The sequence below is a fragment of the Primulina huaijiensis genome, chromosome 10 (genome assembly GCF_012295235.1).
Source record: "Primulina huaijiensis isolate GDHJ02 chromosome 10, ASM1229523v2, whole genome shotgun sequence".
Classification (NCBI taxonomy): Eukaryota; Viridiplantae; Streptophyta; class Magnoliopsida; order Lamiales; family Gesneriaceae; genus Primulina; species Primulina huaijiensis.
This window is the reverse complement of record NC_133315.1, coordinates 20,871,388-20,930,302: the sequence shown is the minus strand read 5'-3', so window position 1 is coordinate 20,930,302 and position 58,915 is coordinate 20,871,388. Positions and strand designations below refer to the sequence as shown.

Genomic DNA, 58,915 nt, shown 5'->3' with positions numbered 1-58,915 from the left:
AAAAAAAAAAAAAAACCCTAAACCCTAAACCCTAAACCCTAAAACCCTAAACCCTAAACCTGAAACCCGAACCCCAAACCCCAAACCCCAAACCTAAACCCTCAACCCTCACCCCTGAACGCTGAACCCCTCAAACCCTAAACCCTAAACCCAAAACCCTAAAACCCAAAACCCTAAACCCTAAAACCCTAAAACCTAAACCCTAAACCCTAAACCAAACCAAAACCATTGCGCCCCCAAAAAATTTCTCTCCATGTGAATAGTGCCCCAAAAAACCCCCAAATCGCCCAAAAAATCGCCTCCATGTCGGCGCCGGTTTTCGGCCGGCCAAGGGTACCATCGGAAGCTCCTCGACGAGACGAGGCTACTGTCAAAATTTCAGCTCAATCGGAGCCCGTTTGCTCGGCCAATTGCACGTCTGAATGTCCGAATTGTGCGCATTTACCGGCGAATTTGATCGCGCCGGTCACCGCTCATCGTCCTGCTGCGATTTTGGTATCATTGGACTCGTCTTCTCCAGTCGCATCTTGTGTCAAAAAATCAAGTCAATTGGAGTCCGTTTGCTACCCCAAATCGGCCGGCAAAGTTGCGACTTCACTGTTCACCGACTCGCCGCCAATGGTTTTCTCGATTCCGGCCTCCTCCGATGGTATTTGTTCGATCGGAGACCCGATCTGTGATGCCCAGACAAAGATGATTCAAACCCCTCAAACCTTGCTCCAATCGGTGTCCGATTGTGGCCGGAATTTCAGATCTACGATTTTCCGCCCTATTCACTCGACTGCGTCGGATAGTATCTTCAATTCCGCCGCCGTCCCTTCTCCAAATTTCAATTCCTTTGGTAAGATGACTATTCCAGGGATGGGTAATTGTTCCATGTCGCCAATTGTGGATAACTCTTCACCGATCGGAAACGCCCAAATTGATGGTGTTCGGCCGAGTCACGCGTCCAAAATCGCCGATTTCGCTCCTAGTTTGACCGAGTCTCGGTGTTTGGACACCGGTTGTGTGGTCTCCTCCCCTTTGCCGGCCTTCGGTGTATCTCCGGTAGGTGACTCACGAGTTGACTCGGGCGAGTCACTCGGCCGAACTCGACGGGTTGACTCGGCAGTCAATCATTCATCTCCTGCGTTCAACTCGGGACAGCCCAGTGCAATTTCACCTCTCTTGTCTACTTTTCGAGATATTATTGCTCTACTACAGCCAAACAGAGCTTTGCAGAGTTTGGAGAGTTGCTGGGTGGGCCTGCTGAGCCGACTCTTGTTGATGGCATCCCGGGTCTTCTTTTCCCGGATCAGGTTATTTCCTCCCTGTCAGTGCCTTTTAAATTTATGTTGATTGGCCGTGTTACAGGGAATCGGGGTGTTACACCCAATAGTGCTATCCTGGCTGCTTTTTCTCATTATGGTTTCATGGGCTTGTTTACTGTTAAATTTCTTCCTCGGGGCTTTTTAGTTATTATTTTTTCTGTTGAGGGAGATTATCTGAAATTATGGTCTCAGAAGTTGGTTTCTATTGGGACAGTTTCGATTCGTTTTTTCAAATGGACACCGGAGTTTAAGTTTGAGTCCGAGTCTTCGATTACTCCGATTTGGGTTCGGATTCCTGATTTACCTCTTCATTTATATGACAAGCAGTGTCTTTTCCAGATCGGTAAGCTTTTAGGGAGCCCTGTTATGGTGGATGAGATTACAGCGGATGGTTCTCGTGGTTCTTTTGCTCGCATTTGCGTTGAGCTTGATGTTTTGCAACCTCGGCCGGATCAGATCTGGGTTGGGTGGGGCAGTCACAGACAGGTTTTAGGGGTAGTTTATGAAAAAGTCCCCTTCTTTAGCACTAAGTGTCAGGTGTTAGGTCATTCTGTGCAGCGCTGCTCTCGTTCCGGTTACAGTCCTTCTGGTGACCGTTCTAAGGCTCAGGGGAAGCGGCCTCAAACTTCTTCGGCTTCTGATCCAGGGTCTTCAGGTCAGCCTCAGGGTGTTCCGCATGGTTCGGTTCCTACTAGTGTTCCAGGTTCTGGGAGTGCTGAGCCAGGATGGACTCAGCCGCGACGTAGGCGTCGCCAGGTTTCTGGTCAGGTTACTCCTCAGGCTCCTCCTTTGAATGACTCTTTTGAAGTTCTACACTCTATTCCAGTAGATTCTTTTCAAGGTGGAGATTATGCTGGCTGCTCCTCGTCACGCCCTCCGTCTTCTTCTCCTGTCTTTGAGGCTATTGTAGAGGATGTCCTTTTTGAGCCCGAGGTTGTGGTGGCTAAGATGCCTACTCCTCCAGATATTTCAGTGGTTGTTACTTCCGTTATTGCAGGTGATGCTCAGGGGTCTAGTTCTGGGGCTAGCACTTCTCCGGTTGATGTTGTTCCAGTGGTGATAGACACGATGATTGTTTCCACTGCTCCGGCACATATGGTAGTTTCTAAAGCTTCTGGTCCCATTATTCCGTTACCGATTGATCTTGAGAGTGGTCCTCGAGAGGCTGATTTGGCTCTTCTTCCTACTACTGCCTGTCAGTCCTTGCCACTCCCAGGTCGCACGCGCTCACAGATGCGCAGATTTTATAGGACTTAGAAGAGTCAGGTGGGGTTACCTTATGGGCGACCGCCTGATTCAGGTTGATCTAGTTTTCTGCCTTTTTTGGGCGATCTGTGATGGGCGTTCACTGCAGAATTCTCCTTGCCCATCATTGTGTTTTATTTTGCTTGATGTATTCTGGGGCACCCGCTGTTGACTACATATCGGGTTGCTCTGTCGTAGTATGTCTTTACTTCTGTTTTGATGTTATGATTGTATAGCATTTTATGTAGAGGTCTTGGTCTAGTCCCCCTCCCATAAGGTTTTATTTGTACTGTTTTTTTGTTGTATAAAAATAAAAATTTAATTTAAAATAAAAAACCCTAAACCCTAAACCCCTAAACCCTAAAACCCTAAACCCTAAACCCCAAACCCCAAACCCTAAACGCTAAACCCTAAAAAAACCTGAACCCTGAACCCTGAACCCTAAACCCTAAACCCTGTCTACAGTGAATAGTGTCAAAAAATAAGCCAAAAATCGCCCAAAAATCGCTTCCATGTCGGCGCCGGTTTCCGGCCGGCAAATGATACCACCAGATGCGCCTCAACGAGACGAGGCTACTGTCAAAATTTCAGGTCCATCGGAGCACGTTTGCCCGGTCAATTTCACATCTGATTATCCGAAATCTGCGAAATTTCCGGCGAATGGCATCGCCCTAGTCACCGTCGATTTTCCGGCCTCAATAATGGTACCGTTGGAATCGTCTACTCCAGGCGCTTCTTGTGTAAAAATTTCTGCTTCATCGGAGTCTGGTTGCTACCCCAAATCGACCGGCGAATTCACGCAAACACTGTTCAACGTTTCGCCGTCCCTTCAATCCTCGATTCCTGCCGACTCCGGCCATATTTCTCCGATCAAAGCCCCGATCTAGAATCCCGAGGACAAGGCGCTTCTTTTGCCTCAACGCCTATTCACTGAAACCGCCGGTAGTAGCCGGAATTTTAGATCTACGAATGCGCCTCCTATTACCCTAGATGCGCCGCCTTCCGTCATCAATTCCATCGCCGGTACCGCTTCAAATTGCAATTCCTTTGGCCAGTCTACTCCTCAAGTGATGGGTAATCGTCCCATGTCTTCAATTGTTGCTAATTCGTTGCCTATAAAAAAATGCCCAAATTAGTGGGTCGAATCCGAGTTCATCGTTGATTTCCTCCATGTTTGACCCGAGTCCATCCGAGTTCAACCACTCTTTGGCCGGTTCTGGGGTCTACATGTCTTCGTCGGTCGACGATACTGCTCCGGTGCCGGCGGTCCGAGTTGACTCAGTTTAGTCTTCTTCTCAACTCGGCCGAGTCAACTCGGCATTTCCTTTTGTTTTTAAAAGTGATTCAGTTGCTCCAGTTGCTCCGGAGGTTGTTTCTGCGCGTTCTGTTCCTCCTACGGTATCTTTTCGGGATATTTTGCGTCGGTCCTATCCAACTTCACCGACTCAGAGTTTTGCTGATGTTCATGACTCGATGGATGAGGTGCCCGTTCCGACTGTTCGTGATGGGATTCCAGGTATTTTATTCTCGGAACAGGTTATTTCTTCACTGTCTGCTCCTTTTCGATTTGCTTTGATTGGGAGAGTTTCTGGGAACCGGGGTTTGACACTGAATTCGGATATTATTTCTGCTCTTTCCTGCTGTGGTTTGCTGGGATCCCACACTGTTAAATTTCTTCCTCGTGGGTATTTGGTTCTTACTCTTTCTTGTGAGGAGGATTATTTGAAGTTTTGGGAGAGACCTGAGATTTCCATTAGGACTGTGGTGGTACGATTTTCTAAATGGACCCCGGAGTTCAAATATGAGGAGGATTCTTCTATTGCTCTTGTTTGGGTTCGTTTTCCTAATTTGCCCCTGCACCTTTATGATAAAAAAAGCCTATATCCGATCGCGAAGATTTTAGGTAATCCAGTGAAGGTTGATGAGATTACAGCTGCGGGTTCCCGGGGTTCTTTTGCTCGGGTCTGTGTTGAGATTGATGTGCTTCAGCCTCGTCAAGAGAAGATTTGGGTCGGCTAGGGTGATCATAGTCAGATTGTTGATGTGATTTATGAGAAAGTTCCCCATTTTTGCTCTAACTGTAAGCTGCTGGGTCATTCGATTGATTTTTGTTCTAGGAATGTTACGCCGTTTAGGCCGAGGCGGCGTGGGCCTCAACGTCCGGCTGATCCAGCACCTCAGTCTTTTGATCAGCAGCACCAGGGTCCACGTTCTCATGGTAAGGGTGTTGTATCGGATTCCCCACTTCAGACTCCTAGTCAGCCGTCTCATGGTATTACGTCTGATCAGCAACCGTCCGGTCATACTGATTTTATAGGAAATGTTTCTAAGCGTACACGACGTCGGCCTGTTCTGAGGAAAGATCCGGCTCAGCCTATTTCTACGAAGAATTATTATGAGATACTGCAGGATATTCCGACTGAATCTGGTCCTGGTGAGTCTTCGGGCACTGTGAAACCCCGTAGCCAAAAGTTTAAGAGTCTTCTTAGTAAGCTAGCGGCGGAGTTGAGACTCTCGGCTCAGGCCAATGATATTGGTGAGGTCGTGTCGTCTTCTGCTGCAGTTGTTCCTGTTTCTACGGTTGTTCCGGTTCCGGTGGTTGAGCTTGTTCCTGTTGTTCATAATTCTCTGATTGATCTTCCTGTTCCTACTACATTGCCTTCATTTGATTTGGGTTCCGAGAGTGTGGGCGGTGCAGAGGCTATGGTGCTTTCTTCTACCACTGCATGTTTATCTTTACCCCTCCCTGGACGTACGCGCTCTCAGCAGAGAAGGTATTACCGAACTAAGGCGCTTCAGTCGAGTTTGCCCTACGGGCGTCCTCAGGACTCCAGTTGATCTTGTTTCTTCCGTCTTTCTTGGGCGTTAGGTGGTGGGCGTTCACTGCAGAGTTCTCCTTACCCACCATTTTGTCTTATTTTGTTTGATATATTCCGGGGCACCCACTGGTTTGTTGGCTGTTGTTCTTATGTTTTTCGGGTTGTCCTGTTGTAGTATGTCTTTATTTATGTTTTAATGTTGTGATTGTATAGCCTTTTGCGGAGGTCTTGGCCTAGTCCCCCTCCCATTAGGTGTTATTTGTGCTGCTCTTTGGTTGTATAAAAATAAATTTTTATTAAAAAAAAAAAACCCTAAACCCTAAACCCCAAACCCCAAACCCCAAACCCTAAACGCTAAACGCTAAACCCTAAAAAACCCTAAAAAAACCCTAAAAAACCCTGAACCCTGAACCTTCTCTACAGTGAATAGTGTCAAAAAATAAGCCAAAAATCGCCTCCATGTTGGCGCCGGTTTCCGGCCGGCCAATGATACCACCAGATGCGCCTCGACGAGACGAGGCTACTGTCAAAATTTCAGGTCCATCGGAGCACGTTTGCCCGGTCAATTTCACATCTGATTATCCGAAATCTGCGAAATTTCCGGCGAATGGCATCGCCCTGGTCACCGTCAATTTTCCGGCCTCAATAATGGTACCGTTGGAATCGTCTACTCCAGGCGCTTCTTGTGTCAAAATTTCAGCTTCATCGGAGTCTGGTTGCTACCCCAAATCGACCGGCGAATTCACGCAAACACTGTTCCACGTTTCGCCGTCCCTTCAATCCTCGATTCCGGCCGACTCCGGCCATATTTCTCCGATCAAAGCCCCGATCTGGAATCCCGAGGACAAGGCGCTTCTTTTGCCTCAACGCCTATTCACTGAAACCGCCGGTAGTAGCCGGAATTTTAGATCTACAAATGCGCCTCCTATTACCCTAGATGCGCCGCCTTCCGTCGTCAATTCCGCCGCTGGTTCCGCTTCAAATTGCAATTCCTTTGGCCAGTCTACTCCTCAAGTGATGGGTAATCGTCCCATGTCTTCAATTGTTGCTAATTCGTTGCCTATAAAAAAATGCCCAAATTAGTGGGTCGAATCCGAGTTCATCGTTGATTTCCTCCATGTTTGACCCGAGTCCATCCGAGTTCAACCACTCTTTGGCCGGTTCTGGGGTCTACATGTCTTCGCCGGTCGACGGTACTGCTCTGGTGCCGGCGGTCCGAGTTGACTCAGTTGAGTCTTCTTCTCAACTCGGCCGAGTCAACTCGGCATTTCCTTTTGTTTTTAAAAGTGATTCAGTTGCTCCAGTTGCTCCGGAGGTTGTTTCTGCGCGTTCTGTTCCTCCTACGGTATCCTTTCGGGATATTTTGCGTCGATCCTCTCCAACTTCACCGACTCAGAGTTTTGCTGATGTTCATGACTCGATGGATGAGGTGCCCGTTCCGACTGTTCGTGATGGGATTCCAGGTATTTTATTCTCGGAACAGGTTATTTCTTCACTGTCTGCTCCTTTTCGATTTGCTTTGATTGGGAGAGTTTCTGGGAACCGGGGTTTGACACTGAATTCGGATATTATTTCTGCTCTTTCCTGCTGTGGTTTGCTGGGATCCCACACTGTTAAATTTCTTCCTCGTGGGTATTTGGTTCTTACTCTCTCTTGTGAGGAGGATTAATTGAAGTTTTGGGAGAGACCTGAGATTTTCATTAGGACTGTGGTGGTACGATTTTCTAAATGGACCCCGGAGTTCAAATATGAGGAGGATTCTTCTATTGCTCTTGTTTGGGTTCGTTTTCCTAATTTGCCCCTGCACCTTTATGATAAAAAAAGCCTATATCCGATCGCGAAGATTTTAGGTAATCCGGTGAAGGTTGATGAGATTACAGCTGCGGGTTCCCGGGGTTTTTTTGCTCGGGTCTGTGTTGAGATTGATGTGCTTCAGCCTCGTCAAGAGAAGATTTGGGTCGGCTGGGGTGATCATAGTCAGATTGTTGATGTGATTTATGAGAAAGTTCCCCATTTTTGCTCTAACTGTATGCTGCTGGGTCATTCGATTGATTTTTGTTCTAGGAATGTTACGCCGTTTAGGCCGAGGCGGCGTGGGCCTCAACGTCCGGCTGATCCAGCACCTCAGTCTTTTGATCAGCAGCACCAGGGTCCACGTTCTCATGGTAAGGGTGTTGTATCGGATTCCCCACTTCAGACTCCTAGTCAGCCGTCTCATGGTGTTACGTCTGATCAGCAACCGTCCGGTCATACTGATTTTATAGGGAATGTTTCTAAGCGTACACGACGTTGGCCTGTTCTCAGGAAAGATCCGGCTCGGCCTATTTCTACGAAGAATTATTATGAGATACTGCAGGATATTCCGACTGAATCTGGTCCTGGTGAGTCTTCGGGCACTGTGAAATCCCGTAGCCAAAAGTTTAAGAGTCTTCTTAGTAAGCTAGCGGCGGAGCAGAGACTCTCGGCTCAGGCCAATGATATTGGTGAGGTCGTGTCGTCTTCTGCTGCAGTTGTTCCTGTTTCTACGGTTGTTCCAGTTCCGGTGGTTGAGCTTGTCCCTGTTGTTCATAATTCTCTGGTTGATCTTCCTGTTCCTACTACATTGCCTTCTTTTGATTTGGGTTCCGAGAGTGTGGGCGGTGCGGAGGCTATGGTGCTTTCTTCTACCACTGCATGTTTATCTTTACCTCTCCCTGGACGTACGCGCTCTCAGCAGAGAAGGTATTACCGAACTAAGGCGCTTCAGTCGAGTTTGCCCTACGGGCATCCCCCTGACTTCGGTTGATCTTGTTTCTTCCGTCTTTCTTGGGCGTTAGGTGGTGGACGTTCACTGCAGAGTTCTCCTTGCCCACCATTTTGTCTTATTTTGTTTGATATATTCCGGGGCACCCACTGGTTTGTTGGCTGTTGTTCTTATGTTTTTCGGGTTGTCCTGTTGTAGTATGTCTTTATTTATGTTTTGATGTTGTGATTGTATAGCCTTTTGCGGAGGTCTTGGCCTAGTCCCCCTCCCATTAGGTGTTATTTTTGCTGCTCTTTGGTTGTATAAAAATAAAATTTTTACTTAAAAAAAAAAAAACCCTAAACCCTAAACCCTAAACAAAAAAAAACCTAAAACCCAATAGCCCCCAAAAATTTTTCTCTACAGTGAATAGTGTCCAAAAATAAGCCAAAAATCGCCCAAAAATCGCCTCCATGTTGGAGCCGGATTCCGGCCAGCCAATGATAGCACCAGATGCGCCTCGACGAGACGAGGCTACTGTCAAAATTTCAGGTCCATTGGAGCACGTTTGCCCGGCCAATTTCACGTCAAAAGTTCCGAAAAACCCCGAAATTCCGGCGAAATCTATCGCCCCATCGTCCGTTCATCGTCCGGCCACAAGTAGTATACCGTTGGATTCGTCTCTAAAAATCGATCCTCTGGTCCAAAATTCAGACGAAACGGAGTTCATTAGCTCCCTGAAATCGACCGGCGAAGTTCCGAAACTACTGTACATCGCGACGCCAAATGTTTCAGCAACGATTCCGGCGACCTCCGACCTTCTTTCTCCGATCCAGGCCCCGATCCAGAATGCCCATGACCCGGCGCTTCCAGTGGTATCTTTGATTTCATCATCGGAGTCCGTAGACGGCGGGAATTTCAGATCTACGGTTGAAAGTACTATTCACTCGCTTGCGCCGGGGTTTTTCTTCAATTCCGGCGCCGTCCCTTGTCCGAATTTAAATTCCTTGGGCCAGGATACTCCCCAAGGGATGGGGATTTGTTCCATGTCTTCAATTTCTGGAAATCCTTCGCGGATCAAAAATGCCCAATTTGGTGGGTTTAATTCGAGTTCATCACCGAGTTCTGGGTCTTTGGGGCAGAGTTCATCCGGTTTTCCAGGGTTCACGGCCGGTTCTGAGATTCCCAGCACTTCGCCGGCCGGGGGCGGCGCTCCGGTGGGGTCGGTCCGAGTTGACTCGTCCGAGTCACCTAGTTCACTCATGCGGGTTGACTCGGCAGTCAACTCTCCATCTATGGAAGTTACATTGGATCCGCATCGTGTTGGCTCGTCTGCGCGTATAGTTCCTCCTACGGTATCTTTTCGAGATATTTTGCACCGTTCATCTCCCCCTTCACAGGATCAGAGCTTCGCTGATGTTGTTCATTCGATGGATGAGGTGCCCGCTCCAATTTATCGTGATGGGATGCCCGGTATTTTATTTCCGGATCAGGTTATTTCCTCCCTCTCTACTCCTTTTAAATTTGCATTGGTAGGGCGCATATCTGGGAACCGGGGTTTGACCCCGAATAAGGATATTTTATCTGCTCTTTCTTGCACTAGTTTGCTGGGATCCCACACTGTTAGATTTCTTCCTCGTGGGTATATGGTTCTTAATCTTTCTTGTGAGGAGGATTATTTGAAGTTTTGGGAGAGGCCTGAGATTTCCATTAGGACTTTGGTGATACAGTTTTCTAAATGGACCCCGAAGTTCAAGTATGAGGAGGATTCATCTATCGCCCCGGTTTGGGTTAGGTTTCCTGATTTACCTCTTCACCTTTATGATAAGAAAAGTTTGTATCCGATCGCCAAGATTTTAGGTAACCCCGTTAAGGTTGATGAAATTACTGCTGACGGTTCCAGAGGCTCTTTTGCTGGGGTCTGCATTGAGTTGGATGTACTTCAGCCTCATCAGGAGAAGATTTGGGTAGGCTGGGGAGATCATTGTCAGGTTGTTGAGGTCATTTATGAGAGGGTTCCTCATTTCTGCTCTAATTGTAAGCTGCTGGGTCATTCGCTTGATTTTTGTACTAGGAATGGTCAGCCTTTTCGGGCGAGACGCCGTGGGCCTCAGCGTCAGGATGCTTATGTACCTCAATCATCTGATCAGCAGCCCCAGGGTCCACGCTCTCATGGTAAGGAGGTTGTTCCTGACTCCCCACTTCAGGCTTATAACGAGCCGCATCAGGGTGTAACTTCTGATCCACCACCGTCTAGTGATACTGATTTTACTGGGCTTGTTTCTAAACGTCCCTGGCGCCGACCTGTTTTGAGGAAAGATCCGGCTCGTCCGATTTCGACGAAGAATTATTATGAGATATTGCAGGATCTTCTTTCTGAATCTAGTCTTGGTGATTCTTCGGGTGGTGCGAAACCCCGCCCTCAACGGTTTAAGACTCTTCTTGGTAAGCTTGAAGCGGAACAGAATGCTGCGGTGAGTTTTCTGTCTGACGATGATTTGGATCCGGCTATCTCGTCGCTGGCCACGGATATGGNCGACGATGATTTGGATCCGGCTATCTCGTCGCTGGCCACGGATATGGTTGATGTGGCGTCTACGTCTGTTGCAGTTGTTTCTGCACATGTGGTTGTTCCGGCTCCAGTGGTTGAGCTTGCTCCTTCTATTCAGGAATTTGTGGGTGATCCTCCCGTTTCTATTGCTTTGTCTGTGGGTACCCCTGCTTCTAAGCCATTGCCTTCATTGGCGTTTGATTTGGGTAGTGATGGCGGTGTGACCGGTGTCGTGGCTTCTTCTCCGACTGAGTGTTTATCTTTACCTCTCCCTGGACGTACGCGCTCTCAGCAGCGACGGTATTACCGTAATAAGGCGCTTCAGTCGAGTTTGCCCTACGGGCGTCCTCCTGAATCCGGTTGATATTGCTTGGCTTGAGGTGGTGGGCGTTCACTACAGAGTTCTCCTTGCCCATCCTTTTGTGGTATTGCTCTTGATGTATTCCGGGGCACCCCCTGGTTTGTTGGCTTCTCGTTATGTTGTATTTGGGTTGCCCTGTTGTAGTATGTCGTTTTTATATTTTGATGTGATGCTGGCATAGCCTTTACGGAGGTCTTGGTCTAGTCCCCCTCCGTTAGGTTTTATTTGTGATTAAATAAAATTTTATTCTGGAAAAAAAAACCCTAAACCCTAAACCCTAAACCAAAACCTAAACCATTCGCCCCCAAAAAATTTTCTCTCTCGTGAATAGTGACAAAAAAAACCCAATTTTTGCCTCAAATATCGCCGCCAGTACGGCCGGCCGATCACCGCTGGTTCCCGGCCGGTTTTCCGGTGCACCTGAAGCGCCTCTTCGAGGTGAACAACATACTAAAATTTCAGTCCATTCGGAGGTCGTTTGCCCCGTCAATTTCATGCCCGAAAATCCGCAAATTCCGGCTACAGTAACTGCTCCGGCGAGTTCAACTCCAAATTTTACAAATGACACACCGTTGGATTCGTCTCGTCAAGGCGAGGCTACTGTGAAAATTTCAAGTCATTCAGAGTTGATTTGCCCTCCCGATTTTACCATCAAAGTTCCGTCTGCACTGTTCACGCAAGACCCGTCCGCGTTTTGCTCGATTCGGCCAGCTCCGGTGTCATTCCTCCGATCCAAGCCCCGATCTGGAATGCCCATACTCTGTCGAACACTTTGGTTCATGACCCGTTGCCTGAATCGTTCACATTCACCAGTAATTTCAGATTAGATCACACGCCGCCTGAAACCCTCGCCGCGCAGCCTTCTTCGGTCAATTGCGCCGGCGTCCGGGCTCTTTTGTGCAATTCCTCTTCAGGATATATTCCTCAGGTCAAGGGTAATATTTCACCATCATCAATTGCATGTTTACGGCCGCCGGTCGGAAACGCCCAAATCGGCGAGTTGCAGCCGAGTTCGAGTGTCCTTCATGCAAAATCGGTGCACGTCCCATCCGGTTCTGTAAGTTTGGTCACCGGTTCTGAGATCCACTTACCGTCGCCGGCCCTCGGTCAGTCACCAGCCGTTGACTCGCTGGTTGACTCAATCGAGTCACCGAGTCAACTCAACCCGGTTGACTCGGCAGTACCTTCATTGTGTCCAATTCCTCCTGTTGATCCGGCGGTTTCTGCGCGTTCTACCCCTCCTACGATTTCATTTCGGGATATTTTGCGTCGTCTGTCTCCGTCTTCTCAGGCTCATAGTTTTGCTGATGTTGTTGATCAGATGGAAGAGGTACCTGCTCCGACCGTTCGTGATGGAATTACCGGTATTTTATTCCCGGACCAGGTTATTTCTTCCCTCTCTGTTCCTTTTCGTTTTTCTTTGGTCGGGAGAGTTTCTGGGAACCGGGGTTTGACACCGAATTCGGATATTATTTATGCTATTTCTTGCTGTGGTTTGCTGGGATCCCACACTGTTAAATTTCTTCCTCGTGGGAATTTGGTTCTTACTCTTTCTTGTGAGGAGGATTATTTAAAGTTTTGGGAGAGGCCTGAGATTTCCATTAGGACTGTGGTTATACGATTTTCTAAATGGACCCCAGAGTTCAAATATGAGGAGGACTCTTCTATTGCTCCTGTTTGGGTTCGTTTTCCTGATTTGCCCCTGCACCTTTATGATAAGAAAAGCCTATATCCGATCGCGAAGATTTTAGGTAATCCAGTGAAGGTTGATAAGATTACAGCTGAGGGTTCCCGGGGTTCTTTTGCTTGGGTCTGTGTTGAGATTGATGTGCTTCAGCCTCGTCAAAAGAAGATTTGGGTAGGATGGGGTGATCATAGTCAGATTGTTGATGTGATTTACGAGAAAGTTCCCCATTTTTGCTCTAACTGTAAGATGCTGGGTCATTCGATTGATTTTTGTTCTAGGAATGTTAAGCCGTTTAGGCCGAGGCGGCGCGGGCCTCAGCGTCCGGCTGATCAAGCACCTCAGTCTTTTGATCAGCAGCACCAGGGTCCACATCCTCATGGTAAGGGTGTTGTATCGGATTCCCCACTTCAGACTCCTAGTCAACCGTCTCAGGGTGTTACGTCTGATCAGCTACCGTCCGGTGATACTGATTTTATAGGACATGTTTTTAAGCATCCACAACGTCGGTCTGTTCTGAGGAAAGATCCGACTAGGCCTATTTCGACCAAGAATTATTATGAGATATTGCAGGATCTTCATTCTAAATCTGGTTTTGGTGATTCTTCGGGTGGTGCGAAACCCCGCCCTCAACGGTTTAAGACTCTTCTTGGTAAGCTTGCAGCGGAACAGAATGCTGCGGTGAGTTGTCTGTCTGACGATGATTTGTATCCGGTTATCTCGTCGCAGGCCACTGATATGGTTGATGTGGCGTCTACGTCTGTTGCAGTTGTTTCTGCGCATGTGGTTTTTCCAGTTCCAGTGGTTGAGCTTGCTCCTACTATTCAGGAACTTGTGAGTGATCCTCCAGTTTCTATTGCTTTGTCTGTGGGTACCCCTGCTTCTAAACCATTGCCTTCATTGGCGTTTGATCTGGGTAGTGATGGTGGTGTGACCGGTGTCGTGGCTTCTTCTCCGACAAAGTGTTTATCTTTACCTCTCCCTGTACGTACGCGCTCTCAGCAGCGACGGTATTACCGTAATAAGGCGCTTCAGTCGAGTTTGCCCTACGGGCGTCCTCCTGAATCTGGTTGATATATCTTTGCTTTAGGTGGTGGGCGTTCACTGCAGAGTTCTCCTTGCCCATCCTTTTGTTTTATTTTTCTTGATGTATTCCGGGGCACCCACTGGTTTGTTGGCTTCTTGTTATGTTGTATTCGGGTTGCCCTGTTGTAGTATGTCGTTTTTATGTTTTGATGTTGTGATGCTGGCATAGCCTTTACGGAGGTCTTGGTCTAGTCCCCCTCCGTTAGGTTTTATTTGTGAGTAAATAAAATTTTATTCTAAAAAAAAAAAAAAAAACCCTGAACCCTGAACCCTGAACCCAAGAAAAACCCATTTTGCCCCCAAAAAAGTTTCTCTGAAAAAACACACAGTAAAAGGTGCGAAAAAACACACTAAAATTCGACACTATTCACGCCTATCTGCCGCCATGCTTCCGCCGCCTGATCCCGGCCGGCCACCACCCACATCTGAACCGCCTTCACCTGCCGACCAACATACTCAAATATCAAAGTCATCGGAGTCCGGCAACCCCCCTAATTTCCTGAATGAATTCTCGCCATTTCCGGCCACTTTCGCTTCGCCGGCCTCCACCGGTCCGATTGCCGCCAAAAATACTTCATTAGAAGCGCCTTCTAAAGTCGAGTCATGTGTCCAAAAATCAGAAAGATCGGTGTTCATTTGCCCCGCCGATTTAACCGTCAAAGTCGCGCCGGTACTGTTCACCGCGCCTAATTCCACGTTTCTGTCCACGCCGACCGATTCAGGTCACCTCAGTTCAATCGAGACCCCGATCTGTGATGCCCACACTCAGACGACTCAGATGGCATCGGTTACACGCCCAACGCCGTTCACCGTCGACGGTAATTTCAGATCTACTCTTTCCGCCCCAGTCGCGCTTCTGCCGTCACATTCAACTCCGATTTCCGGCACCGCTCCGGCGTATTTTTTCAATTCCTCTGGCCAATCTCTTCGTCCGGTCATGGGTAGAATTTTGCCTTCTTCAATTTCAGGTTTCCGGCCACCGGTCGGAAACCCCCAATTTCTAGGGCAAAATCGATTTTTTCAATCTTCCTTGGTTAAATCGGACCCTCCATTGCCCGGTTCTAGCCCAACTGGTCCCGGTTCTGGACTCTCCTCACCGTCGCCGTCCCACGGTGGTGCTCCGGCAGGCGACTCGCGAGTCAACTCGGTGGGGTCAAACAGCCGAGTGGAGCGAGTTGACTCGGCAGTCAATACTTGTGATGCTACGGTCCAACCAGGTACGCGTGTTCCAATTCCGCTTACTGTGTCCTTTCGTGATATTCTGACTCCACCGTCGCCTCGAACGGCCAAAAAAAACTTTTTGGAGTTGAACAATTCAATGAATGACATGCCTGAGCCGACTCTTCGGAATGGAAAACCGGGTATTCTCTTCCCGGATGAGGTAATTTCTTCCTTGGCTGAACCTTTCAAATTTGCTTTGGTTGGAAAAATTTCAGGGAATCGATCTCTAGTTCCAAATTCTGGTATTTCTGCGGCCTTTGCTAAATTGGGACTAGTTAGATCTTTTGATTTAAAGTTCTTGCCTCGGGGGTTCCTTGTTCTCACACTTGCTTGTGAAGAAGACTATGCGTTCTTTTGGGCGAAGGGGTTTATGCAGGTGGGACCTCTGTCGGTCCGTTTTTCTAAGTGGACGCCAGAGTTTAATCTTCAGGAGGAATCACCCATTGCCCCTGTTTGGATTCGCTTCCCGGGTCTTCCCCTTCATTTGTTTTCTAAACAAAGTCTCTTTGCTTTGGCCAAAATTGTGGGGAAACCGGTGAAGATGGATGATCATACTGCAAACTCTTCTCGGGGTGCTTTTGCTCGAGTCTTTGTTGAAATCAATGTGTTGGAACCGCTAGTCAAAGAAATTTGGGTGGGTTGGGGTGATCATGCTCAAGAAATTGAAGTCATGTATGAGCGAATCCCCGGATACTGCATGGATTGCAAAATGCTGGGTCATTCGACCAGTGTTTGTTATTCTCATGGAAAAAATCCCAAACCCGTTCGTCCTAAGCCTGCTGATCGTGCTTCTGGTCAGTCTTCCACATCTACAGAGCCTGCCCCTCCAGGGGGTGTTAACCCTGGTTTTAATATGGGGACCCAGCCTCAGCTTCAGAAAAATGGCACGGGTCCCAGACGTAGAGGGAGAAAGAGGCCAGTTCGGAAGGTTCTTCCACGAAAGAATCCTCTTGATTCGAATCCTTTTGAGGTGCTCTCGCATGGGCAGGATGTGGAGCCTGGTTCTGTTGGATTAGATTGTGTTGATATGGATCCTCCATGTGGTACTATGGAGAATGCCGGTGTTGGGTCTTCTGGAAAGGATCAATTGGAGTGTGTTCTTGTTGAGGGTGTGAACCTCGGTGATGAGGTTACTGATGGAGGGTTACAGTTGGATGATGGTGTGGATGGTATTGGGGTCCTGTCTACTAGTGGGTTGCCTGTGTTTGGTTCTCTGGGGCCTTGCACTTTGAATCACAGTAGTCATTCCATCCCCTCTGTTCCTTTGTCTCCTGATGTTGCCTCCTCTACGGTAGAGGAATTGGTTGCTAGGCAGGGTCCTTCTGTCAGTGAGTTGGTCTTCCGACTGGAATCTGCTGGAGATACTGATAAGGAATTTGATCGACATTCTGATTCGGGTGATGGTTGTCGGTCTGAAAGTCGTATTCTGGATGATGATATGGGGGATATTAAGAAAAGGAAGGAGAATGCTTTTCATAAGTCGCGGAAAAAGCGACAGGGCGGTTCTGGTGCCCATTCTCCATGAATTTTCTCATATGGAATGTCAGGGGGCTCCGCAGCTCGGAGTCTCAACAAAGGCTACATGCCCATGTGAAAGAAAAGAGAGTCAAGATCTTGGCTATTTTGGAACCCATGATTGATCTCGATGTTCGTTTTATGACTCGTCGTTTTGGCTTTTCTCGAGTTATATCGAACTCATCGGGTCATATCTGGGTTTTCTTCTCTGAGGATGTGATGGCTGAGTGTCTCCTTGATCACACTCAATTCCTTCATTTCCGGGTTTCTGCACCTTTTTTGCCGACCACTGTCTTTTGTTCCTTTGTTTATGCTAAGTGTGACTACATTGAGCGCAGACAGCTTTGGACTTCTTTGCTTCAGGTTAAGCCTGATCAGGGTCCTTGGCTTGTTGGTGGTGTCTTTAATGTAGTTAGAAATTCGTCGGAGTGTTTGGGTTCTTCTGGTGGGCGGTTGCTTCCCATGGAAGAATTTAATCACTTCATTTTGGACTCTGGGTTAGTGAATGCTGGTTTTGAGGGGTCTTCGTTCACGTGGACGAACAAGACCATTTGGAAGCGTCTTGATCGGGTTTTTGAGTCTGTTGATTGGGGTGAACATTTTCATTCTATTCGTGTGGAGCACCTCATTCGTACTGTCTCTGATCATTGTCCTCTTTTTGTGTCAGCCCAGGTCTTTGCTAGTGGGCCGAGTTCTTTTCGCTTTCAGAGCATGTGGCTCAGGCACCATGGTTTTTTGCAGACGGTGCGGCTTAATTGGAATTTGCCGTGTCATTTGAACGGCATGCACCGTCTTTTTGTGAAATTGAAGCGCCTCAAGAGCCATCTGAAGTGGTGGAATAAGAGTGTTTTTGGTGATCTTTTTGCAAAACTTGCTGAGGCGGAGCAGGCTGTCCGGATTGCTGAGGCAGTCTGCGAGGCTGATCCTTCGGAATTGCATTGGACTAGTTTGTCCAATTGCAATGCGGATCTTGCTCGGGTTACCGCTATGGAGGTGGATTTTTGGTGGCAAAAAGCCGCTTGTAGGTGGTTAGAGGATGGTGAGAGGAACACCAAACTCTTTCACAATATGGTCAAGAAAAAAAGGGTGGCTAATAAAATTTTCCGTATTTGGGATAATGGTTCTTGCCTTACTTCCCCTGAGCTTATTCAACAGTCTGGGGCCGCCTTTTTTCAAAACCTGCTTACTGGGGACCCTTTTGTGCTTTCTTGCCCTGATTTTTCTGAATTTTCCTTGGTGATCTCGGATTTGGAGAACGCCAGTATTGCTGCACCTCCATCTTTGGAGGAGGTGCGGGCCACTGTTTTCTCCATACATCGTGATAGTGTGGCAGGGCCTGATGGTTTCTCTTCGGCCTTCTTTCAGCATTGCTGGGAGATCTCCACCAGGATGTTTTGGATGCGGTCTTGGATTTCTTTCGGGGTAGTCCCATGCCACAGGGGTTTACTGCCACCACGATCACATTGATTCCCAAAGTCCTGGGTGCTCAGGCTTGGTCAGACTTTCGTCCTATCAGCTTGTGTAATGTGACTAATAAGATCATTTCCAAACTTTTATAGTCTCGACTGAAGGAGGTGGCGGAGAGGCTTGTTTCGTGGAATCAGAGTGGCTTTGTTCCAGGGCGAGTGATTTCGGATAATATCCTCCTTGCTCAAGAGCTCACTCATAGTCTTTCTCTCCCCACCCGTGGTGGCAATGTTATTTTGAAATTGGATATGGCTAAAGCTTATGATAGGGTCCAATGGTCTTTTCTGTTGGATATTTTGAGGCATTATGGCTTTTCAGAGCAGGTAGTGTCGATGATATCTGCCTGCATTTCCCATTGCAATTTTTCAGTTAATATCAATAGTTCACTTACTGGATTCTTTGGATCCACTAGGGGTCTCCGGCAGGGCGACCCTTTGTCCCCACTTCTTTTCATTCTGGGGGCTGAGTACCTTTCGCGTGGTCTTGATCGTCTTTATCGTCAGTATCCTGCGATTAGGTACCGATCTGGTTGTGATATTCTTCTTTCCCACCTGGCCTATGCTGATGATATCATTATTTTTGTCAATGGTGGGGCTCGTGCGATGAACAGTCTCATGGATTTTTTGCATCACTATGAAAACTGCTTGGGGCAGTTGGTGAATGCAGTTAAGAGTGTCATTATTTTGCCTCCGAGGGGTTCTGGTCGTACACGTTCCCGTCTCCTTCGTATCGCTGGGTTTGGGGAGGGTTATTTTCCTCGCAAATACCTCGGAGTTCCTTTGTTTCGTGGGAATAGAGTTTGCTCTCTTTTTGATCCCCTTGTGCAGATGGTGAGTAAGAAGTTGGAGGGTTGGGAGCTTAAAACTCTTTCCCCTGGGAGCCGTATGACCCTTCTTAGGAGTGTCCTCCTTTCGGTTCCCATTTACATGTTCCAGGTAGTCCAGCCACCTCTGGCAGTTATGGAGAGGCTTGAGAATGTTTTCAATGGTTTCCTGTGGGGATCCAGATCCTTGGATAATAAATGGCATTGGGCGAGGTGGTCTCGTGCATGTCTTCCTGTCTCTGAAGGGGGTCTTGGATTTCGCAGGCTCAAAGATATTGTGGAAAGCTTCTCCATTAAATTATGATTTCGTTTTCGTCAAGGTTCCTCCCTGTGGGCCAAATTCATGAAGAGATAATACTGCCCGTTGGTGCATCCATATTATGTTTCATCTGCTGGGTTCATTTCTCCCACTTGGCGTCGTTTGCTTAAGATTAGGGCTCGTGCTGAATCTGGCATTCGATGGAGAATTGGGTTGGGAGATGTTAATTTTTGGGATGACATCTGGTGTGGGGATGTTCCCTTGTCTAGTCAGGTTCTGGTTAGGGGGGATCGACGTGTACGTGTTTCTCACTTTCTTTCAGGATGGGCTTGGGATTTTGACCTCCGCTGCTCAGTTGTTCCCCCCTCTGTTGCTGAGAATATTACTCTGATCCCTATTGCATCGAGGGAGCACGATTCGGCTATTTGGGTGCATAGTTCTGACGGTGTTTTTTCGTTGAAATCCGCCTGCGAGCTTGTCCGCTTGAGAGACCAAGTTTCTGATATTTTCACTCCTTGCTGGGGCAGTTGGCTGAGGCCTACTATGTCTTTCTTCCTCTGGAGGTTTTGGCATCAATGGCTTCCAGTTGACGATGTGCTCCACCGTCGTGGTTTCGAGCTGGCGTCTAAATGTCAGTGTTGTGATATGCCTGAGACATTCACGCACATTTTCATTGATAGCCCTCTTGCCAGGTCTGTATGGCATTACGTTGGGGCTGTTTTTCATGTCCGTATTCCCCTTACCAGTGATCTCAGACTCTTCCTCAGTGCTTGGAAGAGGCATCCGGGGTGGACTACTAGGGGCCACGTGAAGGAGTTTTTGCCTTTCATCGTGTTATGGTTTCTCTGGACAGCTAGGAATGATGCGAAACACCGTCATTTGTACATTTCTGGGGAGACTGTTAAGTCTCAAATTTTGTCTTATTTACGTATCGCTCACGCTGCATCTACTGTTAAGCCCATGCACTGGCGGGGTGTTTTGCATGCTGCGAGAACGATGGGGATTTTTGTTCAATCGCGTAAGGTTCATCGAATGGCGATTGTTCGTTGGTTGCGGCCTCCGTTCGGGTGTTTTAAATTGAACGTAGATGGGAGTTCGAGAGGTAGTCCTGGGGCCTCTACTGTTGGTGGTGTTGTGCGTGACCACTCTGGGCATGTGGTGGTTTCTTTCAGCGAGTTCATTGGAGTTGGGACCAACGTCCGGGCAGAGTTATGGGCTATTTGGAGGGGTCTTCTCATTTCTTCCGATCTTCATCTCTTCCCTCTTTGGATTGAGACTGACTCTTGGATTTCCATTCTTTTACTTCGTTCTCGTCGGTGCTGCTGGGATCTTGAACATTTTGTTACTCGGATTCTTTTGTTGATGAGGGGGCGATCTGTTCATTTATCACATATTTACCGGGAAGGGAATTCAGTGGCGGATGCCTTGGCGGCAAGGGCCCATACTTTTAGGCAGTATACCTTAGAGTTAGGTCCTTCCCTACCTCCAGACATCTCCATCCTTGCTAGATCTGATCGTTCTGGGCTTCCATACCTCAGAAACAGATCCTCTTAGCCATTTGCAGCCCCTTCTTCTTTTTTGGATCTATTTTCTTTATGTTATCTGGCTCTATATTTATTTCTATATCTATACATATATATATCTATATATTTATTGCAGGTTAGTGTACTTGGAGGTTGTTTTTCACTTCCATATGGTCTGTGCAAGTGGGTTCAGACACTTGCACCTGATGTGTTCATTTTGTTTGTTCCGGATGGGTTTCTGCACTATTTCTGTTGGTGTTTTCATTTGGCCCAGTCATGGTTCTTGGCGGGTGTTTACTACTGCTTCTCCTTGGCCGCCATATCGGACCCCTACTTCATGGGATTGATCTCTCTGCTCTTTTGATTCAGATGCTGGATATATTTTGTTCTTACGGGATTGCGATCTATATTTTGCTCGGTGATCCACATTATTGGACTCTCCANATTGTATTATATTACTGGTTATTTTGTGGCTATATACAGGTAGGGGTCTGCCTAACCCCCCCGCTTCCGACGATGTTTTTCTTAAAAAAAAAAAAACCCTAAACCCTAAAAAACCCTAAAAAACCCTGAACCCTGAACCCTGAACCCCAAACCCTAAACCTCAAACCCGAAACCCCAAACCCCAAACCCTAAACCCTAACCCCTAAACCCTAAACCCGAAACCCTAAACCCCAAACCCTTTTCTATCAAAAAAAAAACCATAAACCCTAAACCCTAAACCCTAAAAAAAACAAAAAAAACCCTAAACCCTAAACCCTAAACCCAAACCCCAAACCCCTAAACCCGAAACCCTAAACCCCAAACCCCAAACCCGAAACCCGAAACCCGAACCCTGAAACCCCGAAACCCAAACCCAAAACCCCAAACCCTAAACCCTAAACCCGAAACCCTAAATCCTAAACCCTAACCCCTAACCCCTAAACCCCAAACCCCAAACCCCAAAACCCTAAAAAACCCTAAACCCCTAAAACCCTAAACCCTAAACCCCATAAACTGTGATATTTAATTAAATATTCGATTCAAGGATCTTAGGCTAATTTTGTTATGGAGTTGAGATAAGGTTTAACTTTTAAGTATATCGCCAAGGATAGAAGTCGGTCAGTGAATTTTGGGGCTAAGATTTCTTAAGTTGAACAGCATATAGGACAATGTAATAGGTTGATGAAAAATATGGGTATTGCATAAGAAAAATGAAGCGTGATAAGTTTGGACATCAATTTCTAGTATGAGGAATCGTGAGAAAGTCAGAAATTCAAGGACATAGAAAAATAGAACTAAGTCACTATAAGTTGTTTTAAGTTGTGATCCGCAAACGAGAATTTTGATAGGCAAATTTAATTAGGATTGAAGAGATGTAATGACAGTTTAACACTTATTTTATCAGAGTAGCGCAGCGGAAGCGTAGATTATTGGGATACTAAAACTAAGAGTCTAAACTTTTTATGTATCGAGGATAAGCGAATTTCGAAGACGAAATTCAATTTAAGGGGGGTAGATTGTAACGTCACGAAAATCTGAAAGTCCACATGAATCACGTGCATGCAAATTAGCTTGAGTCAGATTAGTTTTTTTATAACCAAAACTTTATATTCAAATTTTGACTTAACAGACTAGCAAGACCGTAACATTACTATTGAATTAATATTTTTGTTATTAATGATTGTACACATTTTTGCTACTATAAGTTAAAGTGATAATGATGATATTACATTTCGTACAAAAATTTATTTTGTTATAGTTTATAGTTTTATCTATAACAAATATATATAGTAACTTTATAAATTTACATGAAGAAATAAGATTTCAAAATTCAAACTATCACAAAAAAAAAAGAGGATAACAAATACATATACCAAAAATAAATGCACATGTCATGAAATTTCACAAAGATAATAAACACAAATAATCATTTAATAGAAGATAGGGTCAAATTTGTAAAAATAGAATTCTATTTTTTTAAAAAAAATTTATTTATTACACAAATATATTAACTATAAATTTGATAAATTATATTTTGTTTGAAAATAACATCTTTATTGATAGACATGTCTCTTTTATCAGATATCGTGATTAAATTAAAATTTTGAATTTTGAAAGTTGTAATAAAAATATAAGAAAATATGTAATAAATTATGAAAATCTGAAGAACGGAATTTTATTGTTTGTTTTAAAAATTTGGAATAGACATAATTACATATAATTATCTTAAAATATTAAGTCAATTTAACATAAACTCTTATTATATCCTACTATATTATTAATAAGAATGTGATTATTATAATAATAATTTTGTAGATTTGTATGTCCACTTAGTTATAATTACAAATACAACTAAAATATTGGAAAAAACCTTATACACAATCTTGAATTAATGGACAAAATATTTTTAACTATTTAATTTATTTTTCACGCAAGCAATCTACTAGTGTCAGATAATTTCGTGGGACGGCCACACATGGCTTTGCGCCATACCAACCATTTCAATTTTCTGTTTCCCTTTCTTTCTTTCTAACTCCGAAAAAAATATCAGTCACAAAATTTTTCCAAATCCCATCCATCACCACACCTCCCGGCAAAATGGCCGCAACCCCGACCATAAACCTTCAGTGGAACAACCCCTTATTGTACCAAAACAATCTTATTCAGGGTCATATACCATTTCATCCTTTCAAGATTCGCACAAGTTTAGGCAAACTTCGCGCCAAATGCTTCTTCATCGGTAACATTCGCGGCAGCGATGCTTCCATTGCCCATCTTGCTTTCAATACTAAAGCATCAATGAATTCGAAAACTGATCAAATCCCAGTAGGATTTGTCGTTCAGACCGTAATAAAAGCCCTCAAAGCATTCCAAAAACCCGCGGCGGCTGCAGTGCTTGTGGGGTTACTGTTGATGTGTGATCCTGTTTCCGCCATGGCTGCTTCTGGTGGAAGGATGGGCGGAAGTTCGTTTTCTTCGCGGTCATCAATGTCGTCTTCGAGGAGTTATAGCACTCCGAGGATGGGGGAGGGGTCCGGTTTCTCGTATTCGGTTCCATATTATGCACCGTCTCCTTTCTCTGGCGTTTATGTTGGCCCTGCAGTGGGTTTTGGGTCCAGTTTCTTTCCTATTATGCTTGCGGTTGCTGCATTTGTTTTGGTGTCCGGATTCTTGACTGGGGATTCTGAAAGTAGTGTGCTCGCTGATACTGAAAAAACAACTGTGCTGAAGCTGCAGGTATAATTTAATATTTAGACTCGGTTTCCTTTGACAAATTCGTTGGCTTGTTTATTTCTACATGTGTTAGTCTTGGAGCTGGTTTGAATTGATGTTGAGTTTTTGTCATTAAGATTATGCATATATCAAAGTCCTTTTGTCATTAGCAGAGTTCTACCTATTAACTTTTTGGATGCTACTTGCCGACCAGCTTCAATTTTTCTTCTTTTTCTTACTTGAAAGGGTGAACATTATTCATGTGATAACAACGCAAAAACCATTTTTTAAAAAATTTATTGATTGCTTTCCTTTTGATTAGAGGTGATAGATTTCATCTAAAAAAAGTGAGAAGCTTTTATTGAGCAGATGAGTACTTGTGGAACGTCTTTTAGTTTTTGACCAGGATGAAGTTGTATTCACTGTTTGGGATTGGTCAGAATGAGGAAGGAGAAGAGAGAATCTTAGTCTGAGTCTAAACACAGCAATCTTCTTTAACAATAACAATAACTAAATCTGATGTGGGTTCCCGTAGAAAGTTAGGATATGGGTCAGGAAACATTAAGCTTTCAAGGCAGCCATCTGTATTAAGTTTGGATGCACCAAAATGTGGTTTGGTCTATTTAATCACAGTCAGCCGAGTAACTCTTTCCATGTTCTCTTTCTGCTGATGCGGGGTTGTATAAATTTGAACACCGGGGAGGATTTTCTTCTACTGCCAAAGCATGAGGGATCTTTCTTTCCATGGCAGTAGGAGATATATGAAGAGATAGCTTGAATAATTCTAGAGTTTGAACATTTGATATCCCGATGTATGGAATTATTGCGAGCGACCCAAAGGAACCAGATTATAATAAACAAAATTAGCTCCTTATTGTGCCTTTTTTCCCTCCAATCGTCACCCGGATTTTAGGTCTCCAACCTGTCAAAGTGATAAACACCAAAAAATTGAGGAAAGTATGTCCACATATGAGTGGTGATTTCACTAGAAAAGATGATATGATCCATTGTTTCCTCATTTTAACAACATTGACATTTAGAAGCTAATTGAACTCCCCGGGCTTTGAGGATATCATCAATTGGGATCCTCTTAGTTAAAAACCTCCAAGAGTTATTAACGAGCTTTCTGGACCAGATTCTTGAAATAACAAGCTTTATTTTATGGCTCACAAACATCGGAACGCCCAAGTAAGTGAAGGAGAGAGCATCCTCTGAAAAGCCAGTAGCTTCACCATATGTCCATATTGTCCTTGCCTCCTAGATGTGCATTTATTGAAGGTAAAAGACGAACTCTTGGCTTCACTTACTAGCTGCCCTGAGCAAGACTCATACTGACAAAGGAACCTAATCTTCTTGACAGCTTTATGATTTCCATTGGCGTAGGGATGCCATCAACATATGCAAGATAGGAGATGCTAAGTGCACGCCCTGAATAGCAAGCTAACTTCTTATTAACTAAGACTAAGGCATCCAAAACAATAGAAAGATACCCTGCCATGATAATGAAAAGCAGAGGTGAGAGAGGCCAGCTTGTCTCAGTCTCTGTTGGACTTAAAGATCCTGCATAGGATCCCATTGATGATGACTGTGAACTAACCGTTTGAGATACGTCTATTTATAATATCAACGAAAGCATCCGAAAAACAAAAAGCAGAAAGCATATGAAAATAGGAAGTCCTATCTGACCCCGTCATAAGGTGTAGTCATATACAGCTTCAACACCAAGTTACCACCACATACTGTATAGTTGATTTTGTGAATAAGCTCTTTGGCGAAAAGATTGTTGTCAGAGATTAATCTCCCATCAACAAAGCCACTTTGGGTAGGAGAAATGAATTTCCTTAGCAAGCGCTTGAGTCTTCTTATGAATAGCAAGTCCTTTAACTTACCTTGATGTATCATGGCTCAGTCCCTTGAAACTATGTGTACTTCGACATATAGCAGTTGAAGAATTAATGGTTTAAGAAATGTTGTCATATAGAGTAAGAATAACACCGAGGGTCGTCATGTTTTTGAGGACTCTGTTTTACCATTGGAATTCTAAGATATGAGTGGTTTCTAGCTATTGTTGCCAATAGTTTCTCTAAAATATTTCCAAAATTTTTTAACAGTTATATATGTTTTGTTGTCTCCTTTTATTTTTCATGTATCTTCTTTATGTCATCTGTCTCTTTCGTTTGGTTTAAGGTTGGGCTTTTGGGCTTGGGGAGGTCGCTCCAAAAGGATCTCAACCGGATTGCTGAACTTGCAGATACATCTAACTCAGAGGGTCTGCACTATGTGTTGACTGGTAACATGTTTAATGAAATTACTTTTGCGTCCTTAGTTCTGAACATGATATGTGTAACGTCTACTCATTTTAAAAGTTGCGGAACTCATTTTAAAAGTTGCGGAAGTATATATATATATATTATATATTTATATCTATATATATATATTATTAAAGCTCTCATTTTGAAAATAACATTTAAATAAATCGCATGCATACAGTCCTACTGAAAAACATCATTTAAAAATTTTCATAAGTCATTACCAAATAAAAATGTAAAGAAGCAAGAACGAGTAAAAATCCTAACATCGTACGGTAAAATGAAACAGCGTATAAAATGCTCAAATCGTGAAATCATAAGAGTGCGGAAAAACATATAATTCGATAGCCACAACTAATTCTCATCGGTCAAAACATCATCATTTACATCACTTACGAAAATCATGCACAAATGCAAATTTTCTTTAAATCCTAGCAGACAATGTATATTTTCATTAAATCTTAAAAAGCGTGAACATGATGCATGAACATTTAAAATATCATAAATTTGTGCTCAGGGTGCTGTCAGGACCAAAATCTCACCCCGGGTGCAAAATGACCATTTTGCCCCTAGAAACCCAAAAATTCTCGTTTTAACCCTAGACCTCTAAAATTGACTCGAAGCTTACCAAATTCCTTAAAATGTCCCAAAACATTTTAAAAGTATTCCTAGCGTAAAATCGAGCCCAATTCATAATTTAACCGATTCGTTTTAAAACTTGGACCGGGGTCCCGATTTTAAGCCGAATCGACTTGAAACTTAACCAAAACTTTCCCAACTTTTTACCACACTTTAAAAACACTTAAAAGATCCTGAAATATTAATATCGGACCTAAAATCTTAAGGCTGAAAATTCCAGAAATTACCCTAAGTTTCGGTCCTTCCTTCTCTTTGTACCCTATTATCCTTATCTTCCCAAAACTCACACCCCTAGCCTACCCGACGGCACCAGTCATGGCTCAAGTCATCTAGGACCTAGACCAGACCCTAAGGAGCCTACAAGCACAACAGACCCAGCCCCATGCAGCCTACGCACTACGCACCCTCGCTAGGACCCGAAGCACTTCACTCGCTACTCATTTGCTCTCGGTTCGTGCGTGCTGCTCAAGGGTTCAAACCAGCAGTGTTAGGGCCCTCCCAGGTCATGATTTGGGCCCTACCGAAGCAGGTCCACCGCCTGGTATTACCCTGACCCCAATGGTCCCCCCCCCCCCCCACCACACTCGTTCAACCCAAAAACCGAGCCCCACCACTATACCCCTTCGATCTTCACCCTAGTACTGCCCTCCATCAGTTTCAGCTTAGTGACAACGTCACTCACAGCCCTCACACCCTACAGCAACACCTCAGGACAGCCCCCTTGCAAATACATCAAGAAAACCGTGAGCAACAATACAAGAAAGAAAGCAATAATCTCATGCAAACCGAAAATCCTTCATGCTTGAAACTAGATCGAGAAATTCATAAAATAATTAGCACACATCAGTATGTATATGGCGTGTAGGATGCAAAACAAAAGTACGCGGCATGCCTGATGTTTTTTTTTTTGAACCAAATGATGAGATAAAACACACGGCCGAAGGGAAAGCTATTGCTTGAAGTGGAAAATGGAGTCACCGAACACTTGCAGCAGCAAATCACGAGAAAGTTTGTGAGTGGAGGGGGTGGGCGGCGGATGAAGAGTGATTAGGTTAAGTGGAGAGCTTGGGGAATAATTAGGTGCTAATTGTATAGTTTAAGATTAAACAAATGGGCTCTAATTGATATTTAAAAGTTTTAAAAAATAATTAAGCCCAATAAACTTAAACGTAGGCCCATTAAATCCAAACACACTCCTGAAAAATATTTCGTGTTGGAAAAATATTGAAAATATTAGCCGAACCCTCAAAAAGTCCCCCGATTCGATAAAATTTGCGTACCGTATAAAATTAAAATCCCATTTTTGAAAAATACTCTTAAAAACACCTTATATTAGTTAATAAAATAAGTCATGTAATTAAAATAATTTTCCTGAAAATTCTCCGGTCTTCGTTCTTCGATCGAACGTGAAATGCATCTAGAAATTCTAATGCAAGAACTTTTAAAATTTCATGAAATAATTACTACCATGCATGAATTATGCATAAAATGCATAAAAATAATTAAACACATAATTAATAAAATAAACATGCATTTAATGCTTTAAACAATTTAATAAAATACCAAAGAAATTTAATAACTTGCATGCATGTGATTCACGTGTACCTTCAAATTTTCGGGACGTTACAATATGAATGTCGTGGGAAGATAATGCTGATAGATACCGTTTCAAAGACATTTATAGAAAATAAATAATGCATGAAAAGCACATCTCTTGTGAATTTTGGGTTGTCTCTAATAGAATTTTCATTAATGGTTGTGCTTGAATTTTGTCGAGGTTGTGTGCAGTGCTGCATACATCTGATGCTTTCAAACAGATTGACTTGCAATAGAGTAATCAAGATTAAAACTATATTGTCAAAGATTTCATTTTTCATTATAACCCATGAAGGTCTTGTAAAGCATCTTATGTTCTCTCAACACTTTGAGGAGTACTCCTTAAGTGGATGTGATGTGTGACAATGATCTCTTGTTTCAGACAATGGAATGTTACGTTCCTCAACAAATGCAGCGAATTAAGAATCCCAAAACAGATTAAGAACATTTTATACTGGATTTATATGGCATATATTGAATGAAAGTAGATAATAACCCAGAGGTTTCCTTCTGTACAACCCTCCCTAGCTGAAAGCTAGTAAAACTCACAAGAAAGTTAAGAAACTGAATGACCAACTATCGTCTCACTTAATACATTTTATATATTTCCCTCGCATGAGCCTCTCCTGATTCGGTCCACTAACCTCTTAAAACCTAGGCCCATAACATGGAACCTCTGAATCATAAAGTTGGAGAGTTGTGCAGATTTATAAACATATATTTCTCTCATCCTTTAATTGGTTCTACAAATTAATTTGAGGATGTGAGATCTCTGGTGACAAAATAATCGATAAATGTTGTGTATCCACAAGAAATGAATATTGGGTAATTACAATACATGTCATTCATTGTCTTGGTTGCGGAGACATGTGTAGAAGTAATTACCGAGCTCCATTCTTTTCCTGGAAACGTTGGAAGTAAATGGTTTTTGGCTTAGTAGAGTAAAAACTGAAAATATGGCATTTAAGTTTGGCAATTTTAGACACAATAAGCCAATTGTTAAGATAGAAGATTATGAGTTACATGTGAGTGAGAGTGTTAAGTATCTAGAATCATTTTTGCAAAGGATGAAGAGTTTGATAGAGATGTATTACATATAATACAAGTATGATGGTTGAAATGATGGAGTCCATCAGGCGATCTTTGTGATAGTAAAGTACCTCTAAAGCTTAAAGGAAGTTTTACAAAGCAACGATTAGACGTACTATCCTTTATGGAGCTAAATATTGGGTTATGATTCTAGTGCATGAGCGGAAGATGATAGTCGCCGAGATGAGGATGTCAAGGTGGATGTGCAGACTGTTACGGGCTCAAATGCATTGGACCTAGAAAATAGGACTACATTATAAGCAAAGTTGGGAGCAAGAAATAAATAAAAGAGACGGAGAGTTGGTTAGAGGATTAATTCGTATTTATTGCCTGTTTTTTCACTAGCGTGAGCAAGGGTAGGGAAGAGTGTTCTTCTTCTTGTGAAAGGATTCAATCCTTGGCTGAGAATCTCTCTCAGATTATAATTACTATTAAATCAATTCATGTTTCTTATTTATTTTGTTAATTCTTTTAGATTTTGATTCGTTTAGAGATTTGGTTCCTATCACGGACGTATGAGGATGGACAAAATAACAAATGAGAAAATTAGCGAGAAAGTTGGAGTTGCGCCTATTGAGGAAAACCTTTGAGAGGCGTGATTAGGAAGGTATGACATGTACTCAGCGACCAATAAATGCCCCAGTCAGGCGATGTAAGACCATGACAACTACACACATTAACCGAGGAAGAGCGATACCAATTAAGACTTGGTTAGCAACAGTGGAACATGATAAATTAATTTAAATATAGATGTAATGCCCAAGAATTGTAGGTTAATAAGAGGAGATTATGAAGTTTTGCATGGAAAGGACACCGCCCCCGCGCCCCATTTTCGACGGCACCCGCGGTGTAAGGGCAGAAAGTAGAGTTTTGAATACAAGAGAGACCGCACCCGCGGAATGAAATATACCGCACCTGCGGTTGAGTGGCAGTAGGGTCAGCGCACCCGCGGTCGTCGATTCTAGAATTTTGGATGGGGTGCCGTAGCTTGAGCGCACCCGCGGTGTTGAGGTAGCGCACCCGCGCTGCTCTGTGCGAGAAATCCACCTTTCCTTCTCAAGTTGACACATGGCATGATATATATATCTTCAACCATTCATTCTTCATTCAGACTTGCAGAAGAAAAGAACCGAGGCTTCAAGAAATTCCCATGTTCTTGCTATTAGATTGTTGATTGTGAAGAATCCAACCATCCGATTTTCGATCCGAGTTTAGATTCTTGTTCCTCTCTTCAATAGCTTCGTAAGGATGTAAGTCTTGTTTATTTCCTACCTGAAGTGGAGTTTACATGTTGTGGAAATTCTGATATGCTTGTAATTATGGGTTCTCGAGATCATTGAGATCGTAGAAACGTAAACGAATCGAGAAAGTGATACCATATGTGATTGTTATGAGTTTTCCAGCATATTTTGAGTTGAGATAGTGTAGAATTCAGTCTTATGAATTGATGTTGATAAGAATTATGAGTATTTCTATTGAGTATTGATATTTGAGTTGATTAGTATCGAGAAACTACGTCGTTATGCCGTTGAATTGTATCGAGATTGATTAATGATTTGTACAAGGCTTGCTTTGAGTTGTATTTTGATAGAATACATCTATACATTGCCATTTCAAATTTATATTGACAAGATTCGACTTCAAGATTTCGATCACGATAAAGACTGAACAACGGAAGGTAAATTCATGTTGATTCGGGGAGATATAACTCGAATTAGATCTGATTTGAGTTTCCCAAAATCACATACTAGATTGTTATCTTGTTATATGTTAATGCTTTGGTTACAGATTTATATTCAAGCATTTAAGATAGGAAAGACATTGGCAGACTTGCCAAGCTAGACGTTCGGTGATATCGACGCATAGGAGCAGAATTGACTCCGATTGTAGACATTCGATATAGACATGACCGAAGTCTAGGAATAAGACGTACCGTCACCCCGATTGGGAGGGTAGGTGGCAGACTGTGACGTCTTATTCACACCGGAATCCCTAGAGTTAGAGTCGAGTCGAGTCAAGATATGATTTCGATTTCATTGCATGCTGATATTGATTTGGTTTCATAGATTATGGAACCTATTGCCATTGATTCTATTCCTGATAGCATGCTTCATGATTTATATTGTGTATATGCATGTGTACCATGTTTTATACTGGGATTTGTTCTCACCGGAGTATCCGGCTGTTGTTGTGTCGTTCTCACCGGAGTATCCGGCTGTTGTTGTGTCTGTATGTGTGCATAACAACAGGTGGGGCAGGATCAGGGTCGAGACGAGGATGATTGAGAGGAAATAGCGTGGTGATCACGGGCGTAGCAGAAGAAACTAGTTGTTGTATTAGACATGTGTTAATACTTTTAAACACTAGTTTGATTGTATGAACGAAACAAGACATGTATTTGCTTTTCATGAAATGCAATAAATCTTATGTATGGGTAGTATGTTAAAAGCAAAATTTTGACCCACATTTTCTAACAAAGATCCAATTAATCCCAAAAATAATCGAGTTAGAGCCCGGGTCCCCACAACAGGTGGTATCAGAGCGATAGATCCTTTAGACTGAGATAGAATAGAATGAACGGGGTAGATTGAGTCGTCTTCCTTGCTTTTGTTGTGCTAGCATGATTAATTGCTTTTCCTATTACGTGTTGTTTTGTTATCTGAGTTGATTACAGCATGTAATTGCAAAGATTGAATCAGAACCGATTCTGGATCAGAGGTATATGATCAGAGGAGGACTGAGACAGATTGTATAGACTGTATACTAATCTGTTTGATAATCAGATATGCCTCCTCGACGAGTAATGCAACCAGTAGCAGGTCGGGCACCAGAACAGGGCAGTACATCCAATGATCCGATGGATGTGACCGCTACGCCGATGGAGACTTTGTTAAAGCGGTTTCAGTCATTTCGACGACCTACACTGAAGGGCACAGAGAATTCAGTTGAATGTGAAAGCTGGTTAGATGACATCGAGATGTTATTTGATTCTCTTGACTACACCGATGAACGACGTGTTAAACTGATTGGGCATCAACTGCAAGAAGTTGCCAAGAATTGGTGGCTTACCACAAAGAGGGCCGTGGAGCATCGTGGTACAGAGGTCACTTGGAAGGTGTTCAAGACAGAGTTCTATCAGCGATTCTTTCCCGTCTCCTACCGAAAAGACGAAGGTGCTGAATTTGCCAACCTCAGACAGGGATAGCTGAACATCGAGGAATATGTGGCTAAGTTCTCCACATTGCTCAGATTTGCTCCCCACGTTGCTGGGAATGACGAGGCCGTTGCGGATCAGTTTATCAATGGCCTGAATCCGGAGATATTCACTTTGGTGAACACGGGACGACCCAACAATTTTTCTGATGCCTTGAACAGGGCGAAGGGAGCAGAAGCCGGGTTGCTTAGGCAACGAAGCACTTCTTATACCACTCAGACTCCTAGACCACCCCAGCCCTCGGGTCAGTATCAGCAACCACCTCCCAGATTCGAGAGTGGTGGTAGCAGCAGCGGGAGGAAAGACAGTTTGAAAGTGAAGGGGAAGCAGTTCAAGAAATCAGGGAGCAGTTCGTCGAGCTCCAGTGGGCCGAGACAGACAGGGTCGGGCCAGAGATCAGAGTATACAGGGGTTTACTGTAGTTCTTGTGGAGGTAGACATGCCACCGAACAGTGTCAGGGCGTGATGGGTCGCTGCAACATTTGCAGACAGCAGGGCCACTTCGCCAAGGTCTGTCCACAGAGAGGTGCACAGCAGACTCAGAGTGTAGGAGCATCTGGCTCTGTAGCTCAGCCTGAGAGGCAAGCTTCATCTGTTCATTCATTCCAGCCAGCCCCTGCATCTACACAGCCCAGAGCTCGAGGTGGCCAGACAGTGAGCCAACCTCCCAGACAGCAGGCTCGAGTGTTTGCGCTGACAGAAGAGCAGGCTCAGGATGCCCCTGATGACGTGATAGCAGGTAATTGTTCGCTTTGCGGTTATCCTGCTTATGTTCTGATAGACACAGGTGCATCACATACATTCTTATCTGAGCGTTTTGCATTGACATATGCATTGCCTATTGAGTCGTTGTCTACTGTAGTGTCTATCTCTTCTCCTTTGGGGACAGGGTTGATATCAGTGACATCTGTTAGATCATGTTTACTACAGTATGATGGGCATGAGATAGATTTAGACTGTATTGTACTTGGGTTATCTGATTTTGATTGCATTATTGGTATCGACATGCTAACCAAGTACAGAGCGACAGTAGACTGTTTCCACAAGATTGTTAGATTCAGACCAGAGATGGCTGAAGAGTGGAAGTTCTACGGCAAAGGGTCTAGAGCTAGGATTCCTTTGATTTCAGTATTGTCTATGACTCGATTACTACAGAAAGGAGCAGAAGGGTTCCTTGTCTATTCAGTTGATTTACTGAAATCGAGTCCTACCTTGGCAGATGTGCCAGTGGTTAGCGAGTTTGCAGATGTGTTCCCCGATGAGATTCCGGGATTGCCTCCAGTCAGAGAGGTAGATTTTAGCATCGACCTAGTACCAGGTACGGTTCCTATTTCTCGAGCTCCTTATAGAATGGCACCGATAGAGTTGAAAGAATTGAAAGAACAGCTTGAAGATTTGCTGGCCAAGGGATATATCAGACCGAGTGTATCTCCTTGGGGCGCACCAGTGCTATTCGTGCGAAAGAAAGACGGTTCGATGAGATTGTGTATCGATTACCGGCAACTGAACAAGGCAACAGTAAAGAACAAGTACCCATTGCCTCGCATCGACGATTTGTTTGATCAGTTGCAGGGATCCTCTGTCTATTCCAAGATCGACTTGCGATCTGGATATCATCAGCTGCGAGTCAGAGATTCAGATATACCGAAGACTGCATTCCGAACCAGGTATGGACATTTCGAGTTTATTGTCATGCCTTTTGGTTTAACGAATGCGCCAGCGGTGTTTATGAGTCTGATGAACCGTGTCTTTCAGAGGTACTTGGATGAGTTTGTGATTGTATTTATAGATGATATTTTGGTGTATTCCAAGAGTCTGATTGAGCATGCTGATCATTTGAGAACTGTATTGAGAATTCTGAGATTAGAGAAATTGTATGCTAAACTGTCAAAGTGTGAGTTTTGGTTGAGACAGGTGGTGTTTTTGGGGCATATTATATCTGGAGACGGTATATCTGTCGATCCGAGCAAAGTCGAGGCAGTGATTAGTTGGCCTAGACCGACTTCTGTGCTAGAGATACGCAGTTTCATGGGTCTGGCAGGATACTATCGACGATTCATCCGAGATTTTTCCAGTATAGCGAAGCCAATCACTCAGTTGACTCAGAAGAATGCGCCTTTTATCTGGTCAGAAGCATGTGAGTCGAGCTTCGTAGAGTTGAAGAAGAGATTGACTAGTGCTCCAGTCCTGACGATACCTTCAGGTACGGGTGATTTCGTTGTATATTGTGATGCATCTCACAGAGGACTAGGATGTGTTCTTATGCAGCGAGGACATGTGATTGCATACGCTTCGAGACAGCTGAAGCCACACGAGAGTCGATACCCAATTCATGATCTTGAATTGGCGGCTATCGTTTTTGCATTGAAGATCTGGCGTCACTATCTGTATGGGGAGAAATTTGAGATCTACTCTGATCACAAAAGCCTGAAGTATCTGTTTTCTCAGTCAGAGTTGAATATGAGACAGCGACGATGGCTTGATCTGCTGAAAGACTTTGATTGCGAGATCAAGTACTATCCAGGGAAGTCGAATGCAGCAGCGGATGCTTTGAGTCGAAAGGTATGTTCCTTATCCTTGTCGACGATAGGTGTTTCGAATATGATAGAAGATTGTTGCTTTTCTGGATTAGCATTTGATACAGATAGTAGACCGTTGCGACTTGCCACTATTCAGTGTGAACCAGATTTGATTGTTCGCATCAAAGAGGCACAAAGAACCGATCAGAGTGTTCAGAAGTCGATTGATATGGTCAGATCAGGACATATTTCTGAGTATCAGGTACGTGATCATGTTTTGTATGTGAATAACCGTCTTGTAGTGCCAGATGTTTCAGATTTGAAACAACAGATACTGTCAGAAGCGCACTGTAGTCGGTTCAGTATTCATCCTGGTGGCAGGAAGATGTACAATGATCTGAAAACACAATTCTGGTGGAAACAGATGAAGACAGATATTGCAGAGTTTGTGTCTAAGTGCTTGAATTGCCAACAGGTGAAGGCCGAAAGAAAGAAGCCCGGAGGGTTACTTCAGAGTTTAGCTATTCCTGAATGGAAATGGGATCACATTTCCATGGATTTCGTCACGAAGTTACCACGATCATCCCGAGGCTGCGATGCGATTTGGGTTGTGATAGATAGATTGACCAAATCCGCATGCTTCATTCTGTACAAGATGACGTACAGATATGATCAGATGGCCGAGATATATGTCCGAGAAGTGGTCAGATTACATGGTGTACCGAAGTCGATCGTATCAGATCGTGATCCACGATTCACTTCACACTTTTGGCACAGTCTACAGCAGGCTCTAGGTACGACTTTACACTTGAGTACTGCTTACCATCCTCAGACAGACGGACAGTCAGAGCGGACTATCCAAACTTTAGAAGATATGCTGAGAGCTGTAGTACTAGATTTTGGTACTAGTTGGCAAGATTCACTCCCTCTTTGTGAATTCTCGTACAACAACAGCTATCAAACGAGCATCGAGATGGCACCGTTTGAGGCATTATATGGAAAGAAGTGCAGATCTCCACTATATTGGGATAACATCTCAGAGGTACCAGACTTAGGGCCAGATATGATTCGTGAAATGACAGAGAAAGTAAAGATAATTCAGAAGCGAATGAAGACGGCACAAGATAGACAGGCGAAGTACGCGAACATCAGACGTAGACCGTTGGTGTTTGAGCAGGGAGACAGAGTATTCTTAAAGATTTCTCCTTTCAGAGGCGTGGTCAGATTTGGCAAGCGTGGGAAGTTGTTTCCTCGATACGTCGGTCCGTATGAGATTCTTGAAAAAATTGGCGATCGTGCGTATAGACTTGCTCTTCCTCCTTCTCTATCAAGGATACATGACGTCTTCCATGTATCGATGTTGCGTAGATATATGCCAGATAGTTCTCATGTCATTCAACCTGAAGAAGCCGAGTTAGATCAGACTTTGAGTTACGTTGAGCAGCCGATTCAGATTCTTGATCGGAAAGAGAAACAGCTCAGAACGAAGACTATTCCATTAGTGAAAGTTCAGTGGAGTCGTCATGGTACTGAAGAAGCGACTTGGGAAACAGAATCAGAGATGAGACAGAGATATCCAGAACTATTCGCATGATGTGAGTATTTATTCAGTTTGATTATCTTGCTTTTATACATGCTTTGATTGATTGCTTGCGAGTTCAAGGACGAACTCATATCTAAGAGGGGGAGAAATGTAATGCCCAAGAATTGTAGGTTAATAAGAGGAGATTATGAAGTTTTGCATGGAGATTATGAAGTTTTTCATGGAAAGGACACCGCCCCCGCGCCCCATTTTCGACCGCACCCGCGGTGTAAGGGCAGAAAGTAGAGTTTTGAATACAAGAGAGACCGCACCCGCGGAATGAAATATACCGCACCTGCGGTTGAGTGGCAGTAGGGTCAGCGCACCCGCGGTACATGACTGAGCGCACCCGCGGTCGTCGATTCTAGAATTTTGGATGGGGTGCCATAGCTTGAGCGCACCCGCGGTGTTGAGGTAGCGCACCCGCGGTGCTCTGTGCGAGAAATCCACCTTTCCTTCTCAAGTTGACACATGGCATGATATATATATCTTCAACCATTCATTCTTCATTCAGACTTGCAGAAGAAANGAGTTTTCCAGCATATATTGAGTTGAGATGGTGCAGAATTCAGTCTTATGAATTGATGTTGATAAGAATTATGAGTATTTCTATTGAGTATTGATATTTGAGTTGATTAGTATCGAGAAACTACGCCGTTATGCCGTTGAATTGTATCGAGATTGATTAATGATTTGTACAAGGCTTGCTTTGAGTTGTATTTTGATAGAATACATCTATACATTGCCATTTCAGATTTATATTGACAAGATTCGACTTCAAGATTTCGATCACGATAAAGACTGAACAACGGAAGGTATAATTCATGTTGATTCGGGTAGATATAACTCGAATTAGATCTGATTTGAGTTTCCCAAAATCACATACTAGATTGTTATCTTGTTATATGTTAATGCTTTGGTTACATATTTATATTCAAGCATTTAAGATAGGAAAGACATTGGCAGACTTGCCAAGCTAGACGTTCGGTGATATCGACGCATAGGAGCAGAATTGACTCCGATTGTAGACATTCGATATAGACATGACCGAAGTCTAGGAATAAGACGTACCGTCACCCCGATTGGGAGGGTAGGTGGCAGACTGTGACGTCTTATTCACACCGGGATCCCTAGAGTTAGAGTCGAGTCGAGTCAAGATATGATTTCGATTTCATTGCATGCTGATATTGATTTGGTTTCATAGATTATGGAACCTATTGCCATTGATTCTATTCCTGATAGCATGCTTCATGATTTATATTGTGTATATGCATGTGTACCATGTTTTATACTGAGATTTGTTCTCACCGGAGTATCCGGCTGTTGTTGTGTCTGTATGTGTGCATAACAACAGGTGGGGCAGGATCAGGGTCGAGACGAGGATGATTGAGAGGAAATAGCGTGGTGATCACGGGCGTAGCAGAAGAAACTAGTTGTTGTATTAGACATGTGTTAATACTTTTAAACACTAGTTTGATTGTATGAACGAAACAAGACATGTATTTGCTTTTCATGAAATGCAATAAATCTTATGTATGGGTAGTATGTTAAAAGCAAAATTTTGACCCACATTTTCTAACAAAGATCCAATTAATCCCAAAGATAATCGAGTTAGAGCCCGGGTCCCCACAATAGATGAGAATATAGTAGTGGATAAAGCACAATTCGTAGGAGGATTCATATAGCTGATCGCAGGGATTAATGCTTGATTGTTGTTGTATAATACATGTCATTTCAATCATATCCCTATATGTGTGATTCTTAATTAGCCCCTTACCCCAGAAGTTATGCGTCCTAGCATGTGGTGTATGCTGAGTCATCCTTCATTTTGTCACACTGGCTGTAGAAGCATGATAGTTCTTTTTCTCTATGGGTGCATACAAGTGTCAAAGGGAGTGGATGATTTGCCATATTTTTATTCTTAAAATTCTTAATTGTTGTTTATCTCTTTGAACTTATTGCTACAGTTGAACAATTTTTATTTTGTTGCAGAAACAATACTCTCTTTACTCAGGCATCCGGAGTATTGCATCTCAGCTCATTCATCTGTAAGTTGAAATTTTATTTTATCCAGTTTCTTGCCATTCTGGGGTTGGGGTTGGTGAGAGTTAAAAACTCAGTTGTTAGGCTGTTGCGTACCCGGCTTGTCATGGATATTGCAATATTATTAATGTGCATGCAATTGTTTTTGAATCTTGAGTGCTTATATTTGCACTTCAGTTCTTACTTCCTGCTCTCCATTTTTCGCTGCACTTTGTAAACATTTAATAATGAGAGTGCATTATGTAAGTAGCGGGCTGCTGAATTTTACAGCTAAATCATTCATCGATTTTTTACCAAGACCTCACTTTTATGGGAGGCTAGAGTGGAAATTGTGCTTGGTATTCCGTATTCCCATTTTTATTTCACTGGAACTATTCCAGACATCAGGAAGCTGGTGAATGCCTGTTTATTTCATTTTGTATAATTCCTACTTCAGAGTGAGAAGTTTCCATACATTCTAATTTGTTTGATTGTGTTTACAAGAGAGAGCAAAAAAAGACCATGTGACTGATGCACATCATATTATAGTGGGTATTTGTCTATTTGATTCAAACATGAATGAAGAGATTCATCTTTATCTTAAACTATTTAGATGATTTTATCAATATCTATAAGTTTGTTTCATTCATCTATCTTTCGTTTATTTAGGATTGGTTTAGAATTATGTTGTTTGATTTCCTAGTTAAGTCAAATTCTTGATTGGATTATATTTTAGTTTTTTATTTAAAGGCTATCATTAGTCTTGGTATAAACAGTTTTGAGTTTAATAAAAAATGATAACTGAGAGTTTTCTCAATTCTTGGCGTCTGTCTGTGTTTGCTTTACATCGGTATTGCATATTGGAGTTTTATTCTGGATCAAATCATTTTATGTACTAAGGAGTAAAATTTCTTTGAGACGACATGGTCCCAGCACTTCAAACAAAATTTCTTGTTTTCTTTTGAACCTGGTTGTCTGATGATACTTATACTTGATTCTTTACTGAAATATAGTTGTAAACAATATCTCAGATTATAGAGACAGTCCGGCATCTCCTTTAATCTTGGAATGGCCTTTTATTGGATATCGATTTGGTAATAGAGCGGGTTATCTGAATTTAATATTTGTCCAATAATAAAGTAACTAAATAATTGGATACTGATATTATTTTTCCTGCAAGCGTAATTCTTTTTAAATTTCTCATGTCAAGTTTATTTTCTTTTTTATTGGCTTCATTTTTATAAATTGATATCATGGTTCTAGATAGTTTAACTTTTAACATCATAGCAAAAATCCCTAGTGCAAAAAACCTCATCTTGTAAGAGTAATACTAGAGATAGATATAATTTTCTTTTCATGTATTAAGTTTGCCATATGACATGCAGGTTGACATGAAAAAGAGCATAGAGGAAGGGGAAAGAAGATTCAATCAACTTTCAATTGAGGAACGGGGGAAGTTTGATGAGGAGACACTTGTAAACGTAAATAACATAAAGAAGCAAAGATCGACAATCCTGAGTTCAAGTGGATTTAGCAATGAATACATAGTGGTAATAACTAGTTTCCCATGACTATATTCATTGAAAATGAAACATATGCCTACAAACTTTTTTTTACATTTGAGGAACTATCTTTAGGATGTATTGCCCATTGTATATTATAATGTTTTATCAAGTGTGCTCCTAATGGTTGGTGCTGAGTTTGTCATATATATGTGGAAAGGTTCTGGTTACTCTGACGTTGTATCTTCACATATTTGTTTTGCTCTAGATCAATACCTAGTTAGTGTGCTAATGAAAATTCAAGTTGTATCATGACTTAATGCTGAAACAGATTATGTTTGATTAGAGACGTAATGTTTCTTCTGTTTTCCATGTAATCAGCTTCCTTGCCTCCTTTTTTACCTCACGGTCTTTGATTATTTCTGTTGTGAAATTTGAGCGATCTAGTTTGGTTTTTTACTTTCTGGTGTATGACCCGTTTATCCTTTTGATTATTTTGCCATATACCAGATTACAGTTGTGGTAGCAGCTGTGGGAGTACATAAGCTGTCTTCTATCAACAGCAGCAAGGACTTAAAGGAAGCCTTGCAAAAGCTAGCGTCAATCCCCTCGAGTAGAATTCTGGTGAGAGAAGAATATTTACAACTAGTAACCTCTAAATTTGTTTCTGTCATTTACCATCGTGCAATTTTTTGTTCTTAAATGTAGGCAGTTGAGGTGTTATGGACCCCTCAAAATGAAGGCGACATGCTTTCAGAACGGGAACTACTTGAAGACTACCCCTTATTGCGGCCTCTGTAAGAGGTGGAGAGCGTCCTGCATCTATTATTATAAATAGGTTTGTATCTAACTATTTTACACTCTGTTGCCAAATAACGACACTTAAACGTGCATGATACAGAAGGTATTTTTAGAAAAAAATATTGAAGGGTTTGAGTAATATGTGAGCACGAAAAAATGTGTTTTCGACTTTAGACAGGTTATGTGTAAGAGCATGTTCTCTATTTTCCTGAGGCTCGCTTGCTTCTACAGCCGAAAACATTTGTCCGTGGAGTTTCATTTTTGTTGTTACCCTTACCGATCCATTTATTAATAATATAAGAGATGTGACTAAATATGCTTTATGTTCAAATTTCTTGGGTAAAAATAGGGTCTTAAAAATGTTGGGTAATCCATTGTTACGATTTAGCTTGCGATAAGACGCTAGTGTCATGTGCTAGTTGTTTGCATTCAGCGGGACATATGCGATCTTCCACCAAAGATTTTAAGTAAAGTTAACCAAGTCAATAATACAGGAGAAATCAAAAGGAGAATGATAACTTTGAGAAATCTTGGAGTACTTTACAAATGAAAGCTTATGGTCAGTGTTTTAAAACAGTGAAACATGGATAAAAAGCATTGATCTGGTTATAAACGGAAAAGGGTGGTTAAAGCCATGCCAGTTTGACCATTTTGTTTTTTATAAAATAAAATAGTACAACTTAAAATTTGGATTGTTTTGAAAATAATATGAAATTCTTCCTGTGGGAAAACCAAAGTCGCATTTGTTTTCCTGAATAAAAAATTTATGTGATTTTTCATATTTATACATTATTACAAGAGTGTTTGATTAAATTTATTTAAAACAGTTCGTAAGCTTTTACATCTTATAAGTTACAGCTTATAAGTTGTGATATCTTATTTTAAAAATAAATTGTTAAAGATTTTGGATAATTTATTTTAAACAACTTAAAAATGTTAATTTGTTCGTTATTATAAGATCTTTTTATTAACAAATTGGTATATTATGAGTTAATGTAAGTAATTATATATATGTGTGTGTAAATAGTTTATAATTTTAATATTTAAAAAATTAATTGATTTTATATTTATATTTAGAAAAATTGAAGTTCTTCGGAAACATATTTAATATTAATTTTAATGTGTATAAGTAAAATATTGATTAAAAATTTAGTTAATAATTTTCCCAATAAAATCTTAACACACTTGTTTTTTATATCATAATAAAAAAAACAAAGGAACTTTATTTTAATTTCAATAAAAGGTAAAATAATAAAGTGGTGATTTAAAAAGTGATGGTAAAGTTGAGATTAAAAAATATATATAATGATAATTTGGGATAATTAATCTTTTTGAAAAAAGATGAGGTATTTCAACTTTTTTTTCAAAACAGCTTATAAACTGTCAAACAACTTATTTTGAAATTTTATAAGTTGTTTGCAACTTTTTTATCAAGAAAATTATTTAAAGCTTACAAGCTCTAAAAAACAACTATATCAAACAATCACTAAACTAAATAATTAAATTATATCGATAAGTGCAACTTTTGCACTAAATTTATCTTAGAAATTAATGTGAATTATGCTAATTTTTGGGCGGAATTTTGTGTTTGTGTTGTTTTTAGTGTCATCACAGGAATCGTGATGATATGTGCATAATGGGACTTTGCAGACACATAATGGGCGGAGCATAGGAGTATGAAGGATTAAAGATGAAAGAAGCAGGGTCTGCACACACCCGCATGACAAGAGCGCGTGGATAAGAGCGCTCGAGACAAAACTACACGCGCATACGCGCGCTGTTTGTGCGCAGCCACATGTGCAAGATCTCACGAAAACAGACACTGGAGCGAACCCGTGCGAGGAAGACGTGCACCCACGCGCGACAAGGTGTGCAGAAGCTGATTTGTGCGGACGTTGCAACTATAAAAGGGCCGCAGCCCTAGATTAGCAAGGATAAGAGAGTCATACACACGAAAAATCTGAGAGAACATGAGAGAAGAAGTTGGACGCCGAAGAACGAAGATCGAACACAATTGATTATATAATTGATATTCATCACTTGGGAAAGAGGATTGAAATTTAGTGTTCTTTCCATTTTTTTGGATGTTGCCTACTTGATAAAACACTAGCACACGTTTTTATGGGAGGAAGAGTTTCTTTTATCAGAAAAAGCCGCATCAAGGAGAAAGGAACCGGATTCAAGGCAACTTGTAGAATTCAGGATCTTTTGAGCAGCGTGTCTTCCTCTCTTTGACTACACTAGTATTTTTAGTTTAAGAATATTCATTTAATTTTTGTATTGCCAATTTTAGCATGAATTCTAGTATCTAAAATTTCTTTTTGTTGGAATTTAAGGAGATTCTACCGATCCATTGTTTGAATTAATTAAATATTCGACTTTTGCTTCTTTCTTGTTTATATTGTTGTTTTTCTTTGAATTATTAAAGTTTAGCTGACTTTGATAATATTTTATATTGCGAGTGAGCTCGAGAAAATAATTTGCAATAGAAACGAGTAATATATTTCGTGGATTTATAATTTGTATAGATATATGAAATTGAATACACGTTGATAGTCACAGTCCAATAGGTCGAAAGTTAGGAGATTCCATAGATCATACATGCAATTTACAGTTGATAAATAAACAATTAAAGAAATTTAGTTATTTCATTGTGTTGAATTAGTTTAACATAGCTTGAAAAAAAAGTTTAATTAATTAGGGAATCCTATCAAAGGGAATGAAAAATAGTCGATAGTAATCATAAAAAATAACGAGAGGTATGTGAACCGAAATTCCTAACAAATTTATTTCGTATTTGATTTTAATTATTCATTTTGTTTTGCGTATTTAACATTGTGACCACTTTGTTATTTAAACTCTAGTAGTTAACAAATCAATTCAAAATATCGTTTGCTAAAGAATATACAATTGAACAATAATATTCATGTAATACAGTCTCGGTGGAACGATATCCATATTTTTATACACTATACTATAGCACTTGCTATCATTTTGAGCTTGAAATTTTTCATAATTTTTTTCTGAAGATTTATAGTGCAAGAAAAGATCGATCAAATTTTTGTCGTCGATTTCGGGGACTGTTAATTCAATTTTGTTTTCAGTTTTTATTTCTATAGCATCATTTTAATTTTTTGATCTAATACCCTATCATTTTATATTTAAGATATCTCTTCCGGTGCATGCGAAGATCACTTGACTTGGAACTTGAGCAGATTGACCTTGAGATCAAAAGAACGTTCTACAGAAGAAGACAACAGCAGAGAATCAAAGACAGAATGAACATGAACGAGCATGAGGAGGAACATAATGAAGAGCGACGAGTGGAGGAGCCAAGGCGCATATCCATGATGGAGTATTCACAACCTTCTCCGGACGGAACACGCCCAAGCATAGTGAGACCGAATGTGCGGGCGAATCATGAGATGACTCTTGGGTTAGTAGTACAAACTTTTTGTTAAGGCCTGATTACTTCTAATCATATTATGATAGATGTTGCTGCCTGTGGAAATTTGTTGAGAAAGACTGCTGAAGTGTGATACGAGTTGCTAGAGGAAATGGCTGCTAGCAGTTACCATCCTTAATCAGATAGAAACAATCAAAGGAGAAGTGCAGCAATGCACCAGTTAACTGATTTTTCTGTTGTTACTGCAAAACTAGAAGCATTGAATAGAAAGATAGACAGTTTGAATGTGAGTGGTACTACGATGCACATTTAAGAGATATTCTGTGACAAATGTGGAGGTGAACATTTTGCGAAAGATTGTCAAGATCATGGAAATCTTTTCTACGGGCAAGATGAGGCACCAATGAATCATGTGTGGACTCAAAACCGTCCTAGGAACGACCTGTACTCAAACACATACAATCCTGGATGGAGGCAACACCCCAAATTCTCATGGGGCGGTCAAAACAATCAAAGTCGCCCACAAGGAGGCTAATGATATGGAAAAAAACCGATGTATAGGTCTGAGTCGAGAGAGGAAAAGTCTTTTTTGGAGTAGACGATGTCGAAATTTATCTCATCTACTGAAACTAGACTACAAAACTAGAATGCATCAATAAACGGACTGGAGAATCAAATAGGCCATTTGGCCAAGGTTATTGCGAGTAGATAACCGAAAACCTTGCCAAGCAAGAACGGAAACAAATCCAAAAGACCAATTGAAGGTCGTTGAACTGAGGAATGGAAAAGTGCTAGAACAAGAAAAGAACGATAAGATAAAGAAAAAGGAGGAACAAGTTGAAATTAAAATAGGTAATCCTGCTAACTCTTCACTTGCACTCACTGCACAGTTGAAAATTGTTATTCCTCTAGCTTTTCCTGCATCACTAAAAAATGCAAAGATTGATGCGCAATTCGATAAGTTTCTTGAAGTTTTTAAGAAATTTCATATTAGCTATGAGAAATTTTTAAAGGATATCTTAGCAAATAAGAGGAAATTAGAGGATCATGTTACTGTGAACTTAACTAAGAATTGCTCTGCATTGGTACAAAATAGGATCCCAATTAAGTTAAAAGATTCAGATAGTTTTTCTATTCCTTGCATGACTGGTGATATTGTGTTTCACAAAGCTCTTTGTGACCTTGGTGAAAGTATTAATCTGATGTCTTTTTCTGCGTTTAGGAAACTTGGTTAGGGATAGCCAAAGCCTACTAGGATGTCATTGCAACTAGCAGACAGATTTTTCAAGTACCCACGTGGAGTGATCGAAGATGTCCTTGTCAAAGTAGAGAAGTTTATTTTCCCTGTAGATTTTGTGGTGCTTGACATGGAAGACGACATGGAGATGCCCTTAATTTTAGGAAGGTCGTTTCTCGCAACGAGTAAGGTTCTCATTGACGTCAAAGAAAAGAAGTTGAAATTAAGAGTGGGAGAAGAAAAAAGTATCTTTAATTCTCTTAAACACACCTTACACACTAATGATTGCTTTAGAATTGATGTTGTTGATTCATTAGTTTGCAACTTTGTGTAGGACGCTGTGAAGGATCCACTTGAAGTCACACTCACGAGTAAGTAGCATGAGGAAGATCTAGACGAGACACAATATGAGATTGTGGCACACTTGAATGCCAACTCTCCATGGAAGAAACAAGTTAGGCTGAGACTAGAAGACTTGGGAGATCAACGAGACTTGGCCCCTTAGAAGTCAAGCATAGAGAAGCCACATGCCTTGAGCTCAAACCCCTACCTCCACGTCTGAAGTACGTATATTTAGGTGAGAATAAAAATTTTCTTGTTATTATTTCTTCTTCTTTGACAGATGTTATGGAGGGCAAATTGTTGGAAGTTCTCGAGGAGCACAAGAGTGTATTTTCTTGGAAGTTGACTGACATCAAGGGAATCAATCCATCGATTTGCATGCATAAAATTTTGATGGAGGAAAAGTATACGCCCTTGGTGCAACCTCGACGGAGAATAAATCTAAAGATGCAAGAGGTAGTGAGAGCCGAGACCATTAATGTTCTGGATGCAGGTATTATCTATCCTATCTCCGACAATGCATGGGTGAGTCTAAAAAATTGGTCTTTAAGGTTAGATGATGCTCTATGGGCATATCGAACTACATTTAAAACACCTATACGTACTACACCATATAAGTTACTATTTGGTAAGGGGTGCCATCTACCAGTTGAATTAGAGCATAAAGCTTAGTTGGCAACTAAAGCGCTAAACTTTGATTTTGCTTTTGCAGGTGAAAAGCGGTTGTTGGAACTGGACCAATTGGACAAATTCATAATTAGAGCCTACGATCATGCATTGACATACAAAGAACAAACTAAAAGGGCTCATGACAAGCACATCACGCCGAGAGAGTTCAATGTTGGCAAATCAGTTCTACTATATAACTCTAGGTTGTGGTTTTTTCCCGGCAAACTCAAGTCGAGATGGTGGGGACCATTTGTGATTGTCAAGGTGTTCCCATTAGGTGCCGTAACGTTGAAAAATGGAAAAGACGGGACCTTTACTATAAATGCCCAGAGGTAGAAGCATTACATATGTGGCACAGTTAAGCCACATATTAGAATCACCCGGTTCCAAAATAATCACACTGACAAGGGTTCACAGTCGACATCTAGACTATAAATTGAGAACTAATTTTCATTTTCCTTTTTCATTTTCAACTATTTCCTATTCTTTTTGCATTTTGTTTCTCATAGTGCATTTAGTATCATTTTTTTTGAGTTTATGGTACAGTCTAGCGCAATGGGGACATCGCATGTCGTTAGCATAGGGGTGTGGGTAGTCGTTTGTTAAATTTTATTTGTGAGAATTATTTAATGTGTTTAATTTAATATTTGCATTGTCATCTATGTGTTTCAAATGAGAAATATCTTGTGGTGCTAGATATAGAATTGAAAGCCAAGGAAGATATTGAATTGATACCATACACTACTTTTTGTTGGTATCACAGCGTTAATTTCGCACATACCTAGTGTTGATGCATGAAAATTTTGATTGAAAGATAAATATATTTTGCACAGGTGTTGGTCGTAGAGGATTGCATGACATAGTGAAAGTTCATATTGTTTGTGGGGAATTTGAGATTCATTATGTTTGGATTGAACTTGAACATGTTCCTTGACACGAACACTTACCAACAGCACGAGGACGAGTTTCTTCAACTCCTTGTTTGTTGTCACGTATACATCAAGCCTTACAATTGCACCCCTTAGATATAATTGAAACCATATATTTATTTCCACACCTCTTATTCATATCTAAGGAAGTACACAATAAAAACAAATGAATTTTGTTTCTCTTGTGAAAAGAACAAAGTTCTTGCAAAAAGAACCTTGGATAAAAAAAAGATGAAAGATGTGTGGGAGCCAAATAAAGATATGAAATTATATTCCTAGGCTAAAAAAATGAGGATGTATGGAGTTGAAGAGAATCAGATGCAAAATATGAATGTGCGTGAATTGATTTATCATTGTACTCCTATCTTTTTACCTATTTCATCTTCTCTAAGGTAACCTTGACTCAAGTTTTGATAGGTGCCTGACAATTCCAAACCATCTGTTTTGTGAGTCGGTAATTAGTAAAGAGGGACGTGAGAGAGGGACATTTTATACCAACAAGTTGATTAAAGTCTCTTGCAGCTTTGGCAATTGAACTGTTGAAATGCATGAGTCTCGAACCTATATTGCACACACACACGTTTAAAATTCATGAAAGATTATAGTGTGTAAACTTCTCGGTGATGTAGGAAAACTATCGTTGTGCGTTGATTGATGAAGAATATGTTGGATATTCGCTGAGGCAAAACAAAACCATGAACGCACCGTTGAAATGCTTCTTGTGTTGTTATGTTTTGTAACATATTTGGGGAGGTTGATAGGTGTCATTTTTGCGTGTTTTTATTATGTCATTTCGTCACATTCATGCATGTATTATGAGATTTCGTGTATATTTAGTTATTTTTATTATATGTTAGGCATGAGCATTGTTTTTCATGTGTTTGGGTTGATTTGGTGGTGATATGAGCAAGAAAGATGGACTAAATTCGAGAAAGGCATGCTAGAGCAGATGAAAATGTCTGCCCTAACATGCACATGAAGGAGATTTAACAAGAAAGCCGAGACAACACGCTGGGGCGGAGGTTTCTACCCGCCCCAGTGCGCCCGAGAAAAAAATACGATACAGGCGCGTTGGAGCGGAGGTTTTTTCCCACCCTATCATGTATGTGAAGAGAACAAGAAGAGTTTGCGAGGTAGGCATGCTAGGGCAGAGATTTTTGCCCGCACTAGCACTGTCGAGAAAAATTTTGTGCGACACAAGTACGCTGGACGGGAAATTCAGGAAAAAATTTGTCATCGATTTCTTTCCATTTTTTTATGTTGCCTACTTGATAAAACCCTAGCACATGTTTTATGGGAGGAGGAATTTTTCAATCAGAATAAGGGCAGCCGTACGCATAGAGAAAGGAACCGGATTCAAGGCAACTAGTAGAATTCAGGATCTTTTGAGGAGCGTGTCTTCCTCTCTTTGACTACACTAGTATTTTTAGTTTAAGAACATTCATTTAATTGTTGTATTGCTTATTTCTGCATGAATTCTAGTAGCTAAACTTTCTTTTTATTGGGATTTAAGGATATTCTACCCCGATCCATTGTTTGAATTAATTAAATACTCGATTTTTGCTTCATTCTTGATTATATTGTTTTTTTTTTTGAATTATTAAAGTTTAGCTAACTTTGATAATATTTTATATTGCGAGTAAGCTCGAGAGAATAATTTGCAATAGAAACGAGTAATATAAGTCGTAGATTTACAATTTGTATAGACATATGAAATTGAATACACGTTGATACTCTGAGTCCAATAGGTAGAAAGTTAGGGGATTCCATAGATCGTGCATGCAATTCACCGTTGATAAATAATTAAAGACATTTAGTTATTTTACTGTGTTAAATTAGTTTAATATAGCTTGAAAAAAATGTTAATTAATTAGGGAATCATGTCAAAAGGAATAAAAAATGGTCGAGAGTAATTATAAAAAATAACGAGGGATAGGTGAACCGAAATTCCTAACAAATTTACTTCGTATTTGATTTTAATTATTCATTTAGTTTTGCGTATTTAACCTTGGGACCACTTTGTTTTTTTTTTTTGATAAGAAACAAATTTTATTAATTTAGGAATTAGTTACATCATATGTGCGGATGAGTAATCCGCTACAATCTTACAATACAGTTTTAGAATAAACCTGTTTAATCGCAACAAAACACAAAACTTAAGACCATACTAATTTCCAATCCCTACACATATCGGAGACACTTAGATGATAATATTGAAGAATATTGACAGTCCAAGTGGCGACCCTCAATTTAACTCTCTCCCACACTTGATCAATTGACTCCGAAACATCTTCAAATATCCTCTTGTTCCTTTCCAACCAAATTGTCCACAATATGCCATGAATGATAATAAACCAAAACTCTCTGAATTTTCTCTCAAACGGATACCACGAGTTTTCATGAAATAAATCTTATGCTGCAAGTAAAGCTCGATCAATCAACATGGTTAAGCTGAACAGTTCGGGGGAGCAGCTAGCATCTTCATTTGTGGACATTATTGGAGATTGTGGATACGGTAAAGATTAATAATGTTTTTGATGATATTATTATAATGTGGTTGTTTCTGTTTTCTCTCATGGGCCAAGTGAGGGGTTGGCTTCAATCGCTACCACTGGGAAGCATCACCACGTGGCAAGACTTGGCAACAAAATTTCTTGCAAAATATTTTCCGCCTACCAGATCCTCTCAGTTGAAGATTGAGATCAGCACCTTCCGACAGAACGAATTTGAGCAGCTTTATGAAGTCTGGGAGCGTTATAAAGAACTACTTAGAATATGCCCAAAGCATAGCTTCAAAGATTGGGTGCAAATCAAGTTGTTTTATATTGGTTGGAATGGCCAAACAAGAACAATTGTTGATGCAGTCGCTGGTAGTACGATTTTTGCTAAATCTCCTGACCAAGCGTACGACCTACTTGAACAGATGACCATCAATAGCTATCAGTGGCCTAGTGATAGATCTAGAGCTAAGAAGACGACTGGATTATACGCTATGGATCTTATCACCATGATCACTGCCCAAGTATCTACTCTAACCAAACAGATCGCAGCCATGAACAAAGGAGGCTAGTCTACGTCTGAAGTAGCGACTGTGGCCATAGAAGAAGAGCTTAGCGTGGAAGAAGTACAATACATTACCAAAAATTGCGGGTATAGAGGATATTGAGGCAATCATGTCCCTAATCAATATCATCCTAGTTTGCGTAGCCATGAAAATTTTTTATGCAAATAAGAAGAATGCATTGAATCCTTCTCCGGGGTTCAATAATCAAAAAGGCGAAGGGAAACCCTCCTTGGAAGATTTGGTTGGTACATTTGTAGCTGAATGAAGCAAAAGGATAGGAAAAACCGAATCTCGTCTTGACAACATTGAGACACATATGGGAAACATGAAACCACAATGAAGTCACTGGAGACACAGATAGAGTAGCTTGCAAACTCTTTAAAAGATAATAGTAGGGTCCAATTTCCAAGTTATACAGAAGTGAACCCCATGGTGCAGTGCAAAGCTGTCATATTGAGAAGCGGCAAGGAAATTGGAGCTGTGGTTCCAAAGGAGATAGATGATGTAGACGAGAAAATAGTAGATGAAGTAGTGGATGAGGGTCAAGGAAAGGTAAAGGCGATGGATAATGATAAAAAAAAGTGAACCTAACCAGCAGCCTTTACCAAACCAATTTATTGCCTCCAAAGAGGTTCAAAAAGAAGGTTTTAGATGATCAGTTTACGAAGTTCCTTGAAATATTCAAGAAAATCCACATTAACATCTCATTCGTCATTGCATTGGAGAAAATTTCCAACTATGCTAAATTTATCAAGGATGTAATATCAAAAAAGAGGAAATTTCAAGAGTTTGAAACAGTGAAGCTGCAGAAGATTGCAGTGCAATTCTCCAAAAGAAGCTACCATAGAAATTGAACGATCCAAGGAGTTTCACTATTCCTGGTGTGATTGGTGGCTCTCTTGTAAATATAGCTTTATGTGATTCAGGAGCAACTGAAGCCCACCACCATCACTCTACAGTTGGTAGACAGGTCTCTAATGTATCCACGAGGAACAATTGAGGATGTGCTGATGAAGGTGAACAAATTTATCTTCCCAGCTGATTTCGTTACATTAGACATAGAGGAATATCATGATGCCTCTTGAGTTTTGGGAGACCGTTCTTGGCCACTGGAAAAGCATTGACCGACGTGAACAAAGGAGAGCTCAAATTGAGAGTTGGTGGCGAAGGAGTGGTTTTCAACATCTACAACGCCATCAGAGGAACTCACGAGGTAAATACGTGTAATAATATCGATATCATTGATTCGTGTGTATCTCATATTGGTGTAGAGACGAAAGTTGAAGATTCCTTCGAGAGATGTCTGGTGAATGTGACATCGAGTATTATAATGATGATTGGGACTTTAGAGAGCAACTACTCACTCTCAATCTTTTGCTGAAAGAAAAGGTGGTTAACACTCATCCGAAGGATCTACAGAAGGATGCATATAATGAGGTACCGCAGGTCACTCACAAACTCAATGATTTGTTTGGACACTTATGCTATGTATTTTTAGATGAAAAAGGTATTTACCCAATAATCATCTCATCTTCTCTTTCTATGCACAAAAAAGAAAAATGGATGAAAGTGTTGTGAGAATTTAAAACTGCATGAGATGGTCTATTTTTGATATTAAGATAATTAGTCCCACTATATACATGCATAAGATTTTGATGGAAGAATCATACACTCCTTATGTTGATCATAAAAAGAGGCTGAACCCTACTATAAAAGAAGTAGTGAAAGCTGAAGTATTGAAATTGTTGAACGTTGATGTGATATATGTCATTTCTGATAGTAGTTGGGTTTTTCACCTATGCAAGTAGTGCCTAAGAAAGAAGGGATGACAATGATAAAGAACAAAAATAATGAGTTAATTTCCACTCGTACTGTCACTGGTTGGCGTGTATGTATAGACTACAGGAAGTTAAATAAGGCCAATCGTAAATATCACTTTTCACTCCCTTTTATTGATCAAATGCTTGATAGACATGCATGATATCATCATTATTGTTTTTTAGATGGTTATTCATGATATAATCATAAAACAATTGCACCGGAGGATCAAGAGATGACTACTTTCACTTGTCCTTACGACACCTTCGCCTTTTGGAGGATGACTTTTGGGCTTTGCAATGCGCCTGCTACATTCCAGAGGTCCATGATGGACATCTTTGCTGATATGGTGTAAGAAATTATGGAAGTTTTCATGGATGATTTTTTGGTATTTGGCTATATCATTGTTTGATATAGCAAAATTAGTGGCTATTGAAAAGCTTCCACCACCGAAGAATGTAAAGGGAATGACAAGTTTTATGGAACATGTCGGGTTTTATCATAGATTTATAAAGTATTTTTCTATAATTACGAAGTCCTTGTGCAATTAACTAGAAAAAGATTCAACCTATATATTTTTATGATGATTCCTTGCAGGATTTTTACAAGATCAAGGATGCACTGATTTCTGCACATATTATGGCAGTACTTTTTTTTAAAAAAAATCAAAAACAAAAAGGATGGATTGCCTCCCATTCAGCGCTTGGTTTAATGTCGTCAGCCTGACTCTGATCTTCTTTAAGTAGACTCGGCCAGTGGGACATTGTCCATGTTTTGCACCTCGTTTCCAAAATAATGTTTCACTCGCTGACCACTCACCTTAAATGTTCTGCCATCATTACATTTGAGCTCGATTGCTCCATATAGGTGCACTGACACTACTGTAAACAGTCCTGACCATCTCGATTTTAACTTTCCTGGGAACAGTATGATACGAGAATTAAAAAGCAATACCTGTTGTCCTGGTTCAAATTCCCTTTGCACAATGGTCTTGTCATGCCATTTCTTGGTTTGCTCTCTATAGATCTTGGCATTTACATTTGCTTCATTGCGAAATTCATCCATCTCATTCAACTGCAGTTTTTTGATATCGCTAGAAGCTTTCAAATTATGCTTTGTGCTCCAATTCTAGCAGTAAATGACAAGCTTTACCAAAAACCAGCCTATAGGGAGACATCCCAATAGGAGTTTTGAATGCAGTCCGATAAGACCACAACGTATCATCCAACTTAATGGCCCAATCCTTCCAGTTTGTGTTGACAGTCTTTTCCAGTATTTGTTTAACTTCTCGGTTGGATATTTCAGCTTGTCCATTCGACTGAGGATGATATGCTAGTGCCACTTTGTGCTTCACACTGTATTTAACCAAAACTTAGTTGAAAATTTTATTGCAAAAATACGTACCTTCGTCACTTATGATGGCCCTCGGTGTTCCAAATTGGAACCTGGTGAAGATGTTCTTATGGACGAATTTAGCTTCAACACAAGCGTCATTAGTACTGGTGGCGATTGCTTCCACCCATTTCGAAACATAGTCCACAGCTAATAAAATATAAGAATGACCAAAAGAATGGAGAAAGGTCACATGAAATCTATGCCCCAGACGACAAAAAGTTTCACTTTCAAAATATTTGTCAGTAGTAATTCGTGACGCCTAGAGATGTTTCCTAACCTCTTGCACATATCACATGATTTCACTAAGGTATAGCTATCTTTAAACAAGCTAGGCCAATAAAAACCAGATTACAATACCTTTGCTGCCATTCTTGTCGCTCCAAAATGTCCATCATATGGTGAAGAATGACATTGCTCCAGAATTTGATGTGCTTCGACACCATCCACGCATCTCCTAATAACTTGGTCAGCACACCTTTTGTACACAAATGGATCATCCCACGAGAAGAACTTGATATCATGGAAAAACTTCTTTTTCTGATGATGGCTTACATATGGAGGAAGGGTATCACAAGACAAAAAATTCGCAATATCAGCAAACCAATGAAGTACAGAGTTTACCTCGAAGAGTTGTTCATCCGGAAATGTTTCCTGTATAGCTCCCTCTTCTCTCTTCTCCTCCAACTCCAGTCTTGACAAGTGGTCTGCCACTTGATTCTCACTCTTCTTCTTTTATCTTTGACCTCGAAGTCAAATTCTTGCAGCAACAAAATTCACCTTATCAAGCGTGGTTTTGCATCTTTCTTGGCAAATAGGTAGCGAATAGCTGTATGATCAGTAAAAACAACTACCTTTGTGCCTATCAAATAGGGCTTGAATTTTTCAAAGGCAAATACTAGCGCAAGCATCTCTTTTTCAGTCGTAGTGTAATTTTGTTGTGCAGCATCCATGGTGCGACTTGCGTAGTAAATTGCCCTAAACACCTTTTCTCTTCTTTGGCCCAAGACAGCGCCAACTGCATAATCACTCGCATCACACATTAACTCAAAAGGCTCCTTCCGGTCCGGCACTATCATAATTGGTGATGTCACCAATGTTTTCTTGATCTTCTCGAATGCCTACAGACAATCATCATCAAAGATAAAAGTAGACTCTTTTTCAAGCAAATTACATAGGGGTTTAGTGATCTTAGAGAAATCTTTAATAAATTTTCGATAAAACCCCGCATGTCCTAGAAAGCTCCTTATCCTTTGATGTTCCTTGGTGGAGAGAGTTTTTCAATTGCAACAACTTTGGCTTTGTCTATCTCTACTCCCTTAGAAGACACTTTATGCCCAAGAACAATGCCCTCTAGGACCATAAAATGACATTTTTCCCAATTAAGAACTAGGTTTTTTTCTTGACATCTCTGAAAAACAAGGGATCGGTTATGTAAACTATGATCAACGAAGAGCCAAATATCGAGAAGTTGTCCATGAAGACTACCATTATTTCCTCCACCATGTCTGCTGTTGGAACATTTCATGTTCGCAATCTTGATTTGGATGATTAACAAAACTTGTTATTTTGTTTTTAATATATTTACTTAAGTGTGCAGAAACTGGAATCAGTTATCAAGTCAAAACTAAGCTACCAAGACGCAAAATGAAAGCGGCAACTGATTGTCCAAACTGAATCAGTTACAACTGATGTATCAAAGACCAGTTCAACTGATTGTCCAGCTAACAGACAGTTCAGCAGAAGATCTTCAGAAGTCCGTCCAGCTAATGAAGAGCTCAACTGATAAAGAGTCCAGCTGACCAGTAACTGAAGCAGTAAAATCAGTTTAACTGACGAGCCAACTGATTTCACCAAACCAGATCAAGATCAATTCAACTGACCAGTTCAGAACGTCATTTAGGAATCAATCAGTTTGCAGAACACGACAAGGTTATTCAATGGAATCCAGCTATGCGCATTAAGGAAAAGCTATTGTCCAGTCAAAGGACAATAATGGACGTTGAATCAAAGCTTAAAGCCAAAATGTTTCAGAATGATTGTCGGAAAGTACAGTCATATTTCAAGGAACAAATTCAAAATGCAACGAACATATGTGATGAGTCTTGGTGTACGATCATACATTGTCACTATAAATACAAGATCAAGACCATCAACAAATCAATCAAGAAGTGTAGAAATACACATGTGTGCGGAAAAATAAGAGAAAAGAAAAAGGACACGCTGAACTCATATCAGCTTACAGAAACAATCAGCCCAGAATTGAGAGAACACCTCAAAGTGTTATCAGCTTATTTTAGGAGCATTTTTCTCTCAGTGTGTGAGAACGCTTTCGTGTTGTATTCATATCAGTTCTCACACACACGCACACACAATCACTAACTGCTCACATATACAGAGAGTTAAGCTTATTGAATAGTTGAGTGAGTCTTGTACAAAGACATTAAACTTGTGTTTGTAGTCTTTGACACATAGACTTTAAACAAGTGTTGGTTGGAAGGTGTTGACTTCAGTCTTGAATAGGAGTTCAGTTATGCAGTAGGGTAAGTCCTAAGCTTAGTGGGTTTGTACAAAGCTTTGTACAAATCAAAGTCTTCTAGTAGATCCTACCCAAGATGGTAGAAGGGGTGACGTAGGAGCAGTTGAAGTCTCCGAACATCCATAAACATATATTATGTACTTAACTGCTTAAATTTTGTTCTAAAATTGATTTGATCAGTTCGAACAATTATCAGTTCAGTTCTCACCATAACTGAACTGATATATGGAAGAACTGATTCTCTTTATTTCAGTTATTCAGTTTACACAAGTTAAATTACTTTCAAATTAATCAGCTTTCTTAATGAAGGATTACTTCGAGTATTTTCTGCTTGGTTTAACACCAAACTCGATTTATTTCATCGGTGTTTACATTCTCAGAACACGAGCTATTGAAGCTCATGGAGAATTTTGTGTTTGAAGCACCTTCGCAGGTGCCCGAACCGATCCTTCATCTGCAAATATGGCCATCATGCACCTCTAGAATGTAGCAGGTACATTGCATAGCCCAAAAAACATCTTCTTGAAAGCGAACGGGCCATAGGGACACGTGAAGTGTCTTCTCCTGATCCTCTGGCGCTATAGCAATTTGGTTATAACCTGAATAACCATCTATATAGCAATAATGACAATAACCAGCAAGTCTATCAAGCATCTGATCAATAAAAGACAATGGAAAATGGTCTTTACGTGTGGCATTGTTCAACTTCTTATAGTCAATACATACTCGCCAGCCAGTTACAGTACGAGTAGATATTAGTTCATCATTTTTATTGCTTACCACATTTATTCCACCCTTTTTAGGTACAACTTGCACAGGAAACGCCCAACTACTGTCAGAAATAACATAAATCACACCAGCATTCAACAATTTCAACACCTCATTTTTTACAACTTCTTTCATTGCTGGATTCAACCTCCTCTGATGATCAACATAAAGAGTATATGACTCCTCCATCAAAATTTTATGCATGCATATAGTGGGCTAATTCTCTTAATATCAGAAATCGACAATCCTAATGCAGTTTTAAATTTCCTTGATACTCTCAAAAATTTATCTTTTTCATCACAAGTAAGGGAAAGAGATGATTATCGGATATGTCGACCTCTCACCTAAGAATGCATAGCAAAGATGGCTTGGCAGTTCCTTCAAATCAGAGGAAGATGGTATTACCTCAGTTTTCTCATCTACATTCAACTCCTCACACGGTGCATCTTTTTTCCTTTCTTTCTGCAATCCTTCAAGAGCCAAAAGTTGCTCTTTCACTCCCCAATCATCTTCATCATCAGTTCCAGCAGTACCAATCAAACAACTCTCCAAAGGATCGCTAGTTTCTGCACAAGAGTCTATAACATTATGCTTTTACAAGTACTTACCTCATTTGACCCCTTCATGACATGATAGATATTAAAAATGACTGCTTCTCAACCAACTCTCAAGGTGAGTTCACCCTTATGCACATATATCAATGTCTTTCCAGTCGCCAGGAAAGTTCTCCCAAAGATTAATGGGGCATCATGATCTTCTTCCATATCTAAAATAAAAAAATCAGTAGGGAAAAAAGTTTATCCACTTTTACCAGTACATCCTCAAAGATCCAACGTGGATACGTGAGACTTCTGTCTGCAAGCTGCAAGGTGATAGTGGTTGGTTTAACCTCTGCAAGCTCCAATTCTCTATAAATAGAAAATGACATTAGATTAATACTTGTTCCTAAATCACATAAAGCTCTACTACATTGAGAACCACCAATAAAGCAAAGAATAGTAAAACTCCATGGATTTTTTAATTTCTGTGGTAGAATATTTTGCATAATGACGCTACACTCCTCAATAAGCTTCACGGTCTCATACTCCTGCAGCTTTCTCTTCTTAGATATCACATCTTTAATGAACTTAGCATAGTTTGTCATTTGCTCCAAAGTATCAGCAAACAGTATGTTGATGTGAAGCTTCTTGAAAATCTCTAAGAATTTTGTAAACTGATCATCCAAATTTTTCTTCTTGAACCTCTTAGGGTATGGAAGGGTAGGCTTCAATATAGGATTCCATTCAACTTCAACTTCAGTCTTGGACCTCTCACTTTTCTTCTCCTTTCTACCCTCAGACTCACCCTCTTCAACTGTCTTCTCACTTTCCATTTTCTCTTTGGGACTTTGAACCTCCAATTTTTTTCCACTCCTCAAAGTGACTGCCTTGCATTGCTCTTTTGGATTAACTTCAGTGTTACTAGTAAATTGACCCATGTTCTAATCTCTCAATGCGTTAGCTAGCTGTCCGATTTGCGGCTCCAAAGATTTCATCGTGGCACACATATTTCCTATGTGAATCTCCATATTGTCAAGACGAGACTCAGTCCTAGCCATCCTTTTGCCAGATTCAGCAACAAATGTACCTACCATATCCTCAAATGATGGCTTCCCTTCCCTTTGATGTATTGAACCCCAGTGGAGGATTCAACACATT

General features: G+C 41.2%; 2 protein-coding genes across 2 annotated transcripts; one reads left to right on the top strand and one right to left on the bottom strand.

The window, feature by feature from the left end:
- The first annotated feature begins 23,061 nt into the window (after positions 1 to 23,061).
- LOC140986627 (FLUCTUATING-LIGHT-ACCLIMATION protein 1, chloroplastic) lies at positions 23,062 to 41,330 on the top strand. Its single transcript, XM_073454932.1, has 6 exons — positions 23,062 to 23,805; positions 25,969 to 26,071; positions 38,722 to 38,777; positions 40,137 to 40,301; positions 40,764 to 40,877; positions 40,962 to 41,330. The coding sequence occupies exons 1-6, from the start codon at positions 23,167 to 23,169 to the stop codon at positions 41,052 to 41,054; spliced, it is 1,170 nt and encodes a 389-aa protein (XP_073311033.1). The 5' UTR covers positions 23,062 to 23,166; the 3' UTR covers positions 41,055 to 41,330.
- An 11,927-nt stretch (positions 41,331 to 53,257) lies between these two features.
- Positions 53,258 to 58,695, bottom strand: LOC140985997 (uncharacterized). The gene is made up of 10 exons (XM_073453923.1): positions 58,068 to 58,695; positions 57,901 to 57,984; positions 57,624 to 57,784; positions 57,231 to 57,371; positions 56,928 to 57,104; positions 54,692 to 55,032; positions 54,267 to 54,461; positions 53,965 to 54,111; positions 53,679 to 53,874; positions 53,258 to 53,593 (listed from the first exon to the last, which is right to left on the bottom strand). Exons 1-10 carry the CDS (start codon positions 58,693 to 58,695, stop codon positions 53,258 to 53,260), a joined length of 2,406 nt encoding a protein of 801 aa, XP_073310024.1.
- Between the last annotated feature and the right edge of the window lie 220 nt (positions 58,696 to 58,915).

Excerpts from the sequence above, each read along its gene's own strand:
- LOC140986627 (XM_073454932.1), top strand. The coding sequence starts at position 23,167 with ATGGCCGCAACCCCGACCATAAACCTTCAGTGGAACAACCCCTTATTG. Across the intron at positions 26,072-38,721 it reads TCTGCACTATGTGTTGACTG|AAACAATACTCTCTTTACTC; the intron begins GTAACATGTTTA and ends ATTTTGTTGCAG. Across the intron at positions 40,878-40,961 it reads TCCCCTCGAGTAGAATTCTG|GCAGTTGAGGTGTTATGGAC; the intron begins GTGAGAGAAGAA and ends TCTTAAATGTAG.
- LOC140985997 (XM_073453923.1), bottom strand. The coding sequence starts at position 58,695 with ATGGGTCAATTTACTAGTAACACTGAAGTTAATCCAAAAGAGCAATGC. Across the intron at positions 54,112-54,266 it reads AGAATGGCAGCAAAGGTATT|ATTTCATGTGACCTTTCTCC; the intron begins GTAATCTGGTTT and ends TCTGGGGCATAG. Across the intron at positions 53,594-53,678 it reads GGATGTCTCCCTATAGGCTG|TTGAATGAGATGGATGAATT; the intron begins GTTTTTGGTAAA and ends AAAAAACTGCAG.